The sequence below is a fragment of the Amblyomma mixtum genome, chromosome 10, assembly GCF_055824585.1.
Source record: "Amblyomma mixtum isolate Tamu chromosome 10, ASM5582458v1, whole genome shotgun sequence".
Classification (NCBI taxonomy): Eukaryota; Metazoa; Arthropoda; class Arachnida; order Ixodida; family Ixodidae; genus Amblyomma; species Amblyomma mixtum.
The window spans coordinates 180,046,971-180,119,059 of NC_143021.1; positions in this window are offsets into that span (position 1 = coordinate 180,046,971).

Sequence of the window (72,089 nt, forward strand, 5' to 3'; positions counted from 1 at the left end):
ATGGCGTTATATATCTTTAACTTGATTGCAACAGGAAGGAAGTTTCGGAATTTAGCGAGAATACCAACACTCCGTGACAGATGAGCGATGACAGAATCTACTTGAGCATTCCAGCTCATGTGGTTGTGGAAAAGTATTCCTAGTGTTTTAATCGTGTCTTTGAATTGTATGTTGGTGCTCCCAAGCTTTATGTCGAAGTTCTGAATTATTGCTGATTGCCTAGCATGAAAAAGTACGGCTTTAGTTTTTTCAGTATTTAAAAGTAGTACATTATTTTCACTCCAGGTTTTTAATCTATTCATTGCGTCATTTATAATTGGAATTAGGAGCTGTATTGAGGTGCCTTGAAAAAATAAACTTGTGTCATCTGCGTAAATGACATATTTTGGCTGATCATGTATTGTAACTATATCATTTATATATAATATGAACAGGAGAGGCCCTAAAATGCTGCCTTGCGGTACACCGGTACAAACTGCTTGCGATTAGGCTCAATACACCTGTTTCACGCTGCATTCAAAGATGGCGATGTAATAAAGTTATAAAGTCGGATATAGCTTAAGTCTGCAGTGAAACTCTGTCCACATTTAGGACCGCCGCACAGAACTGGTCCTCGACAACTAGTCAGTTGTCAAAACCTTGTTATTTGGCTAAAAGATAATCAAGAAAAAAAATATAAGCTCCAGAATTTTGATACCTCACATTTTCTATAAAGTCGTCAAACATTAAAAACTAGATATATTTATAATATTGTAATTGGCTGGCGGAGCAATACATGATGCTGATGATGATGATGTTTGTGGCCCTCCCTTCTCAACGGGCTATCTAAGAAAGTTCGAATCAGGCCGAAGTACGGAAGAACAAAAAATAAAAGGAAAACTCACTCTTCCAAATAGGTCCACAGCAGTGCTGGAATTCCTCTCGTGTACGCCACCAGTGTTCCAGCGTTCGCTTGGTGACGTCCACTGCCACAGACCATAACCAAGGGTTACAAACTGCTGTTTTTTTAGGGGTATCCTGCTAACCCTGTGTACATGAACCCGATCACGTCGGGTCGAGTCGGTTGTCGAGATAAGAAAGGCTAACCCAACTCCACGAATGCTTGTTTATATTCGATTTTAGCAAGTCAAGACCGGTACAACTTTTTCAGGGGCTTTAGTTCAACTGCAGCGGCAAGAAACAGGTTCACATTTATCCCCTACCCTCCCGCTAACCCGACTCTTTGTCTTGAAAACGTTTACAGCACGAAGCGTTTACAACGTACCCCTGGCGAGGAGATGAATGGACCTATACCCGTCGACTCGTGACCCGACTCGGCACGCGTTTTAAGAACCCAGTAACCGGTTTTCGACCCGATAACTCGACTCAACCCGTCACTGTCAGGTTCATGTAAACGCCGCTACTATAAATATGCCTTTAACAAACTTTTGTCTGCGGGTATGCTTTTACCGGATTTCAGTGTATGCCTGCTGCTTGTATCTGCGTTAACGCGGTACCTGTATACTTGTTCGCAGAGAGAGATCGGCGTCGCAGACACGGGTGAAAATGGGGGATGACGCGCTGTACATGCGCTATACGCTAATGCGCAACAAGCCTCGTGGGAGCGTCGCCGTCTATAAGTGCGGCGGCGTGGATTAGCGCGTCCCTCCCAGACACTATGTGCGTGCGTATGGGACGTGAGCCGAGTGCTAACGGATGACGGATCGGTCTGCGATGCCCGACGGTAAATACAAGCGGCAGTGAGCGATTATAGTTAGGATGGCGGCAGTTTGATATGCGCAGCATCACTCGTGGTCGTTTCTCCGGATGAGTTCTGTCACGATCGTCTCTTCTGTTTCCTTTTCCAGCGGTAGGCTTGTTTGTGCGCGCGTGTGCAGGATTTTCTCTGGGGTGGCCGAGAGGCGACTTCATTGTCGTAGTACATTACAACCGAAACCTCCCGTGGGCGATCACTATCGCTCCTGTTTACAGGACATGGAGCTGTACGTATCGAGCAGGTCCCTCGGTGTTTCCAGCATCGCCGTCGTCATAGAGGCAGCACGTATAAGGCCTGTTTACATGAACTAGATAGAGTCGAGTCGAGTTTGCTTGTCGGGTAAAAAACCAGTTGTCGGGTTCATGTAAACGCTGTCGGGTCGAGTAAAATAAGCGGCAGAGCGAGTCGAGTTAACACGCCTCTAGGGGGTAGGTTAACTGGCTTGACCCGCCTTTCTAAAAGCATGGAGTCGAAGTGTTGGGTTAGCGGGAGGGGAGAGGACAAATGCGAGCTTGATTTTCGTCTGCGCCGTCGCGCCTCTGAGACCGGTACCGTGCCGACATCTTAGAGGCTGCCACTGCCCTCTCCCGCTTGCGCTGTTTGACGCTTGGTGTCGCTGGAGTTGAAGCGGTCTCGACTCGCTAAAATCGAGTTCATGTAAACACGCAGTCGAACGAGTTGGGCTGACCTTGCTCAACTCGATCCCTTTACTCGACCCGCCGCTGTCGGGTTCATGTAAACGCCGCTATAGTCGCGATCAGAATGACCTGCAACGCTCTGGCGGTCACCTTCTCCTGGTTTGCGTTTGGTAGAAAATGTATAGCTGCACAGTACCAGGCACGAGGGCACGCTGCTCGGCAGCTATATACAAAACATTGAAGCAGCGCCTGATTCGCATTGATTCGTGACGTCAGCTTGTACCACCTGATGCGTGCTGCAACTCATACTGCGCGCGATAGTACGTTGTAACAACAACAACGAAAACGCAAGCAGTCCAGGAGCACATGACCTCCCTTTGGAATCTCCACCTGCTGGCCAATCAGAGTCGGCCTCATGAGTCTTAATTTGAAAGATGGAAGGGGGGGGGGGGGGGGGGGCGCTATAAGGGATAGATTGTATTGTAAGGCGTGTTCAGTTAATAAAAACCAGAACATCTCCCACACCACACCTCTAACCCGGGTATAATCCCAAGTTGTAATATAAGAGCATAAGTAAAGCTGTAAATGGGCCTAGTTGGTTCATATTTAACTTTATGAAGTTAAAAGTGTAATATAATAGATCTGGCCCTAGAACGCTTCCACAGTCACATCCACGCACCGGCAGAGAACCAGAGATCGTGGAGACTCCTTGTATGCCTTGGAAACATGGGGGCGCGAAAGTGGTCCGTACTGCAATCGAACCACCGTCCTCTTTGTTTCAGACACGAGAGACAGATATGCTGGATCAGCTGTGCGTCCAACAGGTGGAGTTAGCGCATTGCTTGTGGAGCAGACTAAAGTACGGACGGACGGACGGACGGACGGACGGACGGACGGACGGACGGACGGACGGACGGACGGACGGACGGACGGACGGACGGACGGACGGACGGACGGACGGACGAACGAACGAACGAACGAACGAACGAACGAACGAACGAACGAACGAACGAACGAACGAACGAACGAACGAACGAACGAACGAACGAACGAACGAACGAACGAACGAACGAACGAACGAACGAACGAACGAACGAACGAACGAACGAACGAACGAACGAACGAACGAACGAACGAACGAACGAACGAACGAACGAACGAACGAACGAACGAACGAACGAACGAACGAACGAACGAACGAACGAACGAACGAACGGACGAACGGACGGACGGACGAACGAACGAACGAACGAACGAACGAACGAATGAATGAATGAATGAATGAATGAATGAATGAATGAATGAATGAATGAATGAATGAATGAATGAATGATCTTTAATATAGCCAAGAAGGTGAGACGGCGCGGTACGGACGCCTTCAAAAAAAAGAAAGAAAGACACGTCCGGAGTGACGAGGCGCAGATCAAAATTCGAACAAACAAGAAGATGAAAGCACACTGAATGGAACCTCCGTTTTTTTTTACCCGTTGCTTCTACTGGGAGGGAGGAGCGGGGACATTATCTGATTATGATTAAGGTGGTCGATGGACAGATAGATTGATTTCGAATCGAATTAAAATTGTCTCAGTGTTCGTCTCCAACTTCATGTTACCAGAACGATTTCTCGCTGTCACGCATGAGTGCTGACTTATCCACGAACACACACTTATCTCCAAGCTTCTTTACTGGGCGTGGAACATCCAGTAGTGACATTCTTTTCCAGCAGGAGGAAGTCGCCGGCCACGGCACCGCACGGGTGGGGGAAAAAATGAAGCAATTTTCTTTAAAGCTGTGTTCAGTGGCACTTCAGTACATGTTGCCACTAGCTACGAACGCTGCTCAGTTCGCAGGGTTGCGCAGTACCTGACAACGACTTCCGAGGCCGCGACGCAGTATAACGCATGTAGATAAGAGGTGTCAAAAAGCAACTCGCCCACTCTGGAGATACGCCCCCCTGAGACAATAAGCCACTCCAGGATAACGACCAACCCCTGGCGATAAGGCTTACCGAGAGCCTTATTTCGTGATGGTGACCTGAACGAAACATCCCGCAGAAGCCACTTCACCTCTGCCCAGACAGTTAGCGAGGTGCGCATATATACTGATTGGACACTACCCCCCTCCCCTACTTTGTGTCAGATTTTTGTTACTTTTTCAACTGTCATTTATCCGAAGTTGTTATGCCCAATATTCCCGGGTGCGAGTGAATCATGCAGTATTTGTTGAATCAATGAATAGTAACTATCAGGTTTCAGAGTTATAGAGGAATTCAGTCGTTGCAACGGCGAAGGAAGACCGGAATAAAAACTACATCCCAAGTAAATCAACCAAGGAGACACCCCGTAAAAATATACGCATTCAACGCACAATTTACATTAAAATTTACACATAACCTGGCAGAAAATAGAGATACAGTTGAACCACGTTACAACGAAGTTGATGGTGCCCGGGGATGACTTTGTTCTAGGCGTAGCTTCGTTATAGCCCGTGTTGACTGAGCTTCCAAGGGGAATCATCGTTCCTTCGTTATATCCATTATTTCGTTATAAACCGTTTCGTTATAACGAAGTTCGACAGGAAGTGACGCGCTTAGCCCCGCACTAGGGGTGTAGGGGAGTGAAGCGTGAAACTGACTGACTGAAAAAATTCGCACTAGGGGCGGTTCGGGGTAGGTGGTGTGACATAGCGAAGTCTAAGTAGCGCGGTCGAAACAGGACATGGGGATTCATTGATGTGACTGATGGACCGATGGATTTTTACGCTCTAAACCAACAAAGCACATGGTTGTGAGGATTGCCATAGCGGGGGGGGGGGGGGGGGGGGGGGGGGGGGGGGGGTCCTGAATTCATTTCAATCACCAGGGATTCTTGAAACTAGAAACAAAAACACCGGTACTCGGGCGTTTATAGAGACTGTCGCCTTCATCGAAATGCAGTCCTGCCGCGGCCAGGATTCAACATGCCGCAGTCTTTAAAAGAACTTCGAAGGCGGTCACAACACAGCGGTTGCTAGCATACCCTTTTCTATAACGGCGGTATGGCGGCACGAAAACAGTGGAGCTGTTTAAAAGAAAACCTCGAGACGTTCTTTTCAGGGGACGGAACGCGTTTAGACTTCTGCCGCAATAACAATTACGAAAGCCCCTTATTATTCCGGGAAGCAACGAAAGAGTAACAAAAAAAAATCCCCGGGCTTCCGAGAAAGGACGGACAATGCATAACAGCCGAGAAGGCGAGAGACGAACCCGAAGCAAGATTAAAATTAAAGGACACGAGCAAAATAAGCTGGTAGAAGAACACGTAAGAGGTCGTTGGCTTGCAGCCGCCTGCCCTCCAATCCTCCTGTCCCAATCCACCACTCTCCGCATCCCATTGTTAAGTTTTCTGCCTGCCCCCCCTCTGCGGCATAACCGATGCACCCCCCGCTCTCCCGGCCCCAGGAGTTTTTTTCCCCCGTCCTGCCCACTCATACATTTGCAAGCTTCTCTTCCTAACAAAACACAAACGACCTCCAAAAACGGCAGCACGTGTCGGTCACACGACGCAGTTTCAGTTGCACGCGTATGGCGGAACAGGGCAGCTGCAACGATGCGATCCCCCCCACCCGTTGACCCCCAACCCTACTGCACCTGCGCAGAGCGCCCCCCTCCCTTACCCTGCACTTTCACAACCTGCTTAACACCGACACCGGCAGGAGGACAAGGCAAAAAGAAAAACAGTGCCACGAAACAGCGACTATGAAGATTAAACGCCGTCGAAACCGAAAGCTAAGAGGACCGGAGGCAGGTGGTGCCGCAGCAGCCAGCAGCAGACGACGCTCCCCGAAGCAGCAGACGACGCCGGCCGGCGACGCGGGGTTTCGTCTGCATGCCTCCGCTGTGTGATGATGATGCCTCCCGCTACGCGGCGCGGCTCACCTCGTCTGTGTTTGTTGGTATTCTCCGTGCCATGACCGGTGGTGCGCTGGTACCACTCCTTTTAGCGCGAACGAGAAATAAACAAACGAAAAACAAAAAAACGAAGCGCTCTGAATACGAGGACAGGTGTTTTTGCTTTTCCTCCCCGCTCCTTCTCGACGCACAGGCTGTCGAGTCATCGCTATACAACGCCCTCCCCTCCCTACATCCCCTCTCCACTTTCTGACCTACCCCCGCGGTCTGTGTCTTCTGAGCCATCTTTTAAAGAACTGGCCGCATCCTGCTTCGCCGCCTCGCCGCCCCAGTAAAATTGCAGGGAGGTCTGGACGCGACTGGCAATTTCGAAAATTTGTCTTGACGGCGTCGTAACCTCTTTCTTCTATTTTGGTTCCTTTTCTGTCTTTCCGCTTTTATTCCTGTTCGCTTTCCTTTCCAAATACCACCAGCGCGTACACTAACTTGCGGAAGATAGCGCCGCGCAACTTGCATTCTATGTTTGTTTACGACCACCGCTGATTCCCACTTCTGCTTTCTTTCTTTTTTTTTTAAACCCGGACTACCTTGCCCGGACCTGTCGAAACACGTCCGGACCTGAGGGAGACGCCGGAAAGAGACATCCGCGAGATTTGAGAATGTGATACGGAGGTTTCTTTCTTTTTTCTTTTTTTTTCACGCTTTGTCTCGCTGACCGGGGGGGGGGGGGGGGGGGGGGGAGATGAAACGACTGAGAAACCACGCCGACGGCTCGGTCGCGAGCTTGGCAGGGGGTGTGCTCTATTATAGCTGCCTGCCGAGGCAGCTGCGCGCTCTCGTCGCATGCGATCCCTTGGCATTTCATGTATCTTTTGCGGGCTGTCGGTTAATCTCGGTTCCAAAAGAGACAGAGGAGAGAACGCTATACAGAAAGGACACGGAGACGACACTCGCTAGCGTCAACCTTTTAACGGTGGCAGAATAGAAAGAAAGAACGAAACGTGTGCCTCGAAAGCTGAGTCGGAACATGGCTTTGGGATTCGCAAATGGATGCACCGCGGATTCAGGGTGTGCATTTTCTCGGTAGCCCCCGCTGCGCGGTGTTTCCTGATGGAATGCAATGCGTGATGCGGAACGTCAGAGGTGTGTGTAGCTCGGCTTCAGGGAACGCTGCATGGCATGATCGCATTGTTCGATATGGGCGTTCTTCGGTCTGTTCTCCAGTTTCTTTTTCTTCTTGCTGTCTTGTAAATGTGTTGCCGCTGTATGCTGGCTGGTTTGATGCATTGCGTAGCACTGCAGTCGATTTGTTTTGGAATGACGGGCACTATAAAGTTTGTGATGAGGATGCCCTACAAATAGACAAAGGAAGCAATGAAGGAAGAAATAAAGAAGCATGTAAAAAGTAAACAAAGAAGGAATAAAATGAGAAAAAGAATGACTGGGATGTGTTTAGTTTAGTGTAGTTCATGGGTTGAACGTCACAAAGCGACTCAGGCTATGAGAGACGCCGTAGTGAAGGGCTGCGGAAATTTCGACCACCTGGGGTTCTTTAACGTGCACTGACATCGCACAGTACACGGGCCTCTGGAATCATCGAAATTCGACCGCCGCGGCTGGGATCGAACCCGCGTCCTTCGGGTCCGCAGCCGAGCGCCATAACCACGGTGCCACCGCGGCGGCCCCGGGACTGGGAAGTGCATGGAAGCTTTTGTATTGCGAAAATGCGATTGTAAGCTGAACCTCACACTTTCTGTATATGGCGTACGGATGACCCTGAACCATGCCCATTCGTCCGTGCTTTTCCTGGGTACCTGGGTGCCAGCTCTGTTAAATTATAATCTGAAATAAGGCTTTGATGCCTGGCATCAATATTGAACGTTTTTGTGCCTCAAAGCTGTGAAAATGCCGCTTGCCGCAATAGTACTTTGGTGTCGCTAAGTTCAGCCCCCAACCCAGAATGGCGTGTCCAACCCGATGGCGATTAGAGGAGGATTGCTTAACGAGTGTCGGTTCTGTATCCCGTGTATTGTCTTCGTCAGTGTCCTCCTCTACGGCGCCCCTCACAGCCTGAGTGGCTTTGGGAGAGAGAGAGAGAAAACTTTATTTCAACAGGAATTCGGGGCATGCCCCAGGGACGACCCCACTGCACTCAAGTGTTTATGTTCCTGAGGTCCATTACACTGGAAGCACGGCCGGTGGCGATGGTCTGCACGGCCGGGTCCTCCGAGCGCAGCAGGGTCTCCCAGTCCTCCCAGGTCTTGAGGTTCTCTAGGTCCCGCGGGGGAGGGTCCGCCGGGCAGAGGGAAAGGATGTGCAGGGAAGAAGCGAAGGGTTCTGGGGATAGGGCACATGGGGAGTGGGGAAGGATGGATGATAGTGGGCTAGGTTAAGGGGTGAGGGGAGAATGTGTGTCTGTAGTCTACGTTGGCTGCGATGTGCAGCTATAGTGCAACCTGTTACATTTCTAGTGAATCGACGAACGACGAGCAAGCGGCGACACCGAAGGTTGTCTGGAATGCCTTTATTCCATCTCGGCAGACAGGCAGGAGAGAGCGACGCAGCGCTCTGCCGTCTCGCCCAGAACGCCGGCACGCGTCCCACTCGGCTGGTCCAGAACGCCGGCGCGCGTCTCACTCGGCTCGCCCGGAACGTAACAAGCCATTGATAGTGAGGTCAGTTCGCAACCCACCCAACGACCCAGTCGCTTGTCCCACCCTTAGCGAAAAGAGGATGTGCTAAAAATGCATTTCAAACGTATTGTATTAATTTCATATTTATTTCGCATTTTTTTGTCCCTATGCTTAAACTGCAATACGAATGCTTTCTAAGTATACTAGGAATAATATTTTAAACGTTCTTAAAAATACGTGAAAAGTACATTTTTGCCCGCTTAGCATATTTATAATGCATTAAATATATAATAAAAATATACATTAGAAATATACTAAAAATATACATTTAATACATTAAAAATGTGTTTACTCGGGCTTAAAAAAAAGTCTACTGGGCGGCTCCATGGAATGACCCGGGTTAATTCATCAACTGGAGAACAAATCGTACACGGGCATTTATCATTAATCAACAGGAGTCTGATAGTATAAGGTCACGTGATTGAATGGGAACGGCAGATACCTACATACAGCATACCAAGACGACAGCGACACAGCAAACAACAAATCCTACGACAAGCGCTATACTTGGCTTGCCGTATATATACCCCGCGAAAGCGACGCACTATTTTGCACGGTGATACCTTTTTTTGCGCAAAAACTGTGGGCTTCCAAATTATTGCAGAAGTACCCTACTGGTCGCGTTCGAATCTGGGATTAATTGAGAACGGAATTGCTAATTGAAACTTGCGTCAGGCACAGGTCAGGAGTCGAACTGTCAACCAACAGATACATGGGCGTGTAAGGGAGCCGGTCTGCCCTGCCACACGGGGTCCTTTCCGCTGGCTTATTCGGACCCAGAAGTACCCAAGGCGCTTTTGCTGGTATAATGCTATCACGTTCTCACACGGAAATGTTCGAATGACATTTAGTGGAATGGCATTCGAGAATAGGAGTGACATTCGGACTCGATGGACTGCCGCGGTGCTGCACGACACTTTCGAAACGCATTCGAAAGCCTCAGCTCGTTTTCAGTGTACAGCGACGACGACGACGGCGGTCACACCAGTCCGACAACGACAGTATATATCATGCTGAACAACAGCATGTAATTATAGTGAAATATCTAGTTTACTATAATATGATTCTAGAGGGACACGTTTTTCAGGCCAACGACACCGACGAATCCGGTCGGCGGACGGTCAGCCTTGTCGGCGGCTGAGCGAGAGCACGGTGATGAGGCGGCGGTGTGTGCATGCTCGCGCTTCTAAATGAGCGAAACGAACGGCTATATTTCACGTGTGCATACCTGAACACTCACCAGCGATAAGCGCTTGCCAAATCAGTTTCAATCGACGACGGCTCTGTTCCCTTCCGCGACGACTAGGCCCAGCGAGTTCGCAGGGTTGGATCTGTGATTTCGGCGGTTGTGAAGAGCGAATCACAAGCTTTAGCGAATGAAAATGGTCACCAGGTGTAGTTTTGGCAACAGTGACCTGAAATCAACTATTGCTTACATCGCAGGGCACGCGTACGATGAACGGGAATCGCCGGTGTGACCCAGACTGCCGAGCCGTGCTTTACGGCCAGCAGCAGTCGTCGCCGTCGCTAGCTTGTGGATAACAAGTTAGGCCGTTTCAGTTAAAGCGAACAGTCGCCGTACATACTTCTGGATAAAGTAGTTTAAAAAAAAGTACTGGTCACGTCGGAGAAAGTCACGTCGGAGAAGCGAGAAGCGCCAGTCCTGCGCGATGCCAACAACCCGGCTTTCTCAGGCGTGCGATCGCATCATCGCTTCCCACACATTGTAGCACTGCGTAAACAATCACGAGTACAACCAGTAAAAAAGAAAACAGATTGTTTATTAGAACCAAAGCTCAGATTGCGTTTTATGTTATGTAAACAAGCGATGTAAACAACAGTATGAGTGCAGTCGTCCTCATCGGCGCACTCCCGGGGAAATTTCATGCTGACGCGGTTAATATTCATTGGCGTAATATTATCTTCAAGCACTCCCTTAGACAGAACACATGTAGCATCGTTAGATGACATTCGGCTGGAAGGCATTCGAAGCGCCCGTGTAGCAGGGGTATAATTGTGGTGATCACCTTCCTGCTAGAAGTTACCATAAACGAAAGGATGACAAGAAAGGGAAAGTTTTCACTCTTCGCTGAAACGTCATTTCGAGCCCTAGATTGTTCCACGGTAGCTTGAAGTGTAATGCAAATATGTTTACACGGACAACCCATTTGTTAAAATTTAAATATACTTCAGACGGATTAACTGCGTATTTACGAAAGTACACTTTAAATAGATGGCCAGCACCAAAATGCGATGTCCCGAAACTCGATTTTGAGCATTAGATTGTTCAACGACAGCTTGTAGTGCGCTGCAAATATGCTAATGCGGACTGCCAATTTGCTAGAATTTCAGTGTTCTTTGGACGAATTAATTACGTATTTACGGAAGTACACTTCAAATACATTGACGACACGCAAATGCCATTTCCCGGAACACGATTTCGAGCACTCGACTGTTCATGGCAGCTAGAAGTGTGCAAAGACGTTTAAAAGGACTGCCCGTTTGTTAGGATTGAAATATATTTCGGATGAATTAATTTCATATTTACGAAAGTTCACTTTTAATACATTGACAAGATGCTAAAACTGCATACATATACGTTTACAAGGGCTGCCCGTTTTCTAGAATTGAAGTATACTTTCGATGAATTAATTTCATATTTCCGAAAATACACTTTTAATACACTGACAAGATGCTAAAACTGCATGCATATTTTTTCATGTATTTGAAAAGTGCTCGAAGTATGCTTTAAGTGAGGTATTTTTGGCACATTTTAAAAATATATTTCGAATACCAAGCATGAAATTTCAGAAACGTATTTCCTACATATTTTTAGTGCATTCATGAATACAAAATATGTTTAAAATACATTTTAAATAGACCTCCGTATATTCCAAACGTACTAGTTTTTGCTAAGGGCAGTCGTTTCAAAGCCTCGGGTATGTCTGAGTGACCACTGATAGAGGACCGAATGGACGCTAAATGGAGAACGGAAAATGGACAGCTTACAGAATACGCCTTCCCGGCTGTACCTTTGAAGAATGCAATTGAAGAAGGTATAAAAAGGGCTAGAGATATAGCAACAACAAAAAACAAACAGAAAGCGTTTACGTTTGCTCTGTCTGAAATTGGCGACTTGTGCAAGTTTAGGTATTGCATTCAGTATTTCTTCGCTTTCAGTCTTGCGTATGGTGCCTCCACACTGCATTTTTCTGCCTCAGAAGGATTCAGCGCAGCGAAGGCTTGCTGAACACGCTTCGAACGGGTTTGGCTGCCGACCCAGTTTCCGCTGAACATGACCCTGGGCTTCCCACCCAGGCGTTGGTCGCACACTCTCGCCGCTCGGCCAGCTCGAGCATTTGTTGATGCCTGGCACATCTCCGGCCGAACTTTACTACCACGATGCCGCGCGTATGCGTTGCAAACGCGGCAGGCACGCGGCCGCGCGAGCGGTGCATTATGAACCGGAAACTCCGCAGACGGTGCTCCATCCTTTCGCCGACGCCGCCGCCGGTGAAAGGCGGAGAAACAAAACGAAACAAACCATGAGCGAAAGAAAAAATAACAAAGGAGTCAAGAAAAATCGAGCACAACGAGCGAAAATATGGCCTAGCTTCTTCTCCCTGCCCAGTCTCTCCCGACAGTCCGGCGCCGAGTTGCTGCGTAGCTATGAGACCTGGACTCAAACTCACGTAATAGAAGTCCCCTTTGAAGTGCGTACCCAGTGCTTAAAGTCCGGCTCCGTCGAGGGGGGGGGGGGGGGGGGGGGGGGCTCTAGTTATTATGGCGAAAGCCTTTAACGGCTCATACTGTCGTCCGTTACCAGAGGGTGCCACACGCGTTTAACTCGGACACTAAAAAATATAGAAGAAAACCAACGTTTGCTTCAGATAGAAGAGGAAAAAATGGACCTAGAAGCCAATTTGGATGACTGTAGATTAATTAGTCCATCCTTTCGCCGACGCCGCCGCCGGTGAAAGGCGGAGAAACAAAACGAAACAAACCATGAGCGAAAGAAAAAATAACAAAGGAGTCAAGAAAAATCGAGCACAACGAGCGAAAATGTGGCCTAGCTCCTTCTCCCTGCCCGGTCTCTCCCGACAGTCCGGCGCCGAGTTGCTGCGTAGCTATGAGACCTGGACTCAAACTCACGTAATAGAAGTCCCCTTTGAAGTGCGTACCCAGTGCTTAAAGTCCGGCTCCGTCGAGGGGGGGGGGGGGGGGGGCTCTAGTTATTATGGCGAAAGCCTTTAACGGCTCATACTGTCGTCCGTTACCAGAGGGTGCCACACGCGTTTAACTCGGACACTAAAAAATATAGAAGAAAACCAACGTTTGCTTCAGATAGAGGAGGAAAAAATGGACCTAGAAGCCAATTTGGATGACTGTAGATTAATTAGTTATTTAATTATAGGCGAAAATGTCGAAATTGGGTCGAAATTGCGCGGACGTCGATATAGCCACAAAAACAGTGTGACGTCACATCCACCGGATGTTGTCGCAGGATAGTGAAAATTGTCACAGAATGGTCGGAAAAATGTCGGATTTGTGCCAAATTAGATGGAAAAATGTGTAACTAAGCGTAGTTAACACTTAAAATCTCCGCAAGATGTATAATTTGGGTATCAATATAACCACGGGAACGGTGTGACGTCACATTTACCGGATGTCGTCACGGCATAGTGTCCTCGGCTATACCTCGGCTTTCGCCTCTCTATATGCCAAAGTGTCCTCGCAATTTTTTGTGCACAGGTGGAGAGGCAAAAATGTGGAGGAGACTTAAAGGACTATAGACACCTAAATTTATTGAGTGTTTTCTTCTTCAAATGATGTTTGAGACATTAGAATACATGGCTTACCACGTGATGTTCGCACACGACCGCTAAATAATTTATAATCGAATATCTTCTCTCGTCTTGTTTCGGTTTCGGTTTCATCAGCTGAACGATGGCTGGGACGTGTAGTTAGTGAGCAGGTCACGTGATGTACTACAAAAAACGCTAATATAATGGTTTATACGTAGTTCTAATTCGCTACAATACTTAAGCCGGCCTCTTTAGAGACCTGGAATGAAAAAAAATAACGGCACGTCAGTAATTATACAGGAGATTTGTCATTCCTGACGTGACCTAAAAATTAACTACACGTCAAAGCCATCGTTCGTCAGTAGAATTCGAAACCGAAACAGCGCCAAGAAGAAATACAATTACAAATTATTTAGCGTCGCAGACGAATACCACAGTATGCTTAATCTATTCCAACGCCTAACGCACCGTTTGAAAGAAGAAAACACGCGAGCAAAAATTTGGTGTCTCGTGCAAAAGCCTGTTTTATATGTCATGGTTTGGAATCCCTGTCGCAAGATATAGTCTCCAACTTCGAAGCTTTTGCCAGCGCTGCAACAGGAGACAATGAACAAGAAAAGACGGAAGGACAAGCGCTTACGAGAAGATACGGAAAGACAAGCGCTAGTTCCGAACATGAACCAACTAGCTTAAATCTCTGTGTTACAGCCTCCAACTTGACTATAGCAGCTTTGTGCTACGTGCAACGAGAAATCATATGACACCACACGGAACGACACCGCACGACAAACGATTGCGTCACAATTACGAAACGAAACTCGGGGAAAGGCTTACATATGTCGTAGGTTGGAACCCCTGTCGTGAGCTAGCTTGCAACTGGACTAAGGGACGTGTGCTATACCAGGTGTCCCAGCTAAATGTAACCAAGCTTTTAGACAACACGGGATGCCCTAGCCGCCTGAAACCAACTGAGGGCTCTATAGAGTCACGTGACCTAGTCTGCAGTATTTTTTTCGTTCTGCAAGGTTGACTAATTAGTTAAGATTAATTAACTAATTTTTTTAATTATTGACTTGAGGAACAAAGTGTCAATGGAAAAGTTGTAGATCGCTTTGAAAGATGGCTGACTGAAACATTTGCAGCAACGTGCTATTTACGTAAAGTAGCTTTTTTTACCGGCCTTTGACCGTAGTTCGTACAAAAAGAAAAAGCTTCCATGTGACAACGGTGCCACTTCAACGTCCCGAGATGCGCCTTAGAGAATAAAATCCTGTTTTTCTGAAGTCCTCTCCTCGATGAGACTTCGGGTGCACATTGGGAGAGAGATGCGAGCGAGCAGCTGGTCACGTGATAACTTTCTTTTAAGGCCGATAAATAAAGCTACGTAAATCGTACCGTGGCGGAAACAGCACTACTAGCGGTTTTTCGAGGCGATCCAAAACATTTTCATTTACTTTTTTCTTGAAGTCAATAATTAAGAAGTTAGACAATTAAACTTAACTAATTCATGAACTTTGAAGAATGAAAAAAATACTCGAGACTAGGCCACGCGACTCTGAACAACCTTCAGTTGGTATCACTGCACTAGTACACTTCGTCTTTTTGTTTTTTTTTTAAAGGACGCCGCCGCGGTGGCTCAGTGGTTATGGTGCTCGGCTGCTGACCCAAAAGACGCGGGTTCGATCCCGGCCGCGGCGGCTAGAATTTCTTTGGAGGATAAATTCTAGAGGCCCGTGTACTGTGCGATGTCAGTGCACGTTAAAGAACCCCAGGTGGTCGAAATTTCCGGAGCCCTCCACTACGGCGTCTCTCATAGCCTTAGTCGCTTTGGGACGTTAAACCCCATAAAACAAACCAAACCAAACCAACCTTTTTTATAAGTTTGGTTACAGTTAGTTGGGACACCCGGTATATGTGCAGCGAGAAATCGTGTGGCAACACCCGGAACGTTGTACGACGAACGGTTGCGGCACAATTTTGATACGACAGCCGCTGGCGGCCTGTTTTACACATCGTTTTTATACAATGGGAAGAAACCATTTTTAAAGGTCGTTGTTGGCTCAGTTTATGCCGTAGAACTCAAACAAACGATCCTCCCGCTCTGTCAGTGTGCTGGGTGTTGCTGCGCAGCTATGGATCAGAGCGGCCAGCTGCGGACTGATTCATAGCGTGAGGGCACGCGTGTTTCCCTTTTTCTTCCACCCTTTGTGTAGCGCTGCCAACTTCGTATTTTTCTCCGTCTCAGGTTTTGTAGAAAACATGTCAACGATTCTTGCTGAAAGTCAGAAAAAATTTCGAAACGATAGAGAGAAGAAATTTTGCGGCCACCACTCGCAAGGAGAGTAAAAAGATATTAGTTGTTCGAATTCATGCAGTCTCTACATTCTAGCACTGGAGGTCCCAGGTCTCTAGTATATATTTAAGGGGGGGGGGGGGGGGGGGGCAGCTTAGAAAGCTGGCCGCTTGATGCACGGTGCACAGCGGCTTGGAGTTTTATGGTTACTGCTATTGGGTTAAGAGCACTGAGAACGGGGTGATGACCCATAAAGAACCGTTCTCACGGGCTAGCTTCAGGTGCGCGGAGCCATGAGTCGATATCTTGATGTCATGGATCGATAGCTTAGATCGGTAGACACCAACACGCTGCGTGACTCTGTTTTAGTACGGCGTACCGCAAGAAGACGGCGTTGACGATGACCGCTTTGACCAGAACTGAGTGTCCAAGCGAGGAGTGTAAACCACACCGCCTTAACGTACAGGGTGGTCAGACACTCACATCCGTTCAACAAGAGCGGTAGCTTAAAACCGCTGTAAACCTCAGAGCTAAACGAAAAAGGTAAAGGAAACGGGAAGGCCCTCTCTCTCTCTCTTCAATGTAACCAGCTGCTCCGAAGAGTGCAGACGACGGCAAGTGCGGTGCGAACGCGTGTTCAGCGAACCGCAACGGATTCCCGATGCTGTATGACAACGGCTGTCGGCTTAGACTGGCTGGAGAGCAACGAACGAATGGAATTGTTTCGCACCTCATAACTTTCGCATCATTGTTTGGTGCCTATGATACATAACGCGCGCGCTGTTTTCGTTTTTTTTTTTGTCCTCTTATGAACCGAGCATCTGCTTCCGTGCGTGAATTTCAGCCATCAGTCTGCCCGAACGGCTACTTGTGTTGTTGGAGGGACCTTCCTTCCTTCCTTCCTTCCTTCCTTCCTTCCTTCCTTCCTTCCTTCCTTCCTTCCTTCCTTCCTTCCTTCCTTCCTTCCTTCCTTCCTTCCTTCCTTCCTTCCTTCCTTCCTTCCTTCCTTCCTTCCTTCCTTCCTTCCTTCCTTCCTTCCTTCCTTCCTTCCTTCCTTCCTTCCTTCCTTCCTTCCTTCCTTCCTTCCTTCCTTCCTTCCTTCCTTCCTTCCTTCCTTCCTTCCTTCCTTCCTTCCTTCCTTCCTTCCTTCCTTCCTTCCTTCCTTCCTTCCTTCCTTCCTTCCTTCCTTCCTTCCTTCCTTCCTTCCTTCCTTCCTTCCTTCCTTCCTTCCTTCCTTCCTTCCTTCCTTCCTTCCTTCCTTCCTTCCTTCCTTCCTTCATTCCTTCCTTCCTTCCTTCCTTCCTTCCTTCCTTCCTTCCTTCCTTCCTTCCTTCCTTCCTTCCTTCCTTCCTTCCTTCCTTCCTTCCTTCCTTCCTTCCTTCCTGCCGCCGCGGTGGCTCAGTGGCTATGGCGCTCGGCTACTGACCCGAAAGACGTGGGTTCGATCCCGGCCGCGGCGGCTGGAATTTATTTCGAGGAGAAATTCTAGAGGCCCGTGTACTGTGCGATGTCAGTGCACGTTAAAGAACCCCAGGTGGTCGAAATTTCCGGAGCCCTCCACTACGGCGTCTCTTATAGCCTCAGTCGCTTTGGGACGTTAAACCCCATAAAGCAAGCCATAAACCAAACCTACCTTCCTTCCTTCCTTCCTTCCTTCCTTCCTTCCTTCCTTCCTTCCTTCCTTCCTTCCTTCCTTCCTTCCTTCCTTCCTTCCTTCCTTCCTTCCTTCCTTCCTTTCTTTCCTTCCTTCCTTCTTTCCTTCTTTCTTTCGTATTAACTAATTGTGTTGATGAGCACAAATTAGCACCACAAATAAATAAGAAAATATAAAGAAAATACAAATAAAAGTCACCCCTGTGCTTTCCTTAGTTTCAGTGACTGCTAGCTTCCTCCATAGGTATGTCAGAACGAGCCCCTTATTTCCCTCCTATTGCGTGCTCGATCGGTAGTTAATGAAATTGTTACCGATTATTTTTCGCTTACATAGCTCAATTGAAATGAAATTTCGATCCAGCCAGGTACAGCAATGCTAGCTTTTCGATTCAACTTATTTACTGAGGGCAACAAAACATAACTAAAATCCCGATTCATGCTTAATCCTTCCACAACAAGAAATTACTTTGTCGTCTGTTCGCACTTTTTACTTCTTCATTTCTCTCCGCCATTCTACCGACGCCAAAACACCAAGCGACAGGTGGCTTCGGGATGAAAGCGGGGGGAAAGGAGGAAGGGGGGGGGGGAGTAGAGGGTGCTGCTCTGCGACTTAATCATTAGCCGCGCTGGCTTACTCCCATTAGCGTGACTTAGTAGCCAGGGAGCAAACACGCGCGGACGACCAAGTTTCTTTGTTGTATGCATGCTTTCTGAACTCGCGGATGAAAACAATATAGGAACAAAGAAAGCCTTGTGTGGAGGATAGACAGTCCGTTCATCGTTCCACGTGGAAGGTCAACCGGAACCCCTAATCACCGCTTCGAAACGGTGCTTCCGGTCACGTGACTACCCCCCTCCCCCCCCTTGCACCTTCTACGCACTTTCTCCGACGTGCTGCAGGTGACGGGTGGTCACGCAGACCCATTTAGCGCTGCGTGTTCGTTGTGCGCATGCATGTAATAAGGGAGAGCACCCCAAAGATCTTGTGGGACCGTAGAGACAAGCAGCTGTCGCGGTCTTCATAGCGCCCACGCATATCCCTCAGTATAGATGGGGAGATGGTTCCTGTGCCTTCATTTATTCACTCCGTTCTATCTGAGCAGTCGTCTGCACCAGTTGAGCATTTGTATGTCGTTGCTTTCGCTTTATTACGCTCGGTTATTCATTCATATGCGCTCGATCGGTTCCCCCCGATTCTTGGCGCTTCTTCAGCGGCTACAGCGCCTGGGTTGAAGAGTATGTTGACGACAGTCCCATGCTCACGTAGCAGAACGGCCAGTGGTTAGCCGCTGCTCAGAAACCGGTCAGTCGTGACTCGTGATATCGGACAAGAGGGTCACGCAATAATGGTAGTCATAGCAAAAACACGCCAGCCAGTCGGGAAACGTGCTCACGCCAGAAAAATAAGAGAAATATCGCCACTCCCGCTCTCCTCACTTTACCGGTTGAGGTAAACTCGCTCCGATCTTCGTCGAAATAATTCTGTATTGATGTTTGATCAGTTCATTCATTCATCATTCATTCATTTCCGCTCAACATAAAGAACATAATGGGATAGTGGCGAAGGCATGTTGCAAATACCTTCGATTAACCTGACTTAATTTTAACTCCGTCCGTCCGTCCGTCCGTCCGTCCGTCCGTCCGTTCGTCCGTTCGTTCGTTCGTTCGTTCGTTCGTTCGTTCGTTCGTTCTCAACATAAAGAACATAAAGGGATAATGGCGCAAAGACATTGCAAATACTTCCGATTAACCTGACTTTTTTAACTGCGAGCATTTGTTCCTTACTATTTTGTCGTCTAGCTTTGTTTTCTTAGCATGGGAAAAAGGTGCATCTAGAATAATTAAGACTAGATTACAGTGCCACCTATGGAGAGATAGCATCATAAAACCATGAAATGATGCTAGTTATGAAGTCACTGACTTGGCAGAAAAGAAGAAAGAAAGGAACAAAACACAGAAGGTTTTGACTTAGTTTTCCTGGTGCTTGTGATCATTATTCTAAGCAGTCTTTCGACCATTATCCCACACGCACCGGCCTTTCCTCTTGTTAGAACGGCAGCGTGACTACGGCGTCACCTAGACAACGTCCGTGGCCTGTTGAGGGAGATGTTCGCTAACCTGCGACGGCTGCTTACTCGCTCTCTGGTTTACTCCTGCAGGTTTTCGAGCGCTACCCATCCTCAAAGCTCTGTGTGCAAGGTTTGAAAGTTTCAGCTTTTAGGTTCGTTTGTACGTACTGATTAGCCGTGGTATTATTGTGTACAGCCTGAAGAGCACAGCAAACTCATTATTGAAGCCGAGCAGAGTCGAAGCCAAGCGAAGTCAGGCCAGGTGCACTGAAGAGGAATCTGAACTCGTCTTTTTACCGCTGGAACTCGATCTACACGTTCCGAGCGTTCTTAGAAACTTCGATTTATTGCCCTGTGCGGCCGATTCCTCTAATTTAGATGCGATTAAACGTCCGGCTCCCGCCTTTATTTATGAATTCCCCGCAGACGGTGGGAGGAGTCGACCAACCTTTCAACCAGTCCAGTGGCGGATTGCCGCTCTGCCATCGGCGGAGTGATACGTAGTGATCCGCGAAAGCAAAGAGTCCACGCGTATTTTTATTTCGGTGGGCCTAATTTGCAGCTATGTATAGTCTCTGACTATATCTATATATTCACGGAAACCTAAAAAAAACAAAATAAAAGCGAAATCAAAGTCGCCACACGACTGCCTGAAAGGCACTCCATGCGTTGGTCGACCCCTCCCACCGTCTGCGGGAAATTAAAAAAAAAGGGCGGGAGCCGGACGTTAATCCGATTTAAATTGGGGCAGTCGTCCCCACAAGGCAATAATTCGAAGTTTCTAAAGACGTGTAGATCGAGTTCCCGCGGTAAAAATGACGAGTTCAGATTCCTGTGGCAGTTGTCCCACGCATGTCCACCCACAGCGGCCAGTGAACCGCTTCAGATGCGTTGGCTCAATCACTAAATTTGGCCTATATGCACTTCTAATAATTCCAAATAACTGCGTGATCGGGCTGGTGGCTAAAGACAGACAGACAGACAGACAGACAGACAGACAGACAGACAGACAGACAGAAACGGACGGGCGGATGGACAGAGAGACAGAAACGGACAGACGGACGGACAGACAGACCGACAGGCAGGCAGAAACGGACGGGCGGATGGACAGACAGACAGAAACGGACAGACAGACGGACGAACAGACAGAAACGGACGGACGAACAGACAGAAATGGACGGATGGACGGACGGACGGACGGACGGACAGACAGACAGACAGACAGACAGAGAAACGGATGGACGGACGGACCGGTAGAAACGGACAGACAGACAAACAGACGGACGGGCGGACAGAAAGACAGAAACAGACAGACGGACGGACGGACAGACAGAAATGGACGGACGGACGGACAGACAGACAGACAGACAGACAGACAGACAGACAGAAAGACAGACAGACAGACAGACAGACAGACAGACAGACAGACAGACAGACAGACAGACAGACAGACAGACAGACAGACAGACAGAAACGGACGGGCGGATGGACAGACAGACAGAAACGGACGAACAGACAGAAATGGACGGATGGACGGACGGACGGACAGACAGACAGAGAAACGGATGGACGGACGGACAGGTAGAAACGGACAGACGGACGGACAGACAGACAAACAGACGGACGGGCGGACAGAAAGACAGAAACGGACAGACGGACGGACGGACAGACAGAAATGGACGGACGGATAGGCAGACAGACAGACGGAAAGACAGACAGACAGACGAACGGACGGAGGGACAGAAAGAGACAGACGGAAGGAAGGACGGAGGAGCGAATGGACAGACGGACAGAGACAGAAACCAGAAGAGAAGGATTTTACAATCACACCTTGTGCTTGTGTTTCCTGTCTTGCTTCCCCCCCCCCCCCCCCCCGCCAAAAAAATAAAAAATAGTGGCCACCCAGGCAATCGCGGATGCTGCACGCTCTGTGCGTCGTTAACGGACCTTGACCTTCCCATTAGACGCCACACTTAACACCTGTTGATGCAGTCACGCGATCGTCCGGAATAAAGGTGCTGAAAAAGCAGGAATCTAAAGGCAGAGGACAGGAAAACACTAGAAAAAAAAAGAAGCTAACTAAGCAAGCAGCACAACCTTGGTCCAGAAAACGCGAGCGCACGATCACTGCGAAGGAAATAATAAAAAAAGAGTAATTATACCTCCCTGTCTTCACTCATATCACGTTCTTCTCCGCTGCTTATTTTGCACAAGGAAGACAAAAAAGAAAAAAGTACGGCGTCGCCGCAGCACGTTTTTCACCGAGATCGGCACGCACCAACGGCCAGACGCGCGACCGGATGCGAAACTACCGCCTCACGCTTGGCACAGCCGTCGCTCAAACCAGGCCCGCATCGCCTACTTCACGCTCCGCTTCAGTTTCCAAACGTGGCTGAAGACTCAACAAAGATAAAAAAAAAGTGAGAAACCTCACGGCGGGTGCTGATTTTCAGGTCGATCCGGCCAATTGGGGAGATTTCCCGGCTCGCAATTTCGCATCATCGACCGGAGAACGAGGTGCAAACCCCTTCCTTCCTTGAATTCTCGCGTCGAGCTCCTCTCTAAAAGGCGTAGCGCCGAGCGTTCTTGCATTTCTTGCACGGAGAAAAGTGCATCCGTTTGCGCGCCTTAGTGAAAGAGACCGTGTTATTCCTTTCACCTTCTTTCATTCTCTTTCACTTCTCCGATATTCCCGCGCGGCTAGCACTACGTCTGGACGGTGTTTGTAAAAAGGGTTTGCGTTCAAGCGCCTCAGTTTTCTCTGATTGCCCGGTGGGTCTGCGAGTCGGCAACGTAGCACAATAGACAAGCTGTGGTCACCGGCAGAAGAAGCAATGAAAGAAGTGCTTCGGGATTGCCCGGAATCCGACGTCGCAAAGTGGTGGGGGTTGTTCGGTTGGTCGGATGCGTTGAGGGGCGGAGAGCGTCGGTCGGCTGCTCTGTACAAGACAATACAAAAAAAGAAACAACAACCAGAAGCGAAGAACGGAATACTAATAAAGAGCGGTGCGCGGCCTCCTTTTCGAACGAAGAGCCGCCGACGGTTACCTTTCCGAGAAGGAAGGAGCCTTCCTAAGGCAACGAGCCATCACACCACCCCCTCCCTCCTTCCCCCGCCCCTCCACTTTCTTTATACCGTCCCCCTCCGCTCCGCAGCAGTTCCCGACCTGCTTCGCCGAGTTTGATGCCGTGGCTCCAGCCAACCGCCGAGGCGTACAAGGTCTGACGATGCGATACAGTGAGAGCTAAATGGAATCACTTTCAACCGCTGCCCTGCCATTGCCGCCGCTGTGCTTGAAACTAAAGCTAAGAGAGCTCATCATCGTACCGCCGCTGCTAGCTGCCTTCAGAGCTGTCTTCCCTCCCACGCTTGTCATCAATTCCTTCCTCAGTTCGACCCGTTGTTCGTCTCTTGCTGTCATAGCGGCAATTGCGCGAACGACGTCGCCACCGACAAACGAGAGGCGTTCCGACGAATAGCGAAGCAGTCCGCAATAAGCAACGGGAACCAAGCTCGGCATAGTAGCGGCCTTAGCAGTGAAAGCGGGGAGGGAAAGGGTGGATGCTTACGAGATCCGAGGAGGAGTTAGAAAGAGAGAGAGGAGAACGGAGCGCCAGTTGCCGCCGACGTTTTTGTTGTTGTTTTACCGTTGAGACGAGCTCGCTTGTCTAGAGCTTTTATAGGTTTTGTTTTTCGCCTGAGAATGGAAGGCAAGGGGGAATGGAGGCACAGTGGTTGCGGGGAGGGGGGTTAGGAAGAGGCGACGCTACTCACTTCGCTTTTCAAGGTCACGCCGGCGCCGAAAGGTGGCCCGACGAGACTGAGGTGTCTTCTCCGAGATCTCGCTTTCTGCGGCTGTTTCATTTTTGCGTTTTTTTTTATTTACTTCTCGAATACGAAGAACACGCGCGCGCTCACCAACATACGCGCAGCTTATTATATTTTTATCCTGCCTTATCTTTCATGACGTCGCTTTGCGCGAAAAGCTCTGCGCATTAAGCTGCCGTGCCCACAGACCTAAGGCGGGAGGGTTATAAAGCCCCCCCCCCCCCCCCCCCCCCCCCCCCGAATGCAACGGCATATCAATGCCTTTTCCTGCAGAAGAAATTTGCACGCGGATGCGCCTGTGCTTATGTGTACCAGCCTGCGCGAGAGTGTTGTGTCTCGTACAGGCCACGGGAGCTGTTTGAGAAATCGATTCTCTTCGTGATCTTCGCCTAGAAGCGCGTTGTGACAGGCGGAGGAACTCGACTGGGGCCTCCAAAGCGGAGTATATAGTTGGCTCGAAGCCACGTTTTTCATATCGTAGGGTCTACCAGATTCCGTTGCGGTTTGCGCGGCGCGTGGCACTCGTGAGAAATGTGAACGACCCGACGGCCTTCGGAACTCATCGGCTCAAGGCTAGCGAGGTTCTAAAGAGATGAAAACACAAAATCAAAAACGAACGGAAAGGTTGCTACACGGCGATAAGATTCAATTTATAATTCGTGCTTGCAAAACGAAGGTTCCACATCGAAGAATCGGGTGGAGCTTTTTTCGTGCCCCGAAACACGGGTAATGCGGCGTCTGCCTTCTCGACGACTAGATGTTACCGCGTACGAATTGATGAGTAGCTAGCGTATCGGGCGTACGCTATAGGCAATTATTGCCGCAAGTAACCGAACTCCTAACACATGTCTAAATGAGCCGTCCTTATTTCTACAGGTACCATGTATTTCCCCACGGATGCAACTTAATACGCGTCGAGCGCATACAACGTCGTGGAATTGCTTTCGCTCCATTTGCACGATGGTCACTGCACAAAGTCGTAAAGTCACTGGAACTTTGCACACAGTCATTGGGACACCTAATTCCATTATGTGTTGGCAGTGCGATTGCATTAGCAGCCGTTGCTGCTTTTATCGGAAGTCACTTCCCTTCAGCCAATAGGAATGCTCCCGGTTGGTGACGTCACTTGCCTCCAGCCAATGGGTGAATTTTATGACCAACAACGCATTGTGGCTTCTTTCGATTCTAATTATATCGTATTAAAAGACAGAAAAAAATACCACGCTTTTCCTTCTGCTGTACCAACGCAATCGGGCATCGGTTGGTCTATAGACTGTGTAAAAAGTCTCCAGGCCGCATAGTTTACTTCTAAGCCTATATCGGAACACTTATGACACCACTGACGACATCGATCGCTGCAAGGCCAGCATTGTAATCCTCGCCCTCGCTTTTCAAGACATTACAACTGGTGTTTGGCGGTGCCTTGTGTGTTCGCTATATGGCTCACAAGCACTCCATGAAGCCTGGAGACATGACTATAGTCGGATACACCTCAAGAACCAAGCGGTAAATGCCCCTCAAAGGATGCCTTCCAGCATAGCATCGACCCATTTTCATGACGTCACTCTTAATTGCATTTTCTGCTAGCGTTAAATCACTGGTTGTGGCCGAAGGAAGGGTATTAACCACGGCTTATATCGGATTAGCCGCGGCGTCATGGAAGGCGGTCGACGCCATTAGGTGGAGGGCTTCCTCTGAGCGGCATCTGCCGCTTCGTTCTTAAATTGTATTCTAATGTAGTGCCTCATTATGTGGGGCGGGGTGTCCTCCTCTGTTGGACTCATGTACGATCTGTAGTGCCTTACGCAGGCTGACGCCTGTTTATACTTATTCTTTCTGAAGCCTCACCATAACTCTTGCCTACGCGTTTCCGGAAGCTATGGAGGCCCATATCATTTTACTGTAAGAGTTGAGCACGTCGAGATGTGATCGCTACAGACAGGTGAGATCGACAGCCGGTCATGAGCTTATAGTGTGTTATTTTGTTGTTTCTTCTTATTCGAAAAGAAGTGTCTTGATGAGACGTTTACACACACACACGCACGCACGCACACGCACGCACGCACGCACGCACGCTCGCGCACACACACACACACACACACACACACACACACACACACACACACACACTCGACTGCCGTTTGGCCAGAAGCTGGCCTTCATCAGGACTCCTGATGAAGGCCAGCTTCTGGCCGAAACGTCGGTCTAATAAATGTATCCATATGAAGCGATGTTCCTCCTTTTACTTAACCTTAGAGTGACGCTGATGTTAAAATTGCTTAACGAGGGCCTCGGTTCTGGCAGCCTTGATGCCTTAGGAAGCATAAGAGGGTTCTCACACAGCTTCCACCCTCGCCGTTCGATGACGTTCTACGTCACATCAGCGGTAACTTAAAACGTGCTACGTCCGCCGCTTAAGAACGTGCGTGGCGCTGGTGAACACTCCCAAGCTTAGGTTATTTGTAAACATAAATACCCCCGAAAGCAGAAGGTTTGACAGCCGTCGCCGTAGCTCAGCGGTAGAGCACCGGAAGCGTAATTCGGAGGTCGTGGGTTCGGATCCCACCGGCGGCATGTGGTTGTTTTTTCTTCTGCTTTTCTAATCAATTAGCTTTAAGCGATAACATATTCAGTAATATTATAAATTGATCAACACCGCAAAATAAATGAATTAATTAAAAATCACCTGTGCCCCTTGGTTTCTGTGGCTGTTGGCTTCTCTCATATTTATAACGAGCCCCTCATTCCCCTTTCCTTGTCTGCTTAATTGCTTAGCGAGGGCCTCGGTTCTGGCAGCCTTGATGCCTTAGGAAGCATAAAAGGGTTCTCACACAGCTTCCACCCTCGCCGTTCGATGACGTTCTACGTTACATCAGCGGTAACTCAGGACGTGCTACGTCCGCCGCTTAAGAACGTGGGTGGCGCTGGTGAACACTCCCAAGGTTAGGTTATTTGTAAACATAAATACCCCCGAAAGCAGAAGGTTTGACAGCCGTCGCCGTAGCTCAGCGGTAGAGCACCGGACGCGTAATTCGGAGGTCGTGGGTTCGGATCCCACCGGCGGCATGTGGTTGCTTTTCTTGTGCTTTTCTAATCAATTAGCTTTAAGCGATAACATATTCAGTAATATTATAAATTGATCAACACTGCAAAATAAATAAATTAATTAAAAATCCCCTGTGCCCCTTGGTTTTTGTGGCTATTGGCTTCTCTCATATATATATATATAGCGAAGTATACGCTTCGTTAAAGGAAGCATATTTATTTCACTCCATGTTTCGATCGGAAGACCGATCTTCAACTTTGAAGAAGGTCGGTCTTCCGATCTAAACGTCGAGTCAAATATGCTTCTTTTAACCAAGCGCATACTTCGCTATATACTCCTTTAAGCAGTCAAGTACTTCATACTCTCGCAACCTATATATATATATATATATATATATATATATATATATATATATATATATATATATATATATATATATATATATATATATATATACATGCTTTAAATCATTAGTATAAATAAACTGAGCAGATCAGGTCGAAAAAAAAAAACGCGACGTATGTCACTGAGAGGAATTATTGCGACTGTCAAGCACTTGTTCACAGCGAGCACCCGCTACAGTTACTCGTACGGCCAGACGAAGCACACCGAATAGAAAACAAGCAGACGACACATTAAACTTTCGGCGCACATCGTATGCTGTGAATAAACAGCAACTACGTAAAATATGCTCTGTTACGACCTGTCAGCCCCACGTCTTCTCCATTCCTTTACACCATTGGGCGTCATGTTTCTCGGTACTTGCTTTTGCTAGCGATTATTTATCTGAGTCGCGTACGTTAAAAGGCGGCAGGGTGAGAGATTACACGAAGATACGGTGAAGCACCACTAACGACCTTATCTTGTGTCTACGGAACGAGAGCTCAACCAAATTCCCGTCGCATGAAATCTGTCCCATGCATGTGAAAACCGGCGCGATCTATTATTCCGTGATTAAAAGATAATGTGTTGACGGCAAAAAATACGGGGACGGCGGGCACTTGCCGCAGTACAATGGACCCCGAAAATGTTCACCATGCCTTTCTGTCGCGAAAGGCTATATATTAGAGCCGTGTGACTTGTGAAATCGCTGTCCGGAAAAAAAAATGGCTGAGGCTTAACTTGGTTAAGCCTGGAGAATGCGAAGCATCATCATGTCGCGTAATTTGGAGGCGCACAACCACAGCGACGGCGCGAGGTGGGCCCCCGTTTCTCCACTGTCGTGACGTCATCGTGTCATGTGGTGTGACGTCATGTATCACGTGATTTGGAGGCGCACAACCACAGCGACGGCGCGAGGTGGGCCCCCGTTTCTCCACTGCCGTGACGTCATCGTGTCACGTGGTGTGACGTCATGTATCACGTGATTTGGAGGCGCACAACCACAGCGACGGCGCGAGGTGGGCCCCCGTTTCTCCACTGCCATGACGTCATCGTGTCACGTGGTGTGACGTCATGTATCACGTGATTTGGAGGCGCATAACCACGGTGAAGGGCTGAAGTGGTAGCTAAAGTAGTATGCTTCGCATAACAGCAGCGTGTGCCTCAGTGAAACTGCTGTTCTATTGTTTGCTGCTGAGAACGAAATTTTCGAGCTCGTGTTATTATTATTGCCTCCATCTTGATGACAACGATGCGTGCACTGTGCATGCGCTGTCGGTAGATATGTGTGTATTTGTCCTTCCGCAGAATAAGTCTAGCTGTGAATGGCACTTCTACGTGCCATCCTCAACATGTCATGTCCCATCCTGGCGCGTTTTGACGAATATTTGTCCCAACGCATTCCGCCTGCAGAATATGTTGCCCTTACAAAAATGACTTTTGAGCTTCAGTTGACGCCTTGTTGAGCTCCTGTTGAATCAACTGGAAGCCCACATGAACTCAATGTATGTTGAGCCTACTCAACACCTGCTGTTGTATGTACGAATTGCGCACAAAAGACACACACAGGAAAACACACGAGAGAGACTGAAAGAGCGCTCTTTCAGTCTCTCTCGTGCGTTTTCCTGTGTGTGTCTTTTGTGCGCAATCGCTCTTTCAGTCTCTCTCGTGTGTTTTCCTGTGTGTCTTTTGTGCGCAATTCGTACCTACAACAGTATGCACCAACTCGCCCAACAAGAAGTTCTTCTCAACACCTGCTACACGGAATTTTTGTTGAGCGTAGTCAAGAGATTTACTGTTGAGCAATTTCTGTTGAACTTAAGTTGAATCATCTCAAGGCAGCCGTTTCTAAGCCTAACTAAATGAAATCATTTCGACATGCATCGTGTAAACAGAACCTGATCACATTACACATATTAAGAACGCACGCAGCACCCGTTAAAACTCTCATAAACCGCTCAAAGTCATTTTCTTGCATAGAAAAAAGTGCAATATGCTCATTCAGGCATACCTACTTTGGATGATTCGTATGTGCTCTCATAAAAAAGGGGCGCTTATTTATGCTTTATTTAAGTTGTTTATGAATGAATCAAGGTTGTCAAATAATAGACCGTTGCATATGAACTTCATTACTTCTACTACACATAAAATAAATAAATATGAATAGTAGTAACTGACATAACTTTGCTGATCGGCAGTCTACAACTTGCGCAGGTCCGGACACCCCTGAGTAGGATTATATAAGGGCGAAGCCGAGGTTGCACTTAAGATCGTAAGATGAACTCTCTCAGTTCTTTCTATAGCCTCGTGTGCAGTACTGTCCCATGCTCTTTATCTGATGGATGTGTAGGGCTAAGGTGTATGTATGTATATATATATATTGATATACATACCTGTTTGTGCGTATGTGTGGAGCACTACATCACAGGGGATGACGGCTTCACGTTAACGAGAAATTGCAGCAATAAATATCAATATACCGCCGAAAATTGCATTGGTAGTCGGTCCTTCTGGCGCAATACGAATGTATTCCCAGGATTTTTTTGCTTTTTTACCCCAGCCAAGATTCAGAATGGCGTGTTGTTTCACTCCCGTAATTCCAACATGAATTCAACATGAACGCAAAGCAGAAATTTCATTGAGAATGCTCAACTCTAGCACAGTGGCCACTTTTCCAATGAGTTTCAACTCGGCCTCAACAATTCACCAACACTAGCCCATCCTGGTCACAACAAAATTTCAACATGGCGTGTTGAGTCTGCTCATGAGAACTTCAACACTGTCTCAAGAAGCATTTTTGTAAGGGTGAGCACCCTGACAACAGTCCCAGGATAGTAGCGCTTATTTCACCGTATACTACAGTGATCGTTACCACGTCGACGTACACGTTCCAGAAGGCAGAGTAAATCTACATTTGTATCCTTGTCTAGAGGTTCTGGTTTGACGGTTCAAGTAATACTTCTGCCTGGTTGAGTTGGTTCATTTCTAATAAGGCACAGTCTTGGTCAAAAGTCTTAAGGACAAAGTCGTTTCGCTTCAGCCGCATAAAGGCCGGGATACATGCAACGTTTTTTTCGACGACATTCGCGCGGCAGAAAACGTCGCGGCGGCGCGACGCCCGGCTGGAGATACATGGAGCGTTGAAGCGGCGGCGCGCCGCCGCGTATCCCTCGACGCGAAAGCAAATGTGATCAACAAGTGGCAAACACCACTGTGCAAGGAGGTCTGTGAGAACAGCGACGCTGAGCATTCTGTTAAAATCAGGAAAGTTTCACTTCGACACCATTCTACAAATTTTAGCATGCGCGTATAAAGATTTGCGTGCTCGAGTGCATGCCGTCCAGTACCTTTGGACGCCCGCTCAGCCGCGGACACCAGCGGGTGCGGTTTTCTTCGTCACATTCGCTTCAGGAAGGGAGCGCAGGCATTCCGATCCAAGATTCGGCCGTGTTCTCCAAAAAAAGCGACATTTCAAGTCTGGTGAAGCGTTTATTTACACGACAATAACATTTCCGTGCCAAAAACACTGCGTAGCTCGACGGCCATGGCGGCCATGTTGGCGGCGGCAGGCAGAGGACCGGAAGAGCGGGCTTTCTGCGCTACTATTGGCTCGCTTCAGCCGCCGCTTCCGGTCTCACCGGACGCCGCGCGTCAAAATCTAGCCGGTCCTGATCGGTGGCGGCGGGCGTTTTTCTCGACGCCGGGCGTCAAATCTGCGCCGTCGGGCGAAAATCAACGACTCGCCGCGGTAAAAACGCTGCATGTATTCCGGCCTTAACACAGTCATTACGGCACTATTAAAGATCGAATGACCTTGGTTGTGTTTTGAATGATTTGCTACATGGAGCATTCTAGGGACATTCATTTCTTTGCAGGTGAACGCTGTGGCCTGGGGACTTTTGACCAAGACTGTACGTACTGGCGAGAAGAAAGGACGCAACGAAGAAACATGTCGTATGCGTTTCTTCACTCTGTTCTGTCTTCTTCACGGAAGTACGTGCCTTATTAGATTTAAGGTTGGTCAAATATTTAGGGGAATCCCCCAAGGTGGAGTAGATTTGTAATAATGGAGTAATTACTCATTGACATCCACCCGAGCGCAGCGGGTGGATACCAATGAGTAATTACTCCCTTATTAGATTTAAGGTGGTGCCCATAAAGAATCGGGGGAGGGGGGGGGAGAGGGGCGGGGGTAGGGGAAGTTTAATGGAAGTCAAACTCCATTTAGGGGATCATGCGTTGGCTCATGGTCATGCATTTCGGTGGAGGCATACGCAAAAACGTCCCTGCTCAAGCGATATCAGTGCGCAGAGACCGAGATGGCAGAAATTAATCGGGTGCACTCCACTATGGCGTTTCTCATAGACCATGTACCGCACCGGGACGTTAAATCCCGCATACCATACCATACCATACCATACCATACCATACCATACCATACCATACCATACCATACCATACCATACCAGACACGTATTCAAGGGAAGTCCGAGGGTGACTGGTCCGCCCGAAATCCAGCTCACCAGCACTTCTTCCTATAGTTGAGCATGCACCCAGAAGTACCCCCGCCTCCCCCACCCCAACCCCCACACAAGAAAAAAAAACTGGCTTGGGCCCATCCCGAAAAAAATTTCAGGCTGCGTGCGTTTACCATACCATACCATACCGTATACCAATACCATACCATACCATACCATACCATACCATACCATACCATACCATACCATACCATACCATACCATACCATACCATACCATGCTCTTAAGCACGATAAAACTGCGCACATATACTATAATGCATTAAAAATAAAGGATCATGTTCATAAGGATTCCACCAATTGATTGTAGTGCAATTTTCCTTTTGATTTTCCCTTAGAGTGTTCCTTTATATGCGAAAGTTATAGCAAATAAAGCCTTTAGTTGCGAGTCAGTGCTTTTCCTGTGTATTTCTTCCTCTGGTCTCTCGTTTTTTTTTTGCGCTGTTTTACAATGAACTTCTAGGGCACCTACCCTCCGGTTGGTTCCCATGGCAACCACGTAACAATTGCGCCTTCTCACTCTCTCGTCGTACCCCCCTCATTCCCCTGTAACTACCTTCGGGACAGTTACCGTTGTAACCATCTTTTGTTTACGCCTTACCCGCGCGGTAAAGCCTCCTTCCATGGTAACCCTGCTCATCCTTCCAGGGTGAAAACCCTCCGGGTGGTTTCCATGGCAACCGCCGGTCGGCTGCGCCTTTTTACGCTCTCGCCATACCCTCCTCCTTTTAGGGTAACCATTCTCCGGTCGCAGATTCCTCCGGTCACGTGACACCTTCCTCCTTGCAAGGTAACCACCCTCCTAGTGGTTCCCATGGCAACGCACCCACCGGTTACGCCGCCGACGACTGATAACGACATCCTACTACGACGCGACGCCCAGGAACGGGTGCCTTTAACAGCTGTCGCTGTAAAAGAACTGCGGCGTCCAGTAATCAGCGGGGCATTAACAACGCGGGCTCATTGTTTCTGCTCCCCTTCCATGTAAGGATGCACGGCCAATTTACCAGGCCAGCGGTGCTTTTGAACGGAAACAAAGGAAACAATGAAATCCGCCTCTATTAGCGAACACAAAGCGGGGGTCCCTGCTCGTCCCACAGACTGCGCATCCTTTAGGAAACGAGTGATTAAAACAGGCGCGACGGGACACGACGCAGTAGTAGCGGTGCGCAGCTCTGCGGGGGTCGTCGGAGGAGAGGGGAACACGGCAGAGGGAAGGAGGTGGAGGAGGAGGGAAGGGGGGGGGGGGGGGGGGGGGACCGCTCGGCGCGGAGCATCTGAACCCGACGAGGCGTGTCATTGCTGGCGCCGGAGTAGAAGTGAAAGAAAAAACAATAAGCGAGGAACGTACGGACTATGCGAAAGCTTGAATGTGCGTGTCTGCGTTTGCGTGCGTATGCCCCACTCTGTTTGAAACTGTTCGGAAGCTAAAATTGACGCGTCTGATATTCGTGTTCTCCCCTAAGTCTTGACAAAAGTATTGTTTCTGTATGAGATACCGGCTAGCGATCGACAGGGGCTCGTACAATTGGCAGTAGTAACGATAAGTGGGTAATACAATTGGCCGGGAGTTGGACAGTCAGTAGCCGTTGTTATGTGAGGCGACTCCTCCTTTCTCTCTCTCTCTCTCACACACACAAGCACGCACGCACACGCACGCACGCACGCACGCACGCACACGCTCACACGCAAACGCGCACACGCACACGCACGCACGCGCACACGCACGCACACACAAAAGATACGCGCTGGATTTAGCGAAGAAAGGCCTGCAGCGAAGCATCGGGGGAGGGGGTGAAGGGGGGAAGTCATGGCTTCATGCCCCTGTAATTGAGCAGATAGCCGGCCGGTTCTACTGCGTTGGCGGCGCTTCGTGTTCAACACGCTTGTCATCCTCGTTTTCTGGTGGGGGGACACATTAGCGGTCGCGTCGCGTGAGAGCTTCTCGCTTAGAGCCTTGCGATAAAGCCTGGCTTAGCGCAACGGTCCCGTATATACGTTGCATGGCTATCCTGACTGAAATCTGAGCCTCTGCATGAGGCGCTGCTACTGCAGTTGCTTTCTTCTCTTGCAGCCAGGAAGGAACCAGCATGAATAAGCGGTGCATCTCCCCCCCCCCCCCCCCCCCCCCCCCCCCCCACCACTGGCCTTTCCTTACTCTATTTTCTGTGCCAACTTTATGCGTTCTTTCGCCATCCTTTCTTCAGCTATCGCATCTCGGTCGTGCTATCTTGAAAGCGAGTCTAGTGAGTAAGTTCTAATTTGAGATTTCATTTCATTTATTTTACCCTCAGGGCTTTCGCATTACAGAGAGGGGGGGGGGGGGGGAGATTAACTTTGTTTCATGCAGAAGTGGAAATGTGTGATTGCAATGAACTAGCAACCTCATGAATTTTCTTTATTTTTTTCTTGAGCGTATAGGAGCCAAAACCTGTACTCTTATTTCGGTTTGGTTTGGATTATGGGGTTTAACGTCCCAAAGCGACTAAGGCTATGAGGGACGTCGTAGTGAAGGGCTCCGGAAGTTTCGACCACCTGGGGTTCTTTAACGTGCACTGACATCGCACAGTACACGGGCCTCTGGAATTTCTCCTCCAAAGAAATTTAACTGCCGCGGCCGGGATCGAACCGCGGCGGTTAAATCATCGTAGCGAGGAAGTAGTGTATGGGCGTTGACACATCACTGATACATCAACCGTAGAGAGGTTCGCTACGGTAAATATAAGAACGAGTGATTGTTTTGGAACTGTTGGTCAGCTGAAATCACCTGAAACCAGGAAGGAAAAAAAAAATAATAATATAAGGCGTTGTCGGAGGTCATGCCAAGGTTTCAGCTGAGGCGACTGTTATTTCGTATATCCAGGCATGTACTACCCGCTTTCCTCCAGTGCAAGTGCGAAAAAGAAACAAAGAAGACAAAAGAAAAATGAAGCAGCTGCTTTTGATCGACTGAGGAATGCGCATTGCACCCAAGCCCCCGGATTCGAGCCGAAAAAGATATTCTACAGGAACAACGTTTATCAACTCACCACGTGGACTGTCAAACTGCTTTCAAACTATAGCTTCTTGAAGTAAATTAAAATGGAATTGCGAGGGCAGAACAAGGCTCGATATATCTTGAGGACATTAACATCTAATACAATGCGCATCTCAAGTCAGCTGTACACGTTTCTGAACACTTGCAATAACATTAGCACGTGCCCCGTAAAAAAAAAAAGTTTAATTCATAAAGGCTTTTGATCATCTTTTAGGCGTCTGTCGAGCTCAAATGTCCTAGGGCAATCTTAGGCAACGACATTATGCACGATATTTGGATGCTACCAACTCAGCACTCTGACTAATGCGACACGCTAAAGTTGACGAAATTGTTTGAAGCTCTACCAACACCCCGATGGTGTAAGGTTCAACAATCCGGCTGTGCGCTGCTTTAGAGTGTCATTTAATCGTTGTCTTCGGATTGTAACATGACATTTAATAAATCGAAAGCGTGAAAAAGACGACTTACTCCGGACGTTATCTATTTCGTAGTCGTTCACATTACTCGCAGTCTCGCCTGCGCGCTGAACTTACCGCCGGTGTTTCACAGAGCCTAATACAAGAGCTAAAATGTCAGCGACTACGCAAACAGCTTTTTTACTTCATCCTCTTCTCGATGCAGAAACGATAGCGACTGCTACACCACAAGAAACCCAACCCCTCCACAAAATGTCCCATTAATATCCCACTGGGACATTTTAGATCTGCCCCACGAAGTGCTCGTTTTTCCGAAAGCATCCCGGAAGATTCCCGCATCCTACGTTGTCCAAATAGGTGCGAGTCCCTGGGACGTCCCAAAAAAGTTACTTCATGTACGTCATGATTTCTTAGCTCTGGTTTGATGCACTGCGTTCTTTTTTATTGTGCATAATGAGGTGATTGGATCAGTCATGCGTGCAGTATTGCTCACTTAGGGCTGCACCTCCCCCCCCCCCCCCCCCTCCTCCTCTGAGTTTATCCCGTTCACATCCTGAAAGACGGTACAGCATCGACAACGCCCATTCCTGTAGGTCACATGACCATAATGTCCCAAATCCTCTCACAGGTGAACAGGGGAGCGTGGGAGTTTTTTTATCGCTACTTATTACTACAGCAAAGGCGACACGTTATACTCGGCATAACGTCCCACACAAAGCTGGTGCTTTATGGAAACCAGTTTGCGACTGACAACAGAGATATACAATACAAAGAATGCGATAAAGTCTCACCAACGGAAAGAAAACGAGAAAGTGTGTTTACAGCAGCGTAGCTGATGAGGCACTTTACCCTTCGCCCATACAATGGCCCCACACGGAGCACTCACCCCCCCCCCCCCCCCACCCCCAGTGCACAGACACAAACACACACAAGCCCGCAGGCGCGAACCTAAAAACGCATACGGGCAGGGCCATAGTCACATAACAAAACAAAATACATGCTGTCCCTAATACACATCTACAGCAGAACAAAAAGCAAACACGCAGACGTTCTTGCACCGGCATCTACTTTCCTGTTGGGAGCGCCAACTCCCTGCGGATGGACTCATCGCAGTTCCTGCTAATATAAATGTCACGGTTCAGGAGAATAAGGGAACCTGATGTTATCTAACGTAGGCATGCCGCTACCCCCTCCGTCGGTTTCTACCATCGTTTTCTACGGACGCAGTAGCAGAGGCTGCGCTCTCTTCTGGTGGGCGGCATGAGTTTGTGCGCGGGACGCAGCAAGCCGCGACGAGCCAACAGCGCGTGGCAAAAAGCGAAAGGGGGAAAGACGCCGTTGCGGTGCTTGCACAGCTTTTCCTCTCTCTCTCTCTCCCGCATACTCTCTTTCTCATTACTGTGTACACGCTCGTTACACAGAGGCGCGAGTGTGCGTACGCGACGAGCTGTGCAGTAGTACATACAATTACGTACCCACCGACGCATATATAGGGAAGGAAGTGCGGCTGAAAAGCGCTGGAACGCGTCGTCCTGAACTACGCAGCCCTGGTAGTGCATGGATCCGTCGTGTTCATTGTTCCCACAACTCCTGGCTTTAGTACCCTGGCGTGAGGGACTATTTACTTTCTTTTTTTTTCACCCAGTGCATAAAATCACGATGAGGCACTGAAAACCAGTACGCGCATTTCGAAAAATATATTAACAGCCGTGCATACACTTGAAGTGTGGAAGATAAGCTTTTTTTTAAACGTTTTCAAAGACTGAACTAGATTTTGGTTGTAAGTTTTTCTCAGTTTTAGGCCTTACTATCCCTACTATTTTTCTAGATTCATTTTTTCGTCTACCATAGGTAGTTGTGACTTGTGACGTCATTACTGATGGCTAAATAGGCGATATCTTTCGCCGTCTTGGGTTTTGATGGCGAGGCCGGGTGGACAGTGTCCGTGCACCGTCCGTCCGTCCATCCATCCATCCATCCATCCATCCATCCATCCATCCATCCATCCATCCATCCATCCATCCATCCATCCATCCATCCATCCATCCATCCATCCATCCATCCATCCATCCATCCATCCATCCATCCATCCATCCATCCATCCATCCATCCATCCATCCATCCATCCATCCATCCATCCATCCATCCATCCATCCATCCATCCATCCATCCATCCATCCATCCATCCATCCATCCATCCATCCATCCATCCATCCATCCATCCATCCATCCATCCATCCATCCATCCATCCATCCATCCATCCATCCATCCATCCATCCATCCATCCATCCATCCATCCATCCATCCATCCATCCATCCATCCATCCATCCATCCATCCATCCATCCATCCATCCATCCATCCATCCATCCATCCATCCATCCATCCATCCATCCATCCATCCATCCATCCATCCATCCATCCATCCATCCATCCATCCATCCATCCATCCATCCATCCATCCATCCATCCATCCATCCATCCATCCATCCATCCATCCATCCATCCATCCATCCATCCATCCATCCATCCATCCATCCATCCATCCATCCATCCATCCATCCATCCATCCATCCATCCATCCATCCATCCATCCATCCATCCATCCATCCATCCATCCATCCATCCATCCATCCATCCATCCATCCATCCATCCATCCATCCATCCATCCATCCATCCATCCATCCATCCATCCATCCATCCATCCATCCATCCATCCATCCATCCATCCATCCATCCATCCATCCATCCATCCATCCATCCATCCATCCATCCATCCATCCATCCATCCATCCATCCATCCATCCATCCATCCATCCATCCATCCATCCATCCATCCATCCATCCATCCATCCATCCATCCATCCATCCATCCATCCATCCATCCATCCATCCATCCATCCATCCATCCATCCATCCATCCATCCATCCATCCATCCATCCATCCATCCATCCATCCATCCATCCATCCATCCATCCATCCATCCATCCATCCATCCATCCATCCATCCATCCATCCATCCATCCATCCATCCATCCATCCATCCATCCATCCATCCATCCATCCATCCATCCATCCATCCATCCATCCATCCATCCATCCATCCATCCATCCATCCATCCATCCATCCATCCATCCATCCATCCATCCATCCATCCATCCATCCATCCATCCATCCATCCATCCATCCATCCATCCATCCATCCATCCATCCATCCATCCATCCATCCATCCATCCATCCATCCATCCATCCATCCATCCATCCATCCATCCATCCATCCATCCATCCATCCATCCATCCATCCATCCATCCATCCATCCATCCATCCATCCATCCATCCATCCATCCATCCATCCATCCATCCATCCATCCATCCATCCATCCATCCATCCATCCATCCATCCATCCATCCATCCATCCATCCATCCATCCATCCATCCATCCATCCATCCATCCATCCATCCATCCATCCATCCATCCATCCATCCATCCATCCATCCATCCATCCATCCATCCATCCATCCATCCATCCATCCATCCATCCATCCATCCATCCATCCATCCATCCATCCATCCATCCATCCATCCATCCATCCATCCATCCATCCATCCATCCATCCATCCATCCATCCATCCATCCATCCATCCATCCATCCTTCCTTCCTTCCTTCCTTCCTTCCTTCCTTCCTTCCTTCCTTCCTTCCTTCCTTCCTTCCTTCCTTCCTTCCTTCTGTTGTGTCCCCTTATTGCTTTTGTGTGTGTGCGCCCCCGCACCCTCCTCTTAACGACCACTCGCATCCTCCTCCTAACGACCTCCTCCTAACGACCACTCGCCCCTCCTAACGACCACTGGCACGCTGTCGCCAGATGCCCCCCCATGGTGCGCCCCCGCACCCCCGCATCCTCCTCCTCTTCTGGGAAGCCACTCCCTCCCGTGGACGCTTCTCCGCTCCATCCTTTCTTCGGGCGGCCAGTTCGGCTCCTGCCTCGGTCGACGCTGGTCGCACCCTCATTAGCTTTAAATAAACAAAGTCTTAAAGTACCGTGTGCGTCTTTCGCTGCATTGAACACAGCGACCGGACACGACAGTGGCGACGAGAAAGTGGATTCGACCCGCGCTACGCAACGCTATTGACAAGCCATGGCGCGAGGGTTTCCCAATCAGATACCAGAATTCAACGGCTCATCGTGGTCATCGTGGGTTGGACGCCTTCAGTTCTACTTTGAAGCTAACAACATCACAGACCCAGCCTTGAAGAGGGCCAACCTGCTGACGCTGTGCGGGGAGCAGACCTACGATACTGTCTGCGCCCTTATTCAGCCAAGCACACCAGCGGCAGTGTCTTACGACGACATCGTAAAAGCGCTGCAAAAGCACTACGACCCAAGGCCATCCGAGGTCTACAGCCGGGCTCGCTTCCAACGACGAGATCAACTGGGAGGAGAAACTGTGAGCGCCTACGTAGCCGCGCTCAAGAAGCTCGCTGCCGACTGCAATTTTGGAACGCTGTCGACAACAGCTACCGGGCAGGAGGGAGACGCAGCTTCTTCTGCTAACACCACCATGCTTCCCTTGGACGTGATGTTACGCGACAGATTTGTGTGCGGACTGAGTGACGAGTCACTGCAGCAGCGCCTGTTCGCTGAGAAGGACCTCACATTCAGCAAAGCTTACGACATCGCCGTTCGAGCGGAGAGCGCCGGTCACCAGCAGAGAGGGATTCGCCGGAACACCGAGCCGGTACACCAGACAAGCAACCAGGTGCGCAAGCCTTCTGTTGTTGTTAAATCGGTCAAAAAGGCACAACGCTGCTGGCGGTGTGACGACCAACACAACCCCCAGGGATGTCGATTCCAGTCAGCCACGTGTAATTTTTGCCACAAGCGAGGGCATATCGAAAGAGCATGCATTACGAAACGGAGACTTGCCAAGATAAAGTCACCTTCCCAGCCTAATCACAGCGTCAACGCCTCAGAGAATACGCCGCTATCTGATCTCCATGGAACAACATCAGCAACACCATCTGTGTTGTACGACCTGAACACCATGAATCTCGGCACGCGACCGAAGATTTTTACAGAAGTAAGCGTACATCACCAGCTGATTAAGTTCGAGGTGGACTCCGGCGCAGCCTGTACTCTGATCAGTGAGGACACGTTCCGAACTTCATGGCCATCTGACGCACCCGCCCTGCAACAAGACGACACGCACCTGCGAACGTGGTCAGGACAGAATCTGCCACTATTGGGCTCTGCCAACGTGCAGGTTAACTACAACGGCCAGACCCATACGCTACCTCTGCTTGTTGTGAAGGGCACAGGATCAAGCCTTCTAGGGAGAAATTGGTTTTCTCCACTAGGCGTGATGAAATGGAGTAAACATCAAAACGCCGATGCGCTAAGCCGCCTGCCACTAGACGCAACTGTTGACGAACCATTTCCACCAGGAGACGTTCTGATGTTCGAAGCACTGCCAGAACCTCCGCTTACAGCAGGCACAGTTGCAGCATCTACGCAGAAGTGCGCAGCTCTCCGGCTAGTTTACACAGCTGTTCAACAAGGCAACGTGCATAAACTCAAAGGGGACAACTTCGACGCTTACCGCAGGCGAGCTACAGAGTTGAGCACCCATCGCGGCTGTATCATATTTGGGTCCCGAGTTGTGATTCCGAGAGAACTACGCGCACAAGCTATGTCTCTCATCCACGCCGGACATCGGGGCATCGTTGCAATGAAAAAGTGTGCCAGAAGCTACATGTGGTGGCCTGGCATTGACAACGACATCGAAACAGTGGTGCGAGAATGCAAGCCTTGCCAGAGCAGCCGGAGCGCCCCGCCGAAAGCTCCTGTCCCAGAATGGGAAAAGCCAGACACACCATGGCACACACTGCACATTGATTTTGCAGGACCAATTGAGGGCTGCACTTTCCTTGTGGTCGTAGATGCCTACACAAAGTGGCTTGAGATAAGGCAAATGGGACAGACGACTTCGGCAGCAGTCATTGACAACCTCCGATCACTATTTGCAACGTTCGGCCTGCCGCGCAAGGTAGTGTCGGACAACGGAACACCGTTTGTGTCTGCGGAGATTCTCAAGTTTTATCGCGACAACGGGATCTCATCAGTTACATCGGCCCCCTACCACCCAGCGACAAACGGACAAGCCGAGCGCTACGTAGCCGAGCTAAAACGCGCCCTTGAAAGAGATCAGACAGGCTCGCTGCAGCGCCGCCTTGCGCGCTTTCTCTTCAAGCAGCACACGACGGTTCAGAGCACAACAGGCGAGACCCCCTCGAAAATGATGTTCGAGCGTGAAATGCGAACCCAGCTCACAGCCATCCTCCCCGAGCCAAAGGCAGAGACGTTCCGGGAAGAAAAAGCAATTCCGCGCTGCGGCACGCTTAATGAGGGGCAGCGCGTCCTCGCCCGACAGTTTCTGAAAAAGCCACGCTGGGAGGAAGCTACAATTGTCAGACGCATAGGCCTGCGCTCTTGGCTCGTCAACATACATGGCACAGTAGCACGCCGACATCTCAACCAGCTTCGTAGATTTACGACGCCGTCTGAGAGCTGTCCGCCAGCGGAGAGAACACGTGCACCATCTTCCCACATAGCCTGGCCCCTCTTCCCGGAAGAAGAGACTTCGCCCAGGACAGACCTAGGAGACACAGCGAACAACAGCCAGCCTACAAGTGTTTCTCCCCCGAGCGCACAAAGCCAGCGCGCCTCCACGCGTGAGCGCCGACCCCCTGCACGATACCAGGCAACTTTCTAAGGGGGAAGGAAGTGTTGTGTCCCCTTATTGCTTTTGTGTGTGTGCGCCCCCGCACCCTCCTCTTAACGACCACTCGCATCCTCCTCCTAACGACCACTCGCCCCTCCTAACGACCACTGGCACGCTGTCGCCAGATGCCCCCCATGGTGCGCCCCCGCACCCCCGCATCCTCCTCCTCTTCTGGGAAGCCACTCCCTCCCGTGGACGCTTCTCCGCTCCATCCTTTCTTCGGGCGGCCAGTTCGGCTCCTGCCTCGGTCGACGCTGGTCGCACCCTCATCAGCTTTAAATAAACAAAGTCTTAAAGTACCGTGTGCGTCTTTCGCTGCATTGAACACAGCGACCGGACACGACCGGACACGACACCTTCCTTCCTTCCTTCCTTCCATCCATCCTTCCATCCTTCCATCCTTCCATCCTTCCTTCCTTCCTTCCTTCCTTCCTTCCTTCCATCCATCCATCCATCCATCCATCCATCCATCCTTCCTTCCTTCCTTCCTTCCTTCCTTCCTTCCATCCATCCATCCATCCATCCATCCATCCATCCATCCATCCATCCATCCATCCATCCATCCATCCATCCATCCATCCATCCATCCATCCATCCATCCACCCACCCATCCATCCATCCACCCATCCATCCATCCACCCACCCCCCATCCATCCATCCATCCATCCATCCATCCATCCATCCATCCATCCATCCATCCATCCATCCATCCATCCATCCATCCATCCATCCATCCATCCATCCATCCATCCACCCACCCACCCACCCATCCATCCATCCATCCATCCATCCATCCATCCATCCATCCATCCATCCATCCATCCATCCATCCATCCATCCATCCATCCATCCATCCATCCACCCACCCACCCACCCACCCACCCATCCATCCATCCATCCATCCATCCATCCATCCATCCACCCACCCATCCATCCATCCACCCACCCATCCACCCATCCATCCATCCATCCATCCATCCATCCATCCATCCATCCATCCATCCATCCATCCATCCATCCATCCATCCATCCATCCATCCACCCACCCACCCACCCACCCACCCATCCATCCATCCATCCATCCATCCATCCATCCATCCATCCATCCATCCATCCATCCATCCATCCATCCATCCATCCACCCACCCATCCATCCATCCATCCATCCATCCATCCATCCATCCATCCATCCATCCATCCATCCATCCATCCATCCACCCACCCATCCATCCATCCATCCATCCATCCATCCATCCATCCATCCATCCATCCATCCATCCATCCATCCATCCATCCATCCATCCATCCATCCATCCATCCATCCACCCACCCATCCACCCACCCACCCACCCATCCATCCATCCATCCATCCATCCATCCACCCACCCATCCATCCATCCATCCATCCATCCATCCATCCATCCATCCATCCATCCATCCATCCATCCATCCATCCATCCATCCATCCATCCATCCATCCATCCATCCATCCATCCATCCATCCATCCATCCGTCCCAGTCCAACCCAATCCAATTCAACCAAACCCGATCCCTTCCATTCTTGTTCAATAAGTGCCAATTCCATCCACTCCGTCCATTCACACATCGACAGACAAAATCAGCTGCTCGCCACCCTTATCGACAAGAGTCTGCGGCCTCGACATTTATTACAATAAACGTTGTTCTGCTCTGCAGCGCCCAACACAATGGCACATTCAATGTGCCACGTAACGTACACGAGTTGGCGCTGTGACAACGCCTCCATGCGAGCTCACTATCGCAATTGCCGGAGTTTTCCTTCCATACGCTCTCCTCGACTGGTGCTCTTAGCGGAACGACGCGTCGGTAAACAACAGCCCAATCGATTATTGCTGTCTGGAACCAGGCGTGGGCGCGTTCGCGTTGATTGCGAAGGACAGCTCTGCTGTCAAACGCTGCGTCGATAAACATGCGCTTGCTTTCTTGCGCAGGCTGTTCGTTACACGATCAAAGGCGCGACTCTACTGCCAATCCGCCAGACTTCCCTTATCGTAAATTGTTTTTATTGCATGAAATGCATTATACGGTCTTAACGCGTGTCTTTTCCTTGTCCAGATTCCTGCTGTACGCTTCCCCCCGTCCATTCATTTTAGTTCGCCGGTCCGCCCGCTCATCTACACCTGCTCTGCAGCTCTGCATATATCCGGTATGCGGGTACACCGACTTGGAGTCCATGCGCACCACATGCTGTACCTGCACTCGACGGAGCACTGTGCTACATGGACTTCATCGGTAACTCGCCTCACCAATTCAAGTGTAAGCTTGCTAACTGATCATCCCCATGGAATCTGAACGTAGATGATGATGATGATGATGATGAATTTTTATGTCGCAAGGGTATCTGTGGCCAAAGGGCGCCATGGCACAAGGTTTTTTCTTGTACTCATCATCATCATCAGCCTGACTACGCCCACTCCCATGTCTCTCCAATTAACCCTGTCCTTCGCCAGTTGCGGCCACCGCACTCAATGTCGGGTAAAAGACCCATCTCGCGATCATTTCACCCTGAATACGCCGAACACCCGACCAGGAGAAAGCTTGTACCCTATTGCATCACCGGTGGTTACCCGGCGGCAGCGGGGATCGAACACCGCACCTCCAGCATGCGCAGCAGATGCTTAAACGACTAGGCCACCGCAGCGGTCTATTCGTAGATGATACGCCTCGGAGAACACATGGTTCAGAAAAGAGCGATGAGCAGGTACTTAGTACATAAAGGAATACGCTAGAGTATTCTATTTCCGGTACCAGGGCAACCCAGGCGTAGCAGGCATTCGCCTCCAAGCATTTTCGAATATTTTACCGAAATGCTATTATGAATTCGCATAACTCCCGCACTAAAAAATCAGACAGGTGTACATTCTTTTAGCCATTTTCAGTTTCTCGAATGAGATATTTCCTTGTACAGCTTGACAAGCTATACACTATGCTTCGGGATACTTGAATGTTGCGCAGTTGTCATCCGTAAATTCCCTTAGGGGAAATTGTCACCACAAATTTCGTAGATAAGAATGTAGTTCTGCCTTCAAGGGCAGTGCAAGATATACGGTGTTGTGAAATTTTGACATCTAGTTTTGGTTGGTTTGGTTTATTGGGGTTTAACGTCCCAAAGCGACTCAGGCTATGAGGGACGCCGTAATGAAGGACTACGGAAATTTCGACCACCTGGGGTTCTTTAACGTGCACTGACATCGCACAGTACACGGGTCTCTCGAATTTCGCCTTCATCGAAATTCAGCCGCCGCGGCCGGGATCGAACCCGCGTGTTTCGGGCCAGAAGCCGAGCGCCGTAACCACTGACCCACCGCGGCGGGGCGACATCTAGTTTTGATACTCTTGTAAGACTATCCACGAAGACGGTTTAAGCCTGGACTTTGTCGTGGTGTTGTGAGCTTCCAGAGAGGGTTGGCGGTATTGGTACGAAACTATAAGTGCGCGAGAAACCAAATCAGTTATGATCACGAATCAGACGCAATCCAGGGTGTGAGTTTGCGGGGTCTTGAAGGAAGGAGAACCTCCTCCTGCCGGCCGCAGGAGGTGGTTTTCAGAAATATTCAACTTTTTTGGAAATTCGGAAAGGCCGTACGTATTACCCGAAAGGTAACATAAGTTGTTTACCGAGTGCTCTACTGTTACAGCTGTCCCCACTGGCATTTTTTTAGGATTAAATTCGTTGCATGCCTTCGTCTGCTGCTTCTTTTATAGCAGTCACGATAGAAGCAATTAAACAGCAGAACGCTGTCGAAAGCTCACTCGGATTAACCACACTGTAAACAAAAAAAGTAAAAAGGGAGTAAAGCTGTCCTCTAGCGCACTTTCTTTTATACAAGGGAGTACGCTAGAGGAGTGCTTACTCCCTTTTAAGGCGAAAGCCTTTAATGGCTCATACTGTCGTCTGTTAGCAGAGGGTGTCACACCTTTGGCAGCGTTTAACTCGGGTTAACTCAGGAACTAAAAACGACAGGAGAAAACGAATGGTTGCCTCAGATAGAGGAGGAAAAAATGAACCCACAAGCCAGGTTTGGTGACTGTAGATTAATTAGTTATTTAATTATAGTAAAAAATGTCAAAATTTCGTCGAAACAGCGCAGATGTCGATGTAGCCACGGGAACGGCGTGACGTCACATCCACCGCAAGTCGTCACGGCATAGTGAAAATTTTCACAGAATGGTCGCAAAAATGCCAGATTTGTGTCGAGATAGATGAAAAAATGCGTAATTAAGCGCAATTAACACTTGAGATTCCCGTAGGATGTATAATTTGGGTATCGACATAGCCACGGGAACGGTGCGACGTCACATCCACCGGAAGTCGTCGCTACATAGTGTCCTTGGCTTTCGCCTCTCAACACCTTAGTTGCCAAAGTGCCCTCGCAATTTTTTACTCCCATATAGCCGTATTCGTGTTTAGAGTGTACTCACAGCATACACTCGTATAGCTCATTTAGTCTAGCGCAGCTATAGCGCAAATAAAGATCTACAACAAAATTGGTTTTAGGAAGTATACCGGATTCGCCTTGCTTTATATAAAGTAAACCTTTAATAGCGGCAGTTATGAAAACATTCACTGATTCCGTATTAGAACATAGAGGTGTTCGCTGCAAATCAGAACTCGATAGAGAGGCGGCAAAAAGCTTCAGCTGCTAATGCTAATAATGCATCGGTGCGCTTTGCATTGCTCAGCACCGCCTCTTGTATAAACCTGTGCCGACCTTTACACGTCATATTCGCCAACGCGTTGCGTAAATGTTACGCAGTTGCTTGTATACACGGATGTTCGTGGAGAAGTCGCTGCTTTTCAGGGTGTATTAATATTTTGTTTTTCCCGGTTTGATTGCCCAGTTTGTTCCGCTTTTTGTGACGTCATATGCCTATTGTTCTTCCCTAGCCTCCGTGCAGCTGCCGTCGATGGAAATTAAAAGCTCCCTGCCTCAAAAAAAAAAAAAAAACCGAGACAGCGCGCCGAACAAGAACCATTATGTGCCTTGCGCGGAAAATTGCGTGCGAATGCACGCAGAGAACGCCAGAAGTGAGCTGGAGCGTCGAGCCGTTATCTCTACATTAATTTCGAGAGAACAAGCCGCCGTGGACACGCTTATCAGTCGTTTAACTGGCCTCGGGTATTTTTATCTTTCCATTTTTCTCAGCTCTATCACGCCTTATGCCGTGTGTTATTGTTGATGGAGCGTGTTCTATAGTAGGTAGTTTGCCGTCATACACATTCTTGCGCAAGGGCTGTTTGGAAAAAGATTGCTAGAAAATAAACGAATGAATACAACCAGAAACGCAAATTTTTTAAAGAATTCAGCGTAAAATAATAGTGCGTAGAGAGAGAGCGGCATAGACTGGCTTCGTGCAAGAACTAAAAGCAACTGCAGCGAACCGGCAACCGGGAAACGTCCAGCTGGTGCCGTATAAATTACCCAGTTAATTTAAGCGCCAGCGGTGTGGCAAGGAGCTTCATTAAGGAAAAACAAAACCTGGCTAGTTGTTTACTTTTTGCACGATGCCTGACGTCTGTGGAGTTTTCCGTATCTTCCAACTGTTCACCTTCCAAAAGAACCACCGTTACCAGCAACTCGCGCTCGTAAACTCATTTAGAAAATACGAACACTGGAACATCCCTTTTTGCCGTACAGGACATGGTCGACATATGATGCGTCACGCAGTTCCTAGGTTATTAAATAAATTCATAATTGAACGTTTTTTTTTTCAGAAAGATCCAGTTCACAAACTCCAAAAGAGTATTTTTTTGTAAGCCGCTGTACTGCCTTTGTGTTAAAATGTGCCACGTAGGATATTTGCATCTTGTTAACACCTTTGCTTTGTGTATTGATGAGCATGTAACAAGACTTCACATTAATGGTTTTGAATTTCTTGTATTACATTCTGTTAAGTAGTGTGTATGGATTTTTTATTTATTTATTTTTTTTTAACTTTTGCGCTTGCTGAACGCCCTATAGGGGGGTTCAGGCTCCCTCAAGCGAAAATTATTCGCTGTTTGCCTGAGCCTGCCCACATCATAATGATGTAAATAAATCTGACTTGACTTGTATTAGTTTGCGAACCGCTTTGGTGCATAGAGCAAACATTGACGACAGTTTGAACGGCTCCGTTCCGCAGGCAGTATAGATGTAATCAAAATGTTTTTTTTTTTTTAGAAAAACCGGAGTCCGTGTTTCTATTTAATATTCAGTTCGCTTCTACATGGGAAATAAAGCTTCGTCGAAGCAGAAAGGATCCTCGCCTGGAGAACTGGTTTCGTCACTCGATTTAAGCCAATGTGAATTTAGGCAGCAGTAGTTTCGTTAAAAATTCCAGTTTTCCTGACGTGAAGCCTCTTCGAGGCACACGCGTGCAGTAAAAAGAATAATAAAAATAAATATTCATGTAACGAGTAACTAAGCTCACGGTTAAGTTTGTTGCACGCGTGCCTCTCGAAACAGACGCAAACTAGGTAAACAGATACTGCCAAAAGAAGTGCTTAATCCTCTCAATTTCCGTGAAAATCGCAGCCACCGTCTCCAACCATATTCGGTCTTCATAATCATGCTCTAGGCTAATTACCGGGCAAGTATTTTTTCTCTGTGCTCAACAACGGCTTTGTTCAAACAGCAAAAGGACTGCTACAATCTTCCTGCCGGCAGCGTGCCCCACTGTATTCCTGCGCATTTAAAGAAAATCATTGAATATTTTACTTCTGTGGTTTGTATTCACCCACCCTGTGATTGATATCCCGACCTGGAACGTTTGGAAAACTAAAAATTATTTCATTATTGATACCACCTGAGATAAAATATTGGCAGCCAATAAATAGATTGATAAATAATCAATTAAGTTATTAATAATTAATAAATAAGTTAAACCCCGCCGCAGTGGAGCCGTGGTTACGCCGCTCGGCTGCTGACCCGAAAGACACTGGTTCGATCCCGGCCGCGGCGGTCGAATTTGGGTGGAGGCGAAATTCCAGAGGCCCGTGTACTGTGCGATGTCAGCGCACGTTAAAGAACCCCAGGTGGTCGAAATTTCCGGAGCCCTTCACTACGGCGTCCCTCATAGCCTGAGTCGCTATGGGACATTAAACCCCAATAAACCAATAAACCAAACCAATAAATAAGTTAGCTTTTGTCCTCTCAGAAAGACACGAAGTCGACACCCCTCAACGTACACACGGGCGCCAAGTGCGCAACGATAATGGAGTCTCAGACGTGACGTCATATCGGTTCGTCGAATCTGCGAAAGCGCATAGTGTGTCGGTCACTCTTGCTCTTCGTGGTACGAACTTCGCTCTTTTGGTTGACGGTGGCAAGATTTAGATCGCGCCTATCAGAAATGTGTCACTGTGCTGTCGCCGTTTGTTACATGTGACCACAGAAATAGGTAAACAAACAATCTAGGCCAATCAAGCCTCAAAGGTCATAAGCTAAGTTCGCAATAGGCAGCGCCTAATGCGAGACAGTGTTTACAGAGGATGCCACAGCTGATATACAACCCAAGACGAACAATGCGCTGCCAAGAGCGGCTGATCTATCAAATGGATGTCTTCACGCGAAACATTTCGAAGCCCTGTGCGCTTAATGTCAAATCTAATGAACACATTTGCCCCTGTAACATGCTGAGGCATTCGAGGAAAATTTGGCTCATACTTTGCGGCTGTTATAGCGCCATGGGTGTCAGGACGTTGTTACACAGGAATTGTCATTGTGCCAATCGGTGCGGCTCTGCTTAAAGGTGCACTGAAGAGGAATCTGAACTCGTCTTTTTGCCGCGGGAACTCGATCTACACGTTCTGAGCATTCTTAGAAACTGCGATTTATTGCCCTGTGTGGCTGATTTTCCTAATTAAACAGAATTAACGTCCGGCTCCCGCCTTTTTTTTTTAATTCTCCCTTGTACGGTGGGCGGAGTCGACCAACGCGTGGAGCTTTCAGCCAGTCCCGCGACGGCCTGCCGCTCTGCCATCGGCGGAGTAATACGTAGTAGTCCGTAGAAGCAAATAGTCCGCGCGTATTTTTATTGCTGCGGGCTTATTTTGCGGCCATATTATCTGAGAATGAAACTATTTATTCACAAAAACCTAAAAAACAAAATAAAGCGAAAGCAAAGCCTCCACGGAGCTGGCTGCAAGGCACTCCACGCGTTGGTCGACTCCGCCCACCGTACGAGGGAGAATTCAAAAAAAAAAAAAAGGCGGGAGCCGGACGTTAATTCGAATTAATTAGGAAAATCAGCCACACAGGGCAACAAATCAACGTTTCTAAGAATGCTCAGAACCTGTAGATCTAGTTCCCGCGAAAGACAAGTTCAGATTCCTCTTCAGAGCACCTTTAAGGACCTCCATTATGGTACAAAACCAGAGTCTAGCACTCTTTCGCTGGCAGAAAAAAAAATCCATAAGATATCCGATTTCGGCTTCACAGGTCTTGTTCAAGAAAATTAGCTTGGCGATGAGGAAAGCTCAAGGCGCGCACGGAAATGAGCAAACTTCTTGAGCCTCTTCCACAGCGTTGTCTTCACTTGTTGACCATTTAAATTGTCACCATTTCTTATCCACTGTGGGATTTTATTTATGGATGAGTTCTAAAACAATGTCTTCTAGAGGCGATCCATTAGTGTAACAAGCATTGATGTCTAACTGACATCGCTGCAAAACACTGTAGCCCAATCAAAGACGAGGACAAAAATAAACAGAAGGAACACCACGAGCGCTATATAGATAATTAACATCGTTATATTCAAAGGACGCATACGCTAACAACACTCTGCTATAATGCGATCGCTATCAAACTGCCGCTGCTATGATTAAATAAAGTTATCTAGCAAAGTTGAACAGATAAAGATTGGACGTGGGAAGGCTGCCGATTGGAATGCTATGTACACGACAGAATAATTGCAAAAAAAGTAATGAAAAAAAATTAAATGCCTGCTTTCATAAAGAGTTTGTTATGAACCTTTCAACTTTGTGAATTCGTTTGCGAAAGCAACCAACTCTATGCTCAGCCTTTTCTCCCTCTAAAAAAATCGCTGGCTAATACTTGATGAAAGTCAGTGGGGAAAATGACACAAAATGCAAAAATTATGTCGGTATTTATTGAATAGCACGGCAAGTACTTGATTCTGACCAAAGAAAAAGCGCCAGATCTCGATCCCTTCGGCCATTTTTTTCTGTTCAAGTTATGAAAGAAACTAGGTCGAGAAACTTGGGCAAATATATTCACCTTAACAATAAACGCACCCTGACGCACCATTTCGTGAACATTGACAGCTTGCTGCCATCACTTGCTGCTTTATTAAGGCGGAAGCCTTTAATGCCTCATCGTTGTAAGCAGAAGTTGTCGACAGAAAATGTCACGCTTTTCAATTGGTCGAAACGGTCGTGAAGTCACAGTGCGCGAATTTCAAACGGGCCAATTGTACTTTGGCTACTAACCATGCAACCAATTAAAGGGATTGTATAGTGATTCTCCAAGTAAGTGGGACTATACTTAACCAATTAGCCTAATTAACCTTCCTAGTCAGACCAGATAAATAAATAAAACCGAGTAGGAAACTGGCCGAGCTCGGGAATCGAACCCCGGTCTCCGGAGTGCGAGCCGAGCGCGCTACCACTCCGCCATGCCATGGCTTGGAATGAACAAAGGCGCGTCTAGTGAATACGGTGTCTTCGTTCACTCCCATCTTCCTCCCTTCCCGTTACGGCGAGGTTTAGGCGACCACCGAGATATGACACACTGATACATTTGCTTTCCGCAAACACCAATTTACCGACGAGCAAGGCGTGGAACCTTTCCTCAAAAAGTGTTTTCAAAGGGCAATGCATTGCGCCGAACGGGTGGTGGCGTTCCGTGGACCGCCTGGCAGCGCTACAACAGGCTGTCACGTTCCACTTCTAAAGGCGAAGCTATAGCGTCATTAATTTGTAGTTAATTAATGCACCAACAGAATGTGAAGTGAACAATCGCGTAGCAGAATGCAGCACTCAGGCTTTCGCCTTTCAGCACTTTAGCCGCTAAAGTTCCTCGTAATTTTTACACATCATCGTCCATATATTTAATTGGTGATGCCAATTAGTCATCATAATTAACCAAGTGTTCCTGTAATGCAATTCGCCTACTGTATGGCATGAGGTGCTCGCACAGGACCTCCATTTACCTCGCCGAACGAACGAGCGTTCCTGGCACCGGACCCAAAGGACGGCGGTTCGATTCTGCTAACCAACAAGATATCGATTAAGAAGATTTAACTAACTGCCCTTTAAGAGTTAAAAGAGACTGACTAAAAAAAATCCTAGTATTTTCGAATTTAGAAATTGAGAGAAAAATGACGTTATGCTCCAAATTTAATCATAGCAAGGCAATGCAAACTTTACCTCTTTTATTTTCAACAAAACAGCTTTTATACGTCACTACACTCTGGACCAATCACGATTTTCCAGTCACGACGACGCCGTCGCCGAGTTATCCGCCCAGCGGGATACTTTGAAGCTATCGCGTTAAAATTAAAGGTTCTATCCGTATGCAGTGCGCGTGCTTGTGGATACTGCTTTGCTCATTATTGTTTTCCCGGTGAGCACGGGCATGTATTGCTTGTTAGGTGAGCTAGTGAAGAGGTTTCAAAATCATGTCCCTCAAAAATCTGACATTAAACCCCAAAAATACGTTTTGTGGGTAAATGAAGAAGTGACTTTAGTTGCACTGTGGCTCAACGGCGCGATGACCATTACAAACCAGCATGCTTGCGAGGTGGTTGAATGCAGGTGAATGCCAGGAGGTTGTTGAACCAGCTGGCTGAAAAAAATCCCGATTCATCGATGCATACCTAATACTTATTCGTCGCATTCTTCCACGCAGGTCAACGCATGGGCATACAACCAATTTCGCTTTGACCTATTGGCTTACTCAAGGGTTTGACCACCAACTATGCGAACAACCATTCGCACCCTCTTACTGAAGGTTTCCTTGCAGTAATTGTTATATTATGCAAGGGGACCACTTTACAAGCACCAAACCAGCAACTATCTCAAGAAGCTACGTCAAAACGATAGGGCCGAGAGCGGGAAGCTTCCACAAGTGCAGGCCGGGGCCCTTTCACTACTACTCGGAATCGGATGGCGCGAGTCTAATTTAGACGGCTCCTTAACATGATGCGCACATTCCGGCGGGCCCCGTTTTAGTATATAGGTCCCCCCCCTGCTCCGCCTGACGAGAGGGTGTTCGGAGAGAGTGTTGCGTGGTGACCTTGAAATAATAAGCGCGCCATCGAGGCGTCTGCCGGGCACGGCAGCAGAGTTCGCGAGAAACGGGTTCACTGGGTCTCCGGGAGTAGATGCGGCGGTCGAGACGGAATCTCATTCCGAGCGCAGACAAGGGATTCCCCGTACGCAGAGAGGGAAAGAAAGAAAAAAAATGAAAGGAAGCCGGGCGTCCGTGGCAACCGACCCAACCCCTGCGAATCTCCCACACCCGCCAACCAACCCCCCGCTAGTCCGCCCCGTGATTACATACTGGACGGCTTTCTCTCTAGGCTCATTGCGTAAGCGAAAGAGGTCTGCGAGAGTAACTAGACAGTGGGCGACCCCTATTCCTCGCTTCCCGGAACAAGACGGCGGCGTGCCGAAAGGGAAGAATTCCAGCCTTCAGACCAGGCGCTTCCAGCTCCTCTGCACAACAGGCCGCCGAAAGTTTTGCGTGGCTCCACACAGAGGGTGCCTGGGCGTGTGAACTAGCAGAAATTCGGTTCCATGTTCACGGAACGCCGCAGTGCGAACGATGTCTGATCGGGACCGAATTTTTCTATTGCTCCGGCAGAAAAAACCTTGCTTTTGATCATGATTACTATCGCACCATTCTCGTCCCCACATGCCTTCTTTCCGGATCCCTTATATTTTCCAAATGCTACTATCTACCATTGCCAAAATCGTGGCCTCCATAGTTGTTATTTTACCTACTCCTTCTTCAGTATATCGAATTCGTCGCTGAATCCGACCGTTTTACATATTGATCTTTAGGGTGCAATCTTTGCTTGAACACTAATAATGAAAGCATCCCAAACAGCACGCCAAATTCTTCGCCAAAAAAGCCCATCCACCATTGCCTCCAAGCTGAGCGCACCAACAGCAACTTTCCTCTACATGTATTGCACATATCATGGCACATGTAATGCTTTCGCGATGGATGACGCTTAGGGAGCTGCATCTTGCATTTATTTTTTAAAATTTTTGGTGTTTTTCGTATACGCTGTTTCTAATCTCCTTCACGTTGCTTAGCGCCGTCCATGCTGACTTCCAGCTCGCGAGCCTCCTTCCATGCAGTTCAACGGTCAGGCACTCCCCTAATTGTTCTAGGCCTGCCTGAAGCTGACCGATTCCGCACGCGGCGCGGGTTGAAGCTGTTCTGCGGCCGTGGTGTCGACGACGGTGGTGGTAACTACGCCGGCTCGGCAGGGCGTAATTAGAGGCGTGCGCGGCGGCACCGCTGCCGGGGCAGTCGTCGCCTATCTACGAGGAGTCGACAAGGGTAGGGAACAAAGTTAAGAAAGAGAGAGGGTGAGAGGAAAAAATTAGCTCGACAGGGACGTTAGCCGGGGATATCCCAGGCAGGCTGAGAAATGAGGAGGAGGAAACGGAAGGTAAGGGGTGAACAGGTTGAGCAGGCGAGTCAATATCAACGGACGCCTCCGTGGAGTGGCGCGATCGAGAGGCTCGCCGAAGATTCCGGGAGCCACGGAAAGGGTGTGATCGCCGTATGGAAGGTATACGAGAGAGGCAAGTGCTTTCTTCGCAGACTTGAGGTGGACGTTGCTAGAAGTGGGATCACGGGGTGGCACAGAAAAAAAGTAAAGAAAAACTCACAATGTGAAAAACAAAGAAAAGAAAGAAGTACAGAATATACAACTTTCGCTACTTGGAGGAGAAGAAAAGAAGACGCGAAGAAAGAGCTCAGAGCAGCGTGAGTCCATGGAAGTAAGCTCGAGGTCCCTTTTCCATTGAGGAGGGGCTCGGAGGGGAGGATAGCGTGAACCTGAACTAGGTAAACTTGATAAATAACCGAAAAGATGTGAAAGAGCGGGGTTGATTGCGTAAGAAGCGCTGATGTGAGAAAAAAACGCGTGGAAAGTGATTATGGCGATTTAACCACGAGCCGGAACCGTCCTTAGGTTTTCTCGCGAATGGGGGGCGGAATTATAGGCTTGTGATGAGGGGTCAGCGTCGCTATTCACGGAACAGAACGCGCGCGCACGTACGAGCTCACGTAGCAACAGCCGACGTAAAACGGAGAGTTAGGCAAGTCCTGTGTGGCTGTGGGGGATCTCATATTTACACTCCCTCCTATTTTCACAGACACCGGTTCCTAGAACAAATAAACCTGTCTCCTTCCAGCCAAGGCCGATTCTTATAGCTTGAAGATTTATACAAAAATTACTTTGCCAAGATGAGGACGAAGGCACGGTTTCGGCCCTGTCTTGTTTGTGTATAAGTTACACGAGATATATGGGTAGCCTTTAGTTACATCCAAGCGCAGCTATGCTCCAGCAAGGTGCATGGAGTATTTATTGCATTTGGCTGACAAATGTGCTAATGAGGAGGCCAGCTTCATGCGCGTTTTATTTGATTTTTGACTGCAGAGAGGAGAAAACTTGAGGACTCTTAGAGACTCAGCGTCAAAGCTGAAAACCTGCTTAAAGATTATACACTACTTATTTACACGTATAGCCAGTGAACCTTTGTTGTTAAACTTTTCCTTTGAGTAAAACCATTTAGCAGGCCTCACTGCATTAAGTCTAGTAGCCTATATGCCTGAACAGAAACAACGCAATCCTAAACTATCAACTGCAAAAAGTGCCACGAGCTTAGGGATGAACATCAAAACGTATTAGGCATCACATGTTTGGACTGCATGTAATAAAATTGAGATTACGGTCTCCACTAGGCCCTTAAGACTCAGCGTCAAAGCTGAAAACCTGCTTAAAGATTATACACTACTTCTTTACACGTATAGCCAGTGAACCTTTGTTGTTAAACTTTTCCTTTGAGTAAAACCATTTAGCAGGCCTCACTGCATTAAGTCTAGTAGCCTATATGCCTCAACAGAAACAACGCAATCCTAAACTATCAACTGCAAAAAGTGCCACGAGCTTAGGGATGAACATCAAAACGTATTAGGCATCACATGTTTGGACTGCATGCAACAAAAATTGAGATTACGGTCTCCACTAGGCCCTTCTTATTCAACGTGGAACATTTATGGGTGCTCATACTGGATTTGAGGGAGCACCCTTCGGATGAAGAGAGTCGCTACGAATGGTGACGGTGTGCAGCTGACAACTTTTTTTTTTTACGGTTTATTTGTGTTTAACGTCCCAAAGCGATTCAGGCAATGAGGGACGCCGTAGTGAAGGGCTCCGGAAATTTCGACCGCCTGGGGTTCTTTGACGTGCATTGACATTGCACAGTACACGGGCCCCTGAAATTTCGCCTCCATCGAAATCGGCCGCCGCGGCCGGGATCGAACTCGCGTCTTTCGGGTTAGCAGCCGAGCATCATAACCACTGAGGCCACCACAGTGGACGTAGCTGACATCTGTCCAACGAGTTACTACGGTGGAGCATTGGCTGGGAATGTAATACGAAACTGTAATCGTATCGTATATGCAGTAGCCAGCGACCCTCACAGCCTTATCTCCTCTGCTTGCTTGCTTTTTGCATAATCTATTCTCGAGATGTAAGATATCGTACGAGATGTTGATATGTATTAACATTACGATACTGTGCGAGTGTTTTTAGTTTTATTTGTTTTTTTAGAGATGTCATGTTTGGATTACTGTGACTGACTGTTCATTGTTTGTATAGGCTATGCCTTCTTTTTTTTTCTACTATTCCCTGTTCCCATTATTGGCGTGTCCTCTAGTGAATTGTGCTGTGTTTTGCTGCCGTAACTGCTTCGTGTTATTATGTTGCCAGATTTTTAGGCAATTCACGAAAGGAGAAACCGGCCACACTTCCAGCCACCGATCTCTTCATACATGTTATTGTACACAATAATAAAAATAAAAAGAACATCCCAAGATTATGCCGTTCAACCTGCCTCATCTTGTTCTGGCGCCCGCTACAAAGTTGCAACCCTGTATCCGGCCTTGAACTCTACACACTGGGGAGCGGTATTACCAACGGTTCTTTTCTGCGGCCGCTTGTACACGCCGCACACGAAGCGCTTGCAGGAATGCAGCGGCGACTGATCTGAACAAGGGGATCTGGGAAAGTAAACGCAAATGAACAAAAAAAAAGCAAGAAAAAAAGAACCAGTCCTTATCTCTACGCTTCACTGAGAAAGAACCTCGCCCGTCCTCGCAAGATCCACGGCTGTGTCCAAAGGAAGGAGCAGTTCGCGTGTACGACGCACGCATTCTCCCTGGCACACAAACACGACACGCGGTTTCCGCTTGTTTGAACTGCGCGCTGCCGCTACTGCTTGGAGGCGCAACAAGCTGGGGAGCCGCCGCCGCCGGGTGCTATAACTTTTCAGTGCCAAGGTCGGGGCTGGGGCGCTGCGCTCCGTGGCCGACATGTTTATGGCTTCGCCTGGGAAGCGCATCAACATGGCCGCCCGCGCAAACCTGAATGGAGACATCAGCGGGAAAGGGTATCCGTTCACGCACTAGTGAACGTGAGGAATGTGTTTCTTGAGCTCCTCGGCGGTGACGTCGTCGGACACGCATCAGTTGCGCGCTGTTAAGCCTTGCCATTCCGGTTGATACCGGTTTATCAAGAGAGAGGAAACAAGAGCTGCGTACCCATTGGAAGCCACCCGAAGCTATCCTAGGGTGTTCACAGTATGCTTCGCCCTAGCCGTTCCAACTGATTTCCAGTCGGAGCAAAACTAGCACGGCAGCGGAGATATAGGAAGATGGTTGGTTTATGGGATTTAACGTCACAAAGCGACTCAGGCTATGGAGACGCCTTAGCGGAGGGCACCGGAAATTTCGACAACCTGGGGTTCATTAACGTGCACTGACGTCGCACAGTACACAGGCCTCTGGAATTTCGCCTCCAGAGAAATTTAACCGCCACGGCCGGGATCGAACCCATTTCTTTCGGGTCAGCAGCCGAGCAACATAACCACTAAGCCACCGCGGCGGCAGATGTAGGAAGAGCCGCGTCCCCATTCTTGGCCTTCCTAGCTATCCTGTTGTGACCGCACGTCGTACTAGACTGTTCACTCGGGCGAAGACTTCTTCACGCTTTAGAATTACCGGTTCATAACTAGAACTCGTTGCCTAATATTATATGCCTTCCAAACTGATTCATCCAATCTCCAAACGAGACTTTCAACACGCCTAAGTTGCCATTATTTCTTGAGAATGCAGCGTTGTTTACCTATGGCCAGAGCGCTTGCTGCCTGTACAGAAGATGTTTTCTATTTTCTTTTAGTTTATCTTCTTTCGCTTGATCACTAGCGAAAAATTCCACAAGGCAGTTCGAGCCGTGTGCGGGCTGCGCACTCATACAAATATCACTGCAAGAAATTGTTCTTAATTTTGCTCTGTAGAAAGTCAAGCTTCACTTCTTGTCTGGTAATCGAGGAACGCACAACATTGGATATTTCCTGAAAAAGAAAAGACGAAAAGTAGTGAAGATCATGACCATCTGATTTTTGCTTAAGAATGCATATATCGCAGTTATCTTAGCGTTGCCTTAACAATAAGGTCAAGGAGAGAGAGCGGAGAGGAAGGTCACATCGACGCCTTTAAAACAGGCGCCCGATACGTTCACAAAAAGAATGGGGGCGATTACGAAGGAAGGCCAGCAAATACAAAACCACGAAAGGCTTCCTCCTTTCGCGCGAACTGGCAATCTATGTTGACACTTTGTTATCGGCAGTCAGATATTCTATCAAAACTTTCACATCACCCTTGCCACGGCTGTGAAAATGGATTGTGTTCTTCAGCTTTAACACGAACGAAAGAAGACAAGCAAGCCTCAAGGATGCACTGCAAACTGTGTGTACAGTAGTCTATATGGTGTAAGTTCCTTCCCTTTATCATTATCCTGTATTTAAACGAAGCGTCAAAACAACTCAGATTTATGCAGCAATGATACCAACCGGCTCTTCCTGGATCAGTTTAAGATAAGTGGATATTACGGAGCTCTCGTTTTATCAGTAGCGGTTATCTGCGATTTCGGAGTAAACAAGGCGGTGGCTAAGAGCACGGGACTTGGGTGCTTGGAAGAAGCCTGGGCATTTCGAGGACGCGCCGACAAAGGTGACGTCAGCGCGTTCTGGCCTATCTTGAGTAAGCATTTGCATAAGGGCGGTTGTCCACACGGAGTTCACAGAAGGCGCCCGTGGTTCGAGGCGCATCTTTCATTGTGTCATTATCGGTTGTCCTTTCGAGGTAAACATGGCCATAATCGCCTCTCGAGTTAGCACGTAGCGAGGGCAACTTCCGTACTTCATAGAAGAGAAAATCCTCAGCTCGCCTAGGCCTACACTTACGCGTGAAGCGCAATCGAATAGTCATAAATAATCGAATTTCGAGGTCGAATATGACTGACATTCAGGAAACACCATATTTGGTTGCACTCGACGCGCTTTTTTTTTTTAATTATTCGTATTAGGTCAAATCATTAGCTTCAGGTGCTTTGCAGCAGCTTACTAAAGCTTCCTAGCTTTTTAGAAAGTGGAGACTAGGTATTTCTTCACAAGTTAAAACGAATACAATTCAAATCACTCATGCGTTTTCATTTCGAGCCAGTTTATCATCGTGGTCGCAAAGCAGTCGCACATTGACATATGCAGTCATAGCAATGGCGCCTCAATCGCACGCGTCGATACCCTCGCCCGGGTCAAGTTTGAAATTCAGTCTTATATGATCGTTTTGTTTCGCAGGTGCCCCAAAGTTTCTGAGGCCATGAGTCACCGTTACACCGAAATATAGCGCGTTAATCACTCAGCTTGGTTTTGTTTGGTTTTGTGGGGTTTAACGTCCCAAAGCGACTAAGGCTATGAGAGACGCCGTAGTGAAGGGCTGCGGAAATTTCGACCACCTGGGGTTCTTTAACGTGCACTGACATCGCACAGCACACGGGCCTCAAGAATTTCTCCTCCAAAGAAATTCTAGCCGCCGCGGCCGGGATAATCACTCAGCGTGTCGTTTTAAGGCTAAAGCCTTTAATGCCTCATTGTTGTCGACAGAAGGTTGTCAACAGAAGCTTGTCAGCAGAGGTGTCACGCTTTTTTTTGACGGGTGTCCACCGAGATATGTGAGACAGTTACTGCTTAAGTTCCTTTCCATGAATACAATTTTCATTTTCTTCATTACGGCCCCTCCGTTGCCGCCGCGGTGGCTCAGTGGCTATGGTGCTCGGCTGCTGACCCAAAAGACGTGGGTTCGATCCCGGCCGCGGCGGCTGGAGTTTCTTTGGAGGAGAAATTCTAGAGGCCCGTGTACTGTGCGATGTCAGTGCACGTTAAAGAACCCCAGGTGGTCGAAATTTCCGGAGCCCTCCACTACGACGTCTCTCATAGCCTTAGTCGCTTTGGGACGTTAAACCTCATAAACCAACCAACCAACCAAACATTACGGCCCCTCTCTCTCTTTCTTCTTTCACTCCCACTTCTCCCTTCCTGTACGGTGCGGTTCAGGAATCCACTGAGATGACAGAGAATTACTGCGGCATTTCGTTTCCTCCAAAAGCGTTGCGTTCGAAGGGCAAGGCATCGCGCCGAACGGGTGGCGGCGTTCCGTGGACTCCAACCTGGCATCGCTACAACACGCTGTCGCGTTCCACTCCTAAAGGCGAAGCTTAAGCGTCATTAATTATCAGTTAACTACTATTCAGTCATTAATCAGTAATCAGCCGTCAAATAGTAATTTGTCATTGCTTAGTAATTAGTCATTATGTGTGACATCATCCAGTGGTGACGTCACCAGTGCCACAGAGGCAGTCAAAATGGTGCGGAAAACGCTTTCGCCTCTAGGCACTTTAGACAAAGTGCCCCTGAATTTTTTTTACGGAAACGGTTGCTTCGGAGGTCTGCGACTGTTTTCGCTAGTCTACGCTGATTCCAGCAAAGCCGTACTCAACATAGGACGCGAAATACAGGAAACCTGTCTACATTCTTATAGAACCCCATAACCGCAACCCAAACATTACAACCATCGTGCGGTGGGCACCTGGTCATGCTGGGACCGAAGGAAATGAGTTGGTTAATTAACGGGCCCGTGAAATTGACATACGACCGCATTCGATCCCGTTCCCAAATCCAACGTCAGCGGAAGACTCCGCAGCATACAAAGAGCAAATAGGTAAACACCACTAGAACATAACGGAAAACTGCACAATCTAACACCTATCCACAACCGCCCCTCAAGACGGAACAAGCACATGTCCTTCGCAAGGTTCTTACACTCTTCTTTCCCACTAATCCTTTGCAACTTCGGATGCAGGGTCACAGCTCATTGTCTCAAGTGTCCAGAGATCAGGGCAAATGCCGAAAACATTCCCTACTCATGCAAAGCTGCAGTCACCTATCCTCATTTCTCTTACCCTCCACCTCCTTTCTAGAGTGCTTGGCTTCACTCGGGATTGGCAGGTTGTCGCGGACCTTGGCGGAGCAAATGCTCTTTTTTTCTCTGGGCTTTAGTGCTGAACTTAAAGTCCCCCCCCCCCCCCCCCCCCCCTTTACTTCTTTTGGCATGCTTTTCGCGTTGTGGGATCATTTCCCTCTGCGCTGCATGCTAGCTAAAAAACAACGCACAGGTTCAAACACGTTTATAGTTAGAACGCCAGGCTAAAGAACCGCGACCGGGGCAGGGGCAGAATGAATACCAACATTGTGGCCGTGTGATATACGTAACAAACGGAGTATACTCATGTGTGGAAAGGGACACCCGACTCTTTTCCCGGCATTGTTAAGATCGGGGAACGCGGGCCTGGGGGAATCACTGCCAGACGTTAGTCATCGTGAAGCAAAGATGCGGCGAGGACTGGCGACGGCGGAAGCAGCGACGGAAGCAATGGCGACGTCGGCGGCGTCAAGTGACCGAGTCTGACCTTGGGTCGCCGGACGGAGTGATGCTGCGAAAGGTCAAGCTGTTGCCGTTAATTGCAAGACGGCTGTGTCTTCGACGGAGGTGTCGTGTTTCGGACATCCGGCGGGGGAGTACGAAGACGTTCGTTCTCCTGATAGGAGACTGCGGGAAAATCCTTTTCCCCGGAGGCAGCGAACAGAACTCTTGCCGCAGTGGTCAAATTGACACGTCAGTGTTTGATGACTCTGTCTTTACCCCTTTCCATCGACCGAGCTGCGAGAGAGCATCAGCACCGCCCCTCTGCCGTGAGTGGTACCACCAGTGTCCACAACTGTCCACCTGATTGGACATCGTTATTCCTCAGTCAGGGATCTGGGGAATATGAAGAGTATTTAACGGGATGTTGTTTTGTGACCGAAGCACTCCTATGTTGAATGTAAATATAAAAAATAAACCCACTGTACAGTTTCTTCCATAACGGAGTTCGACATTGTCCTTCGGAGTCGGTACCTGCGGGGCTGAACGAGTCAGACAACCCAAGGGCCCCTCCGTCTCCAACAGCTAGCGTGCGCGAGCGACACCAAGGCACGCAACAGCCGGGCATTGCAATGCCTTTGTTCATGATCGATGCAGAAATTTCGCTTTCCTGGAGCGTTTGTCATCTGCAGCCGGCGACACGGCGCAAAGAAACACCGTCTGCTCTTCCTTGGCCTTCGCGGCGCATGCGAATGAGCGCTAAGATCCAGCTAACTGGCATGACGGACCTCCCTCACCCTTCCGGCTTCAAAAATTCAGACGTCAGGACTTCTGTGTTGTCGTTGTTGTTGGCCTCAGGTGGAGTGGCACATACCCACAGTGGGATTGACTTCTATGGTCTTTCCTTCCTCCAGAGAGAGAGAGAGAGAGAGCGAGAGAGAAGCGTTTAATGCATAGAAAGATTGGGTGGGCCCAAATTACAGGAGCCCATTGGTTTTTGCCGCTGTGTATTTTACCCTCCTCTTTTTCTCCTTTCAGTAACCTGAAAAACGTAGTTCTGTCTTCCTCCTAATCCTCTTACTCTCTCAAGCCTACCTAAAAGACATAGTAATATACCTTCCTGTTTTTCAACTTCTCCAGGACCACCCTGGATAACACTGTATTCTACGTTCTTCTTCTTCTTGTATGCACACTTGACTGACATTGTATTCTACCTACGTCCTCTTCGTCTCCCAAAACCCACCTGGATATTGCTTGGAATCCACTTCTTCGAGGCCAACCTTTATAACACTGTATTCTACCTTCCTCTGCTTTCTCTTTTTTTTCACACTCACCTTGATTCCATTCTATTGTACCTTCCTCCTTTTCCTCTTTGCGACCCGCCTGAGTAACACTGTGTTCTGCCGTTTTCCGAATCTTGTTCTTTCAAGCTTACATGAATTACATTGCAATGTATCGAGTCTTCATCGAACATCAATAAAGTGCCAAAGTTGGTCGCAGAATTATAAGAATTTAATGGGAAGACTCGTAAATATTACATAGAGAACCGTTATCTAGTGCACTCAGGACTGCGGTCTCGTTGTCGTCTCGGATTCTTTCCCACAGTAAAGCGACACCGCTTTCTTCATCTGCGCTTGCTTTAGCGGCTGGTAGTAGGAGTGTTCTGTAGCGCTAAGGATATATACTGTGCTAAACATTTCTAACGATCGCGACCTTGGTACCTCTAGCGCCTTCTAAGCCTTCTAGTGGTCGTACTGGGGCCTCGTCCTCATGCAATATCGTGATGATGATGATGACTTTTTTATTGCGCAAGGGCATCTGTGGACAAAGAGCGCCATAGCACAAGGCTGTTTCTTCTACTCGAGGTGGGGTCAAAGGCCCATTTCCCAAGCATTTCATTCTAAATAAGCCGAGCACCAGGCAGGGGAAAGCTCGTACCCATTGTATCACCGGTGGATACCTGGCAGCACTGGGGATCGAACGCCGCAACTCCCGCATGCGAGGGTCATGCAGTATCGTAACCGAAACCTCGAAGGACGCTAAGAGAACATTCAAGATCAAATGGTGTTGACCTGTATCGAAGATGACCGTGTTCCAGTAACTGAGAGGCTGCTCTCAATGAAAACCTAGCTTTTGCTGCGTTAGGTGCTAAGGCGAAGATTCCCGGCATAAACATAGTAGTAGTCGTGACCATGGAACATCAGTGCATCCTAACAAGACTAGTGGGCAGAGTGGCACCCCAAACGAACACTCTACGGGGCGACTACTTCGCGCATATAGACTGAGCGGTTGAGTGACAACACTGTACACATAACCCAGTTTTCGCTGTAACCCCCTTCCCCACAGAAAAAAAGTTAAAACAAACACAATTCTTGTACACCATGACATGAGAAATGAGACCATAGCAAAGCACAAGGATCAAAAGCTAGCGCTTATAAACTGCTTTACCACTGGCTTTTACTAGCTGCGGTAACGTCAACGCAGTTTTCATCCCAGACCTATCTGAGGGTGGGCTGTACCGCCACTCACTTACAAATGGTGAACAGATAGCGTTTTCTTTTATCTTGACCTCAGAGGTTTAATGCAGCGGCCGAAAAAAAAAAGTCTTATTTTTCAATCAAATTTTCCCAGAAGTTAATGCATCTCCTGCTGCCGAAAAAGCATGAACATAGCCAGAAAGAGCCACATAATCCATTTTTACTGAGAACGAACATTGAATGTCGCTGTCCTCAATGTCCCTTCAAAATGGGCTTGGGGACGAGCGCTGTGTGAGAATGTGCTCTGCGTGCTCATGTGATCTAGGTAACCCTGGTGGTCATTCTCACAGAAGGCAAGAGAGGTAGAGAGGTCTCGCTGCCTTTCTTCTTCCGGCAAGAAGCCAAAAGTCCGAAAGTTTACTTTTATTTCTTTGTCACAGGACGTACACGAAGTAGGAACCTTCGCCTTGGATTTTATGTCGGCTTGCACGGCGTTAAATCCGCGCAGCATTCAAATACTCTCGTCTCACTGTGTCATTTAAAGAGCGACTGATTCCACTCAATTCGTTCGCACGCGCGGAAATGTCTCGCCACCTGGCGAGCGCATGAAGCATCACGCGTCTTTTTTTTTTTTTTTTTAGCGAGCGAACAATCGCTGTTGCTTCACATTTAGACTCCTTAGCGAAGTGTGCCATCGGCTCGAGGCGTCATTTCAGCTGCGTGAAGTTTATTTGAGTTATTGGAGCTCATGCGAGCGTACCTTGAAATTGTTCCTTGGCATCTGGCGGCTGATATTTGCGTTCGTCTGACGTTTTTTCTTCATAATGTAATTGTTAGCCGGCACAGCGCTATTACCGCCGTTTCTATCCGGGAATTATTTCTATGCAGTAAAAATGCAAAAAGGGTCGTGTTCTGAAATTTCTGTTCCAAGTAGAAAAATCTGCGGTGGGGAAACTAATCCAAAGATCTTCAATTTACATCAGACATAACTTCACCAGCGAAAGTACGAGACACCAGGAGAAGAACACAGGACAACGGACACAGGACAGGACACAGGACATCTAGCGTTGTCCTGTGTTCTTCTCCTGGTGTCTCGTACTTGCGCTGGTGAAGTTATGTCTGATGTACAGTGGTGAGCAGCCTTGTCTAGAGCGCTTGAGCAGTGCGCACTTGGTAACAAAAACCGAAATTACAGAGCAGCCCCTCGTTGCAGGGCAAAGTTTTCGTGCCTGCTTTGTTTACGAGGCTATCTGGCGCTACTTCCGTGCAAGCGTTGCAGCTGGACCCTAGAGGCTGCCACAAAATCTGGATTTGTTTGCAAGGAAGTGCACCGCCCGAGCGCTCTAGACAAGGCTGCTCACCACTGTACACCAACTAGCCCACATGGGCACCTTGTTACAGTTTACTTCAGTCTACAGCACGTCTCATGTAGCCTAGCACAGTTTCAGTACGTCAAAATGTAAGAACGAATGAACGAATGAAGAAATTAACGAAGTAATTAACGAATGAATGAATGAACGAATGAATGGATAAATGAAGGAATGAACGAATTAATTGATTGGTTTATTCGTTCCTTCATTCCTTCCTTTTTCGTTCCCTTATTCGTTCGACCATTCATTCATTCATAATTAATTAACGAACTAAATGAATGAATGAATAAATGAATGAATGATCCCGTTTGTACTCCCGTTATAGCATTTTGTTTCCTACTCAGAGAGGAGCGGACATGTATGAAAGTGGTCCTCTTCACTGAGAGCAAATTACGGACATGCCATTTATACAGCTTGTTCGTTCAGATTTATACAGCTGGAGTATGCGCACCTTCTATAAATAGCCTTTTATACTAAAATCGCATAAAATTCGTATTCTGTTATTGTATACTGTTAATGCAGGGAGCCTACTATATCGGTAGTGAATGTCAAAAGTGGCTTTTTTTTCTAAGTGCTGTGAGCAGAAAGGAATGCGGAAGCTGAGGGAGCTCGTCAAGATACGTTTAAAAAGAAGCGAACAGCCTCTGGGGCCAAGGAAGGCATAGAGATGCAGTCGTTTATTTTTATTATGGTTATTTTTTTTTTTTACTAGAAGCAATAACAACCTCCGCGTGTCGCGCACGGTGTCTTACCAACTGTAAGTAAAGGTTCGTGATTTACCCCCCCCCCCCCCCCCCCCCTTTAATATATCCTCCTGCAAAGCTAAACTTTGAGCGTTTTTGCATTTAATGCGCGATATGGTGCTGGCTTAAAGCCGTAGGGCGTGTAGAAACGATTTTTGATTGGTAATCCTTATTAGTTATTTCACAAGCTATGATCAGGAATTCAGAACGTATAATTTATGTGTTTTGTTGCAATTTCTGACCGGTCAGAACCTGTGCTCGCCTTACCAAGAGTGTCGCCCAGTCGTCAGAGGGCTCTGAAGAGTCAACATAAAAAAAGAATGTGGTAGCACTTGGCAACAACGTTTGAGGGCACATGAAATACTGCAGATGGGGTCTGCCTTATTTGTCCTGTTCGCCCCTCGTTCTTTGCCCTTGTCTGTACCAACAGAAAACAAAAGTGATCAGGTAACTTCTCGGCCACATTTACGCTCACATTCTCGATATTGCAATCAAACGGAATCACAGTGGTATCCTCAGCACTTCTCAAAATGACGCCATCTTTTGTCTACGTCAATCGAAGCACTTGCGACGGTCACATGCTGAACTTTCTTTATGCTTCTTTAGCCCTTTTTTCGGTATGTTTTCGAAGAAGCGCTTTAGGCGAAAGGAAACGATATGCACGACGCTTTAGGCAGGATGAAGTCTCCTATACGGAGCCAAAACCTTATGCAACGTGAACCTTGATAAACCTTTTATCTGGAATTCTGCGTGCCACATTTTGTTTAGGACAAATAATGCGAAGGCAAGATAACCGATGGTTTTTAAAGGTAACATAAGCCGCGTTTACATGAATGCGACAGAAGTCGACTCCATTCAACTTTTTGAGGGAAAGAACAGGTTTTGTGAAGGAAAGGCGTGACTCGTCCTCTACTCTCTTCCTCAACGTTTGTGCACTTTCCCTCGAAAAGCAGACTGGAGTCGACTCCTGTCGCATTCATGTAAACGCGGCTATAGTGGATTCCAAGAGAAGGGAAGCGTAGCAGGGGAGGGCAGAAAGTTAGATGGGCGGATGAGATAAAGAAGTTTGCGGGGATACGGTGCCCGCAACTGGCTAAGGACAGGGTTAATTGGAGAGATATGTGGAAGGCATTTGCCCTGCAGTGGGCGTAGTCAGGCTGATGATGATGAACAGGAAACTTGGCTCATCGGAAACGCTCTGCACTGAAAAGACAACGAATAAAGGTCGTAGGGGAGAGAACGGTGCGCTGATATTTGCACACAGTCTAGAACGAGGGCTGGCGTAATTTGGGAGTGTACGCGTGACAACTGTGTGGTTTATGAGCATGGACCAAATGGCGCATTAGTGAGAAGCGAAGGGTCGTCGGTTTAATAGTTCATATATTACGGATTAAGAAAATGACCGCGACCTAGCTGGCGAGAGTGCAGAAGAACGACAACACCACGCGCTCACCATGAACATAAACCGTTTTATGCCTTACTACCAGAACAATGCTTAATGCGTTCGTACTTTGTTATGGCTTCTGGCTGGAAGAGGTATAAGTAGGCGCGCTGAAGCGTCGCGATTTCTTGCATCGCCAACTGCGGTTAAAAAAAGAAGAAAAAAAATGAAGGCACTGATAGCGCGGTTAACGAGGCCGACCCTCATGACGCCGTGGATTCGCGTCGTGCAGGTGTCAAACACGACACCGCTAGTGTGTCCTTTAGAAAGACCTTTCAAAAGGTAACGTGGCAGTGCAGTCGAAATGTTGGCTGTGAAAAGAACGCTGAAAAAAACTGCAAAAACCTCAGGCTCCAAAATGTGGGCTCCATCTCATGATGCGTACAGCTTTTCAAAGCGCGCTCCAGCGCGACAGGACACCTGTTTAAGACAGCCCGCAGCTGTAGCGCAGTTAACGCTAGTTTTGTGCCGATGCCTGTAACTCTGTTCAGCGTAGAGGTGATGTCGATGTAGAAAAGACAATCATGCGTTATTATTTCATTATACTGCTTAACGAGTTTACGCTAGTGAAATGGGCTGTGTATATAAATATTCTTTCCTATTCCCACTGCCCCATCCGACTTCACACAAATTGTAATGAAAAATGTGGCTAGGAAAAGTAAAGCCGTGAGCTGTCTCCCTCAGACGAGAGCTGCGCCATGAAGGAAAGGATGATGGAGAGGGTGAAAGAATGGAGAGATAAAGGGTCGCCATTGTGGAGGGCTCTGGATCAATTCCTACCACCGGGGGCTGTTTACCGTGCACTCACACCACCCTGCAGCACAAGGGCGCCTTTGTCGCCTCACCGCTACCAAAACGTATGCAGCCCCCGCGACCAGGATTCGATCCCGCGACGTCGTGTTTAGCAGCCGAACGCTGCAACCACTCAGCCACTGAGAAAGCACTGCAGGTGCAAAGATACGCCAACCGAGAAAGCCGATGTCCGTTGTGTCAACAACTGACGACCCATTCATGAGTACTGGGCTCAGTTTGTGAACGCTATTCGCATTGAATTATTACAGTCATCATCATTGCCCATGGGAACTATTTTTTTGCGTATTCGTGTATCGCTCTTTCTTTTTATTTTCCATTTTCATGTTTAATGTTATTTTAACTGCGTTTTGTATCAGCTTCATGTTCTTTTGGTCTATTTGCCTTGTACAGCGTCTGTTGTACCGTTGTTACGATTTATTATTTCTACATATTCCCTTTTTGTATGCCCCCCTCACCCAATGCTTATCGGGGCCTATGAGGTACAAATAAATAAATAAATAAATAACTAAATAAATAAAATCATCACCTCCACCAGCACTGCCACCGACATTGTCTTCATCGTCCCGGTCACCATTATCACCATCATCATTATCAGGTAACTCCCATCAACAGCAAGACGAAGACCTCTCCTAGTAACCTCTAAATCCCTTCTGTTTTGCGCCAGCATGCAAAAAGGCTTATAACACAATGGAGACGTATACTACCGGAGACGTATGCCGGATTACCGAACGCCTCCCGCGTACGCGCAGTGGCAGAGACGGGGTCAGATGGGACAACTGCGCATGCGCAGGAGGCGTTCGGTAATCCGGCATACGTCAACGATAATACGCGTCTCCGCTATGTTAAGAGTCTCAAATAACATCGCTTCACCCGACCTTCAACCACCTCAGTTACGTCTTCCTTGCCTTGGTACCTACTTGGACGCACTAATATACCAGTGGTTGTAATTCTGAGGATTACACCACCCGGTTCAGGTTAATTTATTCATTGATATGTGTATGTAACACATCATTTGCGCTGTTGACGTCTATCTGAAGCCATCATCATCATCATCAGCCTGACTACGCCCACTGCAGGGCAAACGCCTCTCCCGTCTCTCCAATTCAGTCTCGCAGTTGAGCTTAAAAATCGTGCGTTAACAACTTTGTTTTAGAATGAACCTTTGGTTGCGTGGTAACGCTGAAAGTAATGAGGAAAACGTAGATGGGGGAAAAAGGTGATTGTGCATGGGCGTGAGGCGAGGCGGTTTAAGCAAGCGCATACGCCCCACCGGCTCGGAGCACGTACGAGCATTCTGCTAAGTCGAGCGAAGAGGCGGGTATTCAGAGCTCCAAAGACTGCCTGAAGTTCGACATTAACGCGAGTGAGTGCCGTCAAAGCGAAGCTAAATGTCATGCTGGCGACACAATGTAACGAAGTCTAAAAAGGCGTTGTTTAACATTAACAGCGATTCAAGCGGGACATAACAGCTGTTAGCGAGAGCCAAAACCTATGCTTCGCACGGTAAAAGAAAGAGGAAGCATAAACGAGCGCGGCGGCGTGAACAATCATATATCGTTATAAATTTAATAAGACACTGAATAACATTTGAATGATCGAGCCCACTCCGTCAAAATTTTGTTTCGTGGAACGCGAGCGGATATTCTCACATGGATTGTTCTATGAAGAGAATAAACGTGGTTGCGTTGACAGAGGCGCACTAATAATTTAGGCACCGAAGCATAAGCGAGAAAGGTCACCATAGTCGCCATGCTATCAAACTTGGGGCATCGCTGTGTCCCGAACTTGGGTACCGTCTGGGATGAGCGGATTTAGTCCAGTGTATTTAAGGGAATCCTTCCAGGTGGATTGTATTTCAGTCAGGAGACAAAATGTTCATTAGCATCTAAACGAGAGCAGCCACAGGGATACAAAGCAAAACTGCGCAGCTTCCTGAGAAATTCACAACTGGAAAGAATATTCGGCTTCCTAAGGAATGCATTTTTCAACTGGGAAATTTCTGAGAAAGCTGTGTACCTTTCCTTCCCAGCAAGAATGGGTGCTCAGCAGGGCTGGAATTAAGGAGATAGGGAGTGCGGTGCAGGGTGGGAGGGAGGGAGAATCAATGTTGAACCCCCTTTTCATTTACGACAACATTATAAGAAATACACTGTTCGAATTGGAACCACCTCCTTCCCATCCTTCTAAGATTCCCCCATAAATGCATCCCTGGCTCTGATCCGGCCTCTGGATGCTGAGTAATTACTGTCTCAGTTCACGAGTGGTTGTATGTGAATCCTGAGGTATATTTTTATGTATTTATAGCTATTTACAACGATTACTGCCCTAAATGGTGTCGCAGCCTTACATACTCGATAATTAACTTCTACATTCACTATCCGCTAAAAGACAATGTTGCTGAATCGGGCCTTAGCAACGTGTGCAAGGCCAGGTCAAGTGGACCAGGTCACGTGGTCCAGGTCACGTGGTCCAGGTCACGTGGTTCTAGGGGAGGGTGTCGTTATGGGGGAGGCGGTGGATCGTTGTAAAGCTGCCTCTGGTAGTCTTCACTTCTTTACAGTTGTGGGAGAGTGAAATGTATGGGTGTTTTCAACAGCTGCATGGCGATGAAGAGCAGCGTATATGTGATTCACTTTGTTTTCTATTGCTCACCCCTCAGAATAGATTCCAGTGAAGGCGTTGCATAGCTAAATGTTTGGAGAAAATTGTCAACTGCACAGCCGTAGAATGAAGCAACGGCTTGCGCACGGTTGATGTGTATATCGAGTGCAGCGTTTCGTAGTCACTCGAAACATGTTCTCCGATTATGTTGTATGGAAACTCGTATTTCTAACGCTTTCAAAATGATAAAACCAGAGACGTCGAAGAAGCTGTTCGTACTTCCCTGCTTCACATCCATGGCAAATGCCGTTATTCATGACACTGGCATTCGAGGACGCGCTGCAACACTAAATGATTCTGTGAGCCCATGGAAAGGCAGGAGGCAAGTTAAAGGTAACAAAAAAAAAAACGGAAAAGTCATGAAATATGTCGCGCTCGTTGAGTTGGAGGTAAACGCCACCATGATATAGCCTTCGCCTTGTGACAAAAGACCTACGCCGTTGCAGCGAAGCCTTTAGCCTACACTTGCAGTGTGAAGTGTTGAACTTAATACTCCTGGTTGCGACATTACAGTGCAGTCATGCCAAATGTCACGCAAGAAGAAAAAGTGCACTACCGTCTTTACCCATGAAACTGACATCCCCGTGAATCATGGTCAGGCTTCCTATAAAATATGAAATTCAAATGGGCAATGCTCGCAAGACTTGTTGAGCTAATGACATATAGTCTCACGAAATGTCTTCAAGACGCGTTCCGTCACCACTAATAG